We start from the raw sequence: 66,837 nt of genomic DNA, 5'->3' as shown, positions 1-66,837 counted from the left end.
TTTGTTGCATTAAGCAGACACATAGAGCTGGTAAAGGCTTCTCTTTCCTGCAGTTCTTCAGAATGAACTTAGGCTGTTACAGCACTTAAGTGGAACAGTTACTAGTTGTTGTTTTGCATGATGGAAACATATGTTTATCCTAAAATACATCTCTTAATGCCATATGCCACAAAGACAGCAAGAACATCAAGTTTAAGCAATGGACATGTGTTCAGTTATAAACATGGACATATTGACTATCTGTTTTGATGTACTCACAGCAAGATACAACTGATTTCAAACCATTATACTCAGTTTCTTACGCCTCTTCCAGAAAACCCTGTTGAAGGTCAGAAGATATAAAGCAGCATAAGCTTGTGAATGCCAGAACACTTAACAGACTGCAAGCTGGTTTTGCATGGAAAGATCAGCTTTGTGGTCTTAGGCAAACTGTATTCAGTACAAATATGATTTCTACTCTGTAATAAAGGAAAAGTATCTCTGGATAAAAAGCCATCTTTGCAAAAAAAAAAAAAATGTAAATCACAGCTTTTAACTGCCCTTATGCTCAATAAGTCTTTTTTATCTATCAGAGCTTTTCAATATTAAAAACAAGCTACTTACTAAGTTTTTTACTGAAGTATTCTTTACTGAGATTACTTAATCTATGCTGCAGATCCTGTTCCTGAGGATACTAGGCATGAAAAGCAAGGGCTAGTTTGCCCTGCATATAAATAGAGCATGAGTTAATTACTACCTACTCAATTTTAAGTGAGTATGTAAGTAATTAAAGCATTATGCTGCAGTTGAAACTCGTGGGCAGAATCCCACATCCCCAAATACACTTTGAGTTTATTCTTACAGGACTACCAAAGGTGTCTTTTATAACCATTGTCACATCTTGTTTTTTTTTAAAGTGTCATTAAATGCCTAATATATATGTGAAATATTTTTTTAGCTCCTTGTTGTTGTGGGAATAGGGGAATCTGGAGAATTATCCCTGTGTTTTATTGGGTTTTCCCCCTTTCCTCATTTCCTGGTAACCTTGCTTGCAGAGATGTTTTTGTACAATGCATAATGCTATAGGGATTAAGGAATCAGTCCCCTAAGCACAGTAAGAAAAGAAACACTATTATCAGACTCCCAGAAAGAATATATGAATATTAGTATCTTAAATTATCCTGTAATCCCACTAAGGAAAGGCCCTAATTCCCAGAGAGGGTAGATTTCACTAGGAGTAAGTTATTGTAATTTGGTTTTCATTTCAGTTTTGACCTTTACCTATGCAAAACATAGAAGAAAACATTTCTGTAGTTAACCCTTCCTAATCTGTTGCAGGTATAGAGATGGAAAGCACAATAACTGGTTTCTTAAAAGGATTGCTTTAGTATTTAGCTAATGCAGTCTGATCTTTCACCAGTCAACCCAAGTTTTGCCAGAGATTTCAAGGATCAGAGCTCTGGGTCCCAAATATTCAAAGCTTATGGGGTAAGAGAAATTTAATCTGTTATCTTAATTATTTCAGAGGCTATCTTACACTGATCTGATCAAATACATTATGACTCACATATCAAAAACATATGGAGCAAATAATGAAATTGTACCTCCTACTAATTTTTTTTTTGGTAAATATTATTGAAGTTGACCTAAAAATCCATTTTTCTTCAAAGTTTCCAAAACCCTATACTTACAGGAAAAATGCAACTAATGTTCAAACTGCATTTATTAGATAATTTTCTGATATACCAAGACAGTTTCAAAGAAGTAAAATATAATTCTTAATTAGGGTCCCTGTAATTTTACATTCTATTCCCATGTTGTCCATAATGTTTTCAAATATCACCAAACATTTTTCCCTCTGTTCTCACCCTTTTTATTTTTTCTGTATAATTTTTCTACACACTGAACTGTCACTACCATCTCCTTTATGAGTCCTGGTTCTAAAATGACACGAGAGATCAATTTCTTTTGCCTGTGTCCACTGTACTTTTTAGCTTTTCATCTTGTCTCCTTACACAGAAGTAAACTGTACATTGATGTTAACTCCCCTCATTACTTGAGTGGCATGACACTTGTAATCTGCAGTGCCAGGAGACTGCATCTCCTGAGCATGGAGAACTCCCTGCCCCTCAGGGGAATTGTGCCAACTGCTTCTTCTACTCCTACCTGCCAATTTAGGAAGGGCACTGAGTTTAAAAACTCTGTGGAATTAAGATCTTTGTATAAACAAGCTTGGTGCACCTGCAGATACCTTCAACTAAAGATGCAGAATCAAATCAATAGAATATTATATCAAGAATATAAAAGTAATACATTGCACACATAGCTAAAAATTAGAATAGCTTATTAAAACTAAATTCAAATGCAAGAGAACTTTTAGCTGTTGAGATTTTATTGTTGATTTATTCCTTAGTGATTACGTAGGTTTTTCATCAATAGTGTATTTAATTTTCATCTTAGTTCTCAATAGTAACAGGCAAAATGTCATTTCCATCCCAGGACTTTCAAAGGCATGAAAAGATGGTAAGGAAAAGAAAAATCTCACCTTATTCCTAATCTGCTACAAGGGCAGTTCCTGCAGGAGAGGGTAATCTTATTCTCAGATGACATATGCCTCCATTTCTTGTTTAGGATTCGACAATTTTGAAGCCACTGGGTGATCTGTAGCTTTCATCTTATCCATAGGAAGACTAAACTACCAGAGTAATTTCCATCAGATCAGAAAATAATTTGTCATATTATGTGGAGATCCAGTTGTAATTACTGGAGTGCTAGAAGGAGAACATGGGTCTAGGGAAAGGGGTGGAATTGCCTGCTTTAGTAATATGCAGAATCACAGAATGAGTCAAGTTGGACCACAGTGGTCATCTGGTCTAACCTCCCTGCTGAAGCAAGGGCAATCCCAGAGCACATTGCTCAGGATTATATCCAGGAGGTTCTTGAGCATCTCCAGTGAGGGAGACCCCACAACCTCCCTGGGCAGCCTGTTCCAATGCAGTCACTTGCACAGTAAAGAAATTCTTCCTCATATTCAGGTGAAACTTTCTGTGCATCAATTTCTGCCCATTGTCTCTTGTCCTATTGTTTGGCACCATGTGCTGTAATTACCAATTTGTAGTAATTATCAAGCCATGTTTTTAGGCAGCAGGAGTCCTCTAACTCTTTTAAATGCTGTAAAAATAAAAACTTATAATGACAAAAGCTGTAAAAATTAAATGAGGACAGTGTAGGACCTATACTCAACTAAGTAGATGAATGCATTTAAAAGTGTAATGTTACATAATTATTAAAAGAAGAAGCATCTTGGGTGACCTCTACAGATCTTTGATAAATCACCATAGTTCCCTTGGGCTGAGGAGCAATTCCTCCAGCTGTGCACATCAGACTGCACACTGCCCTTACTGGACCATGCACACTGCTTACAGAGCTTGAAGAATTTAATTTCCAGGCCTCTACACCAAGATGACACTGGTCCAGCCCGTTGGTTTATTTAATGTCCCTCGGGAAAGACAAGACTTCATATGGGATACAATTACCATGAACCAGATTACATGATACAATTACCATGGACCATGATATAAAAACAGAATGGGTGAGCAGTTGACTATTTCAGATGAGTATTTTCAGATGTTCTCAAGTCATAGCTGTTTTTTATAAGTCAAATATCTATGACAACTGTGAAAGCAGCTTAAATGTTAAATATTGATATATCATTTTCATGTTTCATTTGTAGCAAACAACAAATGCTTCTGCCTCAAATGGAGTGTCACTTCTGAAAAACATTATATGTCAGCTTAGTATGGTAATGCAGGAAGCTTTTCCCTGTATAGAAAGAGAAAATAAATCCTTTTTGCCAAATGCATTCAAATTCTAGATATTTTTCAAGCTTGGTGATAGCAACCAAAATTGACAACTTTTTAATCTGCATAACAGACATCCAGTTGTTTTGCTAGACAGAGTAAGAAGAATTCATCACAACATAAGATATAATTATGTATTATTTATAGTTTGGTGTAGTGGTGATTTGGTAGATAAGTTTTTTATTAGCATAAATAGGATACCATTTTTTTCATTATAAGAAAAGCCTTAGCTATGAATTCTCACCTGAAAAGGGAGTTTTCAACATAAATTAACATTAATGGAATTAACAATATTTGGTTTTTTAACTTCAAAGTAACTTCTGGTTGAGGAAAGAAACTAACTACAAATAAATATGGCATTGCATTAATCCAAGCATGTATTCACTGTGGTAGATAGGGACAGGCGAATGGAAGATTTCGGGATGTGACGGAAAGCAAGACCCTTACCCCTCATCCTGTAATATGTGATCCATTACCCCCAAGACACGTAACCCCACCTAACCCAGTAGTTTTCCACTCCTTACTAATCCCAGAGACCCTACCTTCTCCCTTTGACATAGCAAAGCCCCCCTTGACTATTTAACCTCACGAGATAAGGTAATAAATGCCATTTGACCATCCACCACGTTGGTGTCTGTGTATGTCTGTGGCCCGAGTGGCCTGGGCGAGGCTGGGCTGCCGTGCTGTCCCTTGAAACCAGCTTGCCTTGCCTTCTCATCTGAGGGCAACTATTCACAAAAAAACTAATTCCACAAAACTATCCTGAAAACTAGCAACTTTAGCACTGAACTATAAATTTTAATTTATCTAGAAGCTCTCATGTGGTTACTTTAACTGATCTAAAAGACAGTACATATTTCAGTGGAAATTTTAATTTAATTTTCCAATTCTACCCTCAATATGTGGGACAACAAAACATTAGATGACTCACATCTTGAAAACTGACTATGAAAGTTCAAAAGGATAAAATTACTCAATTTGTCAAACAACAATCATGATCTTGCAATTTTGATCTCCTCTCACTTAGCATGAGAAGAAAATCCTGTATTCTGTAAACATAAAACAGTAACATGGTAATGACAGAGACAGATTTTTTTTTTGTTAGTTTTTTTTTAATCTCAGTGACCTTTCTCCATAGAAGAGAAATTGCACAACCTAATTTCAGACTCAGCATATGCAAAGCATTATTTCACACACATAACACTTGTTAAAACTCAATAAAAACTCCCTCTTCTTTTCTCTGTGCTGCCTTAGTGATTATACTTCAAGCTTCACAGGTGACTAATAATAAACACAGAGTCTAGTTTGTCCTCTTTCCTAGCTCATCCAAACATTGAGCCACACCTGCAGTTCACAGCATTGGTTATCTTACCATAAAATTACCATCTAATAAGCTATTTTTAAAATATTTAAAAAGTTGGATTTAAAAAGAAATCCAACTCCAGCCCAGCTCATTATTTGTCAAAAGCCTTCAAAAGTTGAACTTTTTCTATGGGGAAAACTCCCTAAAGTCTTTTTTTCTTAAAGCTTTAGTCTGTCTTTGAAAACAAGCATCATAGTTTAATTTCCAAATCCACTCAATCTTTAATGAGTTCCTTCTATTTTTCTCTTCTGCTCTTTTTGTCTTACTCAGGGGTTGAAATTAAGCTTATACCACAGCTTCCACCCTTAGTTTTTAGGTAGGAATAGTGCTATTTCTCCTTGTACTTTTGTTACTCCCTTAAATTACATTGCAATATTTGAGACCTGACAAAATTAAACTAGGAAAACAAAACATGAACTGAGAAATTAACTTTCCTACCCCACTACATTCCTTGTCCACTTCACATAAACCAACAGGTTTAGGCAAGTTTTGGAAGCACCCTTTCAATGGGAAAAGTAAAAAGAAGAAAGTAAAAAACCAGTCACTGCTGTAATTTAGACCTGTGAAATAAAATAGACAGTAATAAAACACAGACAGATGTAACTGATTTTCCAAACTTCTGATCATTAATTGAGAAATGCCTTTCAGATACCATGTTCAACACCTGTTGAGTGTAATGGCACAGAAAGTCCTGATGGTGAATCCTTCTTTCTTCAAATTCAAAACCAAAAGGGAATTTCGTATCTTGTGGAAGGGAGTTCTGATCATTCCAGATGCACACACTATTTCATATTGGAGACCATCAGAGACTTCTTCAGCAGCTTATACAGACTCAAATGATGCAAACCCTAATGCAGCATGACTCTACTCATTGTTTACAGTTAATAAAGAATCTGAAGTTCTTATGACTAAATCAGCAGTTCAACTTAAAATATGAACCTCAAATATAGGGCTACCTTTCTAAGCAAAAGAAGTACCACAGGACACTTGAAGTTTTCAAAATATCCCCAGCAGGATATCCTTGAAGTATCCTTGAAAGTATCCTCTTCAAGTCTGTTCAGGAATACCATGCCTTTTTAGTACTTGGTGCTGAGAACTGTGGATGGTTGTATTCAGAGCAGCACAAAGATATCTTAGCATTTCAAATCTGTGAAACTCTTTAGAACTATGAAAAAACCCACCACCTTTTATTTTATACATGCAGCTTCACAACCTACTACCCAAATACTAATTACATTAGCATTTTTATCACCCTATAGTATAGCCATGAAAATTATGATTCTGCATATGAACACTTCCTCTAAGATGCCATAAATCAACAGAAACACAGGTTTAAAAATTTTCAACTTTGAAATTTATTTAGAACTCAGGGGTTAAGCGTGGTAAGTTTCCAATTGTCTGATAATAGCATACCCATTTAACTACCATGGAAATTGCACTAATTCCCCCTGCCCCCCTCCCCCTTAGAAATCTGGTTCATTTTAACAGCCGGTGGTTTTGCAAATAGTGCATTCTAGGACACTACTGCAATTCCTGAGTGTTCAAAGCTACTGTATAATACATTATGCTGAAAGAAAACCAACAAACTCATTATTCACAGCTAAACCAGCTTACTGCTAAAGTACAGAATCTTAAAATGCAAATGTATTTTAACTAAATTAAGGAAATTGTTCTAGAATGCTTAGAAAGGGGAAGAGAAAAATGAAAAAACCCACTGTTTTAAAAAATGACATTTTTGCCTTAGTTTAAATTTAAAACTAAATAATTTTTAGCCTCAAGTCATTAGCTTCAAGGCTATTAAAAATGGCCAGTGAACTTAAGACTCACTCAGACTGATATGTAGTTGTGACTAAAATATCCATGTTGGTATTCCTTGACCTTTTAGGGTATTCCTAGCGGCTCTAACAAAAGCAGCATAACAGGGTATCTCTGGTTTATCATTCTAGTGCTCTTGTAAATGAGTTACTAACAGCACTGACCAGAGTGCTTACACATGGAATTTCAGACAATCACCCTACAATGCACTTCAGCTTTACCGTGCAAAGCCAATCTAGTCACAAACATCCCCACATTAAACACATTAAATTGTGCCAAAGTATGTGACATGAACAAATGTCAGCTAATCTACCAACACACTGACAAAGTCAGCATTGTTTAAACCCAGAATCAAATTTAATTTGTCACAACTGACCTCCTCCATAAGCAGACTGCAGAGTCTATCTAAGTTACTAATTTTCATCCAGGAAAATCTCTTCCAAGTTGTATTTATGTTGACAAACAGGTTTAGAGGAGAGTTTCAGCCTCTAAATTAGCTGTGAGTTAAAACATCAAGAAAGAGGTTGATGGGATTTTTCCATGATAGACCACAATCACTTCTTGATCAAAACAAAGCTGAAGCAGTGGCAGCTGATGGAAATGCTAATTACATTGTTCTTGCATCATTTCTCATGATGCATTAGTTTTATTCTCATTTACAGATGATTTTAGCAGAAGGGTTCTTCAGGCTGCAGCTGAACAAAAAGCAACTTCTTAAGTTGTTTTCTTTACGGAAACTTGTTTTGAACAAAGAACTGATACTACAGGCAACTGCCAGCAGGATCTACCAAGAGATAACATGTTCTACTCCAGTATTATATCAGTGGCTTGCCAATCCTTTTCCCCTAAAACATTTGTAAAAACACTGGAAATACCTATGAAATTTATAAAACAGCTCCTAAAACATCTGCTTAATGTCCTTTCCTTCAAATATAAAAGACCTCCATGTTTCAGGGTCTTTTGCTATGGGTACAAGGGAGAGTTTAAGGAAGAGGTAAAAGGTAGGACAACTTCTATCTTTTCAGTTGCTATGTTACAAAATTTAAATGACAATTACTCTAGAGATTAAATACAGACTTTACATAAACAATCAGAACAACAGAAATAAACCATAACTGAAGCCATATAAAATTCTTATCAGGTCAAGTGACAGCATATTAAGAAAAACCATATATGTTATATAGAATATACACAGATTTTAGCAGTTATTTTGCCCCTTAAAAGTCACTGCCAGTAGGATCACTGTCTTACTGTACAGACAAGTGACTGGAATATTTGAAATTATTAATGGGGTAAAACCAGGTTATAGAAGCAAAATGTTATCAAGTACACCTTTGCATATTTCTAAACTATGACTTAAATTAAAAGCCTTAAGCATTCTCCTACATACTCAACTTTTAACCTAAATGGAATATCACTGACAGTACACAAAGAGGGCACTTCTAATCTAATTAGTGTAACTATGCTACAGGACAGCTATCTTACAAAGGAGATTAAGTTCAGATGTTTAGAAACTTTAAAAATAAAGAGAAAGCTAGAAATGCTTAACAGCTACTCAAATGTAACTATAATTATCTTTTAGAGAGCATTAGACTAAACTCCAGTATTTGCTACAGCCATTGTATTAAAAGAAGGTTCTACCACACCTAAAGGATAAGGCATAGCCATCTACTAATTGGCATATTTGTTTATTTGTCTCAGTTTGTGAAAATGTCCTTATTCGTGTAAGCAGCAAAACAAACTCCAACTGAATGATTGCTATATGCAAAAGAATTGAAGGCAATTGCCTCTGCAGTGAACTTTACAGTTCTCAACAGCACACACGCAACATGCTATCTGAAAAAAGTTACTAACTGAACTACATGTATTAAATACTGAAAAAAGTTTTACATTTTTTATTATAATTTATTTTATTTAACAATCTAAGAAGTTTGCAGCCATCAGAAGTTCCAGTGCAATTTCAGGTGCAATTGGGAATTCAGGAATCTCCGTAGAGCTGTTAGTATAGCGGACCTTGTAGGTGAAATACATGCATACTTTGGATAGGACGTGGGATGGGATCTCTCTAAAATTGACCTCATTTGTTTCATTTTCTGCAAACTGACCTGTAGAAAGAAAAAAACAACACCCAACCAGAAGTCAAAATCTCAATTCAACTGCAAAATGAAACAACTTACCATATTAATACAATGCATTCCAGGGTATTAGATTCTCTGATGTAAAGCAGGATGTGCCACATTCAGAGCCCTCAAGAATATTAAGACACCCAGCATTATGAAATGTTTATTTAGGCTGCAGCCTATCTACATTATTCTGAACAAGTACACCAGAAATTTAGGTTTACTCCAATACAGCTGATAGGTACTTAGCTGTGTGCTAAGCTCTAAGAGGCATCAATCCAAATGTATAGCTCTTTTATTCTAGGAAAAAAAGGTTTCTAGATGTTGCACACATTTATGTGTATATCAGTAGTCCCTTCTATGACCCAGTAGCTTTGAATTCCTAATTTTCAGGTAGATTTGACAAGAGAGTTGAAACATCAAAGACACATTAACTTGATAAGCTGTGGAAACAGCCAGCAGGGACAGGGAAATTCTAATTGTACTGGAGGGAAGTTTACATGCAGTATAAGTTTATCCTTATTAGATATGGAAAGAATGTATTCAGAATTCAAATCCCAAAACACAAGCACATTTGAAATTTGCTTTCTATAGTGCCTAAAAACATGAAACCTGGATACGATCCTATGGTTAATACCACAGGATTTCTATTATTTTTGTCTCTCTTCCCCTCACATCTTTGGACTTTCAACTCATTAAACTGAAAGACAATAAAAAAAATACTAACATTAACTCCATGTTTATGGGAGACTAGCAATGTTTAGTTCCCACTATTTCTGTGGGCAAATCCTTCTAGCTACAAAGCAGAGCTATTTACTAACATCTACATGGATTTGTGTAGAAATATCTGCATGCACTGAAGCCAATCTGGCTTGAATTTTAGTACAGGAACAGTTGGAAGCAAAAGAAGAAATGTTAGCACATTGGCCAAGCTACAGCACTGAAAAAAAGACTTATACATCAGTGAAATTATGACCTACTGAACTAGACAGCAACAGTACTTTTCTCCTTGTGACACAATTATCTTGTTAGTACTTATACAAAATATTCTGGACTGCTGAGTCCTATAGAGTCAATTTCTAGCCCTCTAAGCTACTTTGCCTTTTATTCCTTCACACTGAATGAATTCAGAACCAGTCTTGTAAGTATTCTTCCTCTTAGATGTCTGGGAGACTGACATTGACACAAAACATTTACTATATATTTTCAAATGCAACCATTAAAATGACACTGAGAATTTTAATTGCTCAGTTTGCCCAAGTATTACTAAGTAATAAAAAAACATATTAAACCAATAGATCTCTCCAGTGTCACCAGAATCTGAAAGAGAACATAAAGACCGTATTCAGCTCCAAGCTCCATGTAGCCTGCTGCCCAGCCACTGAAGTGACCAAAGGTAAATGCAAACTATGAGAGTATAGAAGAGAGAAAGCACTTGTGTTAACTTCTCCCCGTTATCTTCCTCACTCTTTTGGTCTTCAAAAATTAGTTCAGATACTTCTTAAACCAGATATAGTCTCACACATTCAGTAACACGTGAGGTCCTTCCCTCTTGTAAGTTTACCTACCCTCACCTCAAGCCAACTTGCATCATTAAGCTCAGGAACTCCTTGCCATAGGATGCTGTCAACATGTGGCCTTAACCCCATATGAGCAAAGCTGCTTGCTCATTTGACCCTGCTATGGGTGGACAAGGGAAGAGGAATAGAACAGTAAAAGCAAGAAAACTTGTAGGCTGAGAGAAGAGAAAGGAAACAAAACAAGTGATGCAATGGTAATCACCACCTCCCAAGGGAAGACTGATGACCAGCCAGTTCTCAAGCAGAAGATGGCTTGCTTCCCTTTCTTATACCTCTCCTTTTTTCACTTTGGAGTATGACATATGGAATGTAATATCTCCTTTGGTAGCTCAGATCATGTGTCTGGTTGTGTTCCCTCCCAGCCTCTTGCATACCCTCCTGTCTGCTTATTGAGTGGGGAAAGACTGAGACAGAGAGGAGGCCTGAACAGCGTACATCTTTCCGTAACAGCTAAAACAGGTGTGTTATTGGCTCTGTTTTAGTCACAAATAGAAAGCACAGAACCATGTGACCTGCTATTAAGAAAATTAACTCCATATGGAATACCTGAAGTTCTGCCATGGATGTGGCAATAAAGAACTACCAGCTCTCACTAGTTTTGAACTTGGAAGCTCCATGTGTCATATAATACCCTCAAGCTCTCACACCATGGGAAACCAGTAGAAATGTAAGACAGAGTAAGATCCCTAACTACTCAAAAGGCAGAGTCTAATTTTTAGTCTGGTACCACAACACCCAAACAGAAATGGACTGTTCTGCTGGAAACAGGAACTAGGCAGGATATCGAAAAGTTATCATTTTTTCAAATTTTCACTTACTGCATGATAAAAATTCAAACTGTCCAAAAGAGTGAAAACAAAGAAGGTAAAGGTACTAAGTCTTCTATACCTACCTGGTCCACTCAACATAGCTTTTATTGTTCCTGATGTTAATGCATGCTCTCTTTTTACAATGAACTCATGGCCATCAGAGGATATTAACTTCACGTACATAGCATCCGGGCCCTCACACCCACCGTATGTTTTCTCTTCTCCATCTGTAATGGAAAAAAAGACAAGAGTTTCAGAACACAATATACTGATTCACATTACTAAAAATGCAAGTTGCAGTTTTTTCTATGACTACATTCAGACTGAAGAGCCCAGTACAACCAGAAATGAGAAAGAAGCATTTTGCATATTTGAAGATGATTTTTCTGAAGTAACCAGCAATATGTTTTAAAGTAATTTTGCAAAACTTGAAATTTTTTTATTAACATCCCTCCATCATCTAATTATGACATGATTTTTAAAATCTACATAGGAACGAAATTTTCCTTTAGACACTCTCAAGTCAATTTAACATGCTACTGCCTCCTTCCATTAAATCTACAGTCATGCTTATCATACTAATACTTGCTAAAAATTAACTAAACACATATACTGAAAAATACAGACAGCAAGGAAAAAATACCTTCTGAAGCACTGTTAAGAACAAAAGCAGTCAATATTGCTGCACTGAAGAAATGACATGAAGTAAGACTCATACTCCAACTGCCCAACCAGACCCAGAACCACACAGCATCAGTGCATACCTGTGTTGGGGCCTTTGGGAGAAAGCATGGAAAGTGCCAAAGCACTAAACCCAGGGAGATTTGAAAATTCTGCCCACAGCAGTTTGACTGTGCTTTTTTGTTTCCCTTCTCCCTTCTGTTTTGCTGAACACCTGCTCTCTACTTTGTTTCTTCTGAAGGCTTTATCCCCCTTCCCTTTTTGTGTCTTCTTTTATTGTATCCTGACAGTGCTACTTTACAAAGTTGAATTACTGTTGCTTGTATAACAACATTCCCCCAGCCAAGCTGCTTTGTGAACTTGAAGTTAAAATTGTATTATGTAGCTATTACCAATTTTAATAAAGTTCTACCACTGCCAAACATGCTATAATACAGTCAGAGAAAGTACAGACAAAACCAGAATCCATCCAATCCTGTTTCATTAACCAGTCATTTGTTGAGGCAGAAACAGTTTCAGAAATGTATTCATATCACATACAATGTAATTTATCAGAAATCAGTCTGTATTATGATCTCTGAACCAGAATTCAACAGGCTGACTTTAGTTAACAAACAAACAAAGAATTAATTTAAAAATATACAGTGAAATTTTCTTGGCCACTTGGCCAAAAGTTTAGTGCTATAAGAGCCTAGAGGCATTCCCATTTTAGCATGTACATTTTCAGGACTATACATGTTAAGCAAGTGAATTTTTTTCAGAGAATAGATAAACTCTGACCAAGTCTTCCAATAAATGAACAGTCACTTGAGAAAATTCTCCTACAAAATATCTATAGGAACTTTGAGGCTACAAGAAGTGATAAGATCAACATTTAAAGCCTTAGAATCCTCCACCTCTGTTGATGTGAGAGAAAATGCTTCAAATAATAGAAAAACAAGAAATACTCTAAGATTGTGAACTTACCCATTCTCTTCTTATAAAAAAATTTGTTTATTTTCAACTGCAGATTTTGCAATAGGAGCGTCTGAAAAAACAAAAGTAGCAATATTTTCAGTCAGCAGCACAATTTTTAAATTGTCCTTTACGTATTAGTCTTTATGTTACAATAAACACTCTTCCAAAAAGAATATGATGACAGACAGCATGCAGTGCTTATGACAGGATGTTTTGAAAACAGTAAACCTATGAAGTTCATCCATGGGAAATGCAAACCCTTGACCTTTGCACCTCCAGTACTATGTGGAATCTGACCTGCTGGAAACAGCTTTGCACAAACAGACCTGAGGGTGCTGGTGGACAAGTTGAACACGAGCCAGCAGCATGTCCTTGCAGCAAAGATGGCCAACTGCACCCTGCACTTTATTTAAGAGCATTGCCAGAAGGTTGAGGCAGGTGATCCTGCCCCTCCACTGGGCACTGCTTAGACACATCTGGAGTGCTGAGTTCAGTATGACAGACTGAAGTGAGTCCTGCAGAGGGTCACAAAGATGACCAAGGGATTGAAGCACTTGTTATACAAGGACAGGCTGAGAGAACTGGGGATGTTTAGGCAGAGAAGGCTCAGGGATCAGTCTAATCAGTATGTGCTAAACACCTGGACTTCAACCTGTCCTTCACAAAAGATTGACAGTTCCCAATATCACCACAAATATCACTGAAATAATCAAGTTCAGACATGTAATAGAGGTATTGTCAACCAGGAGCTTTCATAGCTGGTATACTGATATACAGCTTGCTGCATGTATTTTTCTCTATGGAAAGGAAATTTAAGATTTAGAGAAATGCAAGTACTTATTTGCAAAACAAATCTGGTACGTTCAGATACAACTTTTATTTCTTTACCCCAAGCTGCATCTCTTCTGTCTAAAAGAAAACTTGGGAAGAGAGATTCTACCCACCCACCTGATGTCCTAATTCCTTTCATATCAACAGCCACTCTGCAAACATTAACCCAGTACAAATCTATGATACTGCTGTGTGTCCACAGATTCAGGAAAATAGCACAAATGATTCTAGATGGTCCCCCAGCTACCCTCAGGGTTAAGGGCAGTAAAGAGATCAGAACAGAGACCACACCCTACATTTGCTTCCTCTTATGTTTCTGGCAAATGTTTATCAAAAAATATAAACAAGCTGAGGAAGCTGCACAATTTGGAAGGAGTACTACAGACACCTCTTTGCTATTGTTGATCACTTCACTTCTGCCCAGCACTTTGATGCTGGTTTATTCCATCTGTCTTTTTTCACAGCTACATATATGAAGCAGGGTAAATGTCTCCTCAGGCTTTCATAAGAAGGCACTTTGTTATTTATGTTCACCTCATAAAACTACACACACATAACCAATAGTTTTTAGTTGTCTGCAAAGAAATGAGCAAAAGTAATTCTCCACTTACATTGCTGCTTCCTTTGAAAGTTATCCTGTCTTTATAGAGCTATCTCTAAAAAATATTTTCTTTTCCATATAAGGAATATTTAACGTGTACTCTTGCAGGTGAAAAGCTCCTGAATATATGGCACACTTAAGAATGTTCTTTGAGAGTTAATTTCTGTATGCTATAATAGAGATTCCTTAACATGGTGTGCTATGGAATGCCTTCATCACTTTCCATAATTCTAGGAACTTATCTAAGGAAATTGTGCTGGGACAGTTAGGGCCCAAAACTGATAGGATCTTTCACCCTACTTCAACAGTTTTTGCAAATGCAAATCAGTCATCTTATTGGAGAGTGTCTGTTGCTCAGGAATTGAAAAAATACCTCACATTACTACTTCTACTTTGCAAAAGATGATCACTTGTACTAATTCTTTTTCTAGCCACAAACCATTTGCAACATTCTAAAAGAGTAGTGAAACCACCTATGATTTATAAGTAATAATACTTGGGAAAAAAAACAAAAAAAGAAAACCAACACAGAAGTGATACTACTCTTTGAAAGTGGTGAAGATAAAATAAGCCTTGGTTTACAATACAAATAATGCCTGGGTTTACAATGCAAATAATATAATACAATACTAAACACAGGAATAAAGGCTAGTTACTGGGAATGCAGATATATTAGCACCTTGCAAGGCAAAAGCATAACTTGAGGAAGCTAATACATTGAAAGATCAAAAATGAAGAACTGAAAAAGTCTACACAAAAAAATTAGATGCCACAAAAATACACAAACACCATTTTAATAAATCAAATGTGCTATCATATGATTAGAGAGGGAAAAAATACAGTAATTAACAAAGAAGAAAAAAATTATCAGGTTCAGTGAATTTAATTGTTCTAAACAGTGAAGCAGGATAAAAATGCAGTAAGCCTTTGTAGTTTTAGGGCATGCTGAACTAATCTAGTTTTTAAAAAAATTAATGAGTCATTGTCCTTGGGAAAAAGGAAACTCAAGATGCATTCTGGGCTTCATATATAATCTGGGGTTAAATAAATATGATGAGGGGTAATCTTAAAATGAGAAAGAACCTTTCTACAAGACTACAAGAATACAGTATGGTGTTGCAAACATAGAAAAGAACTACTAGTTCTTAAAAAAAAAAAAAAAAGTAGATTTTTTTTTTAAACAATGCTGCCAGAAAAGAATAGGCAGATTTGGATGAGACATAAATGGAAAGCATTGCAACAAAAGTAGGACAAAAATGGAACACAGACAAGTGACCAGTCCTGAAAATCAGCGTACTAAAAGCCACATGAAATTCAGTCATAGGAAATCAAAACTCCTGCATGAAGGGACCAATACAGTCTTCTTTCATGTAGTCAGGGTATGTTATTTGGGACTACAGTCTTTCTGCCATCAACTATAAACTGATGCAGCTCTGTGGGAGCAAAAGAAAAAAAAAATGGGTGAGGGACAAAGAGGCAAATGCACATTGAGGATTCCTTTTCAATAAAGATAGGGAATATGAGCAATGTTGCGCATGAGCAACAGCTTGTCTGGAATACCACACATAATTCTGAATTCCTTTTTTCAAAAAATAGAAGCTTGAATTACAAGAACTACAGAGGGAACCTACTGATATGACTAAAAAGTCTGTTTATAAAGGAAAAATTTTAGCAAAACTGGGATGAAGAAAAATATAAACATTCATCAAAAGGAAAACATTGGTGGGCAAACTATGCCAGCATAATATCTCAGTTTAAGTTCAACTAATGAAAATAGGCAAAACAAAAACAAGAACAACAACAACAAAAAAAATACTTAAATTTATAGTGCTATTCCAGAATCCAAGTTTGGTTCTGGATATGGCAAACTCCAAACTTTTGATTGCCAAAAGTAAAAGATGGCAGGAAAGCCAACCTGCTTCTAAGAAAAAGACATAGTATCTTCCAATATTTGATGCATTTGGCATGTTAGCAAGGGACACACTGAGTTCCACTCAGTTTCCATTCTGATGCAATGATGTGTCGTTATAAAAATAAAATCATGAATACTGTTAGGAGTATAGATTAATTCCTGACAAAACAACCAACAGTAGAGAGCCCAGAAAAATCAGAGAGCCAATGCAACAAATGAGGAGAAAAGAAAAACAAGAAACTCAGGAACTCTGAAAAACCTATAAAAAACCAGTAATGGTTCCTCTTCTGGATCAAGAAGTGCTCAATCTGTAATGACATTGTATGAAGATCAGAACACTTTCAAAGGCAGAAAAAAGTGCACACAGAAAATAAATCAGAAGAATATAGAAATACCTCTCACAAATTCTTACTTGTGCATACAGGGAGTACAAAAGGAACATGGAGGAAAATTTTCTCTACCTTTTTTTTATTTGACAATGGCATGGCCTTAAGTTTTAAATAACAGGTCAAGGAGAATCAAGCAACCTTGCATGTTATCTTCCAAGAAATTATTTTCTCTCAGTATATTTCCAGTGTACTGTTTATTACAAAACATAACACTATATTTTCCTTCTGTATAATGAAAGCAGCATAAACAACAAGACTATAGGAATAAAGAGACAGATTTCTGAATGTGCCTGGTTAACTACCTATATTTTAATTACTTTTCCACATTTTATAGTTGCCCTATTTGACTTCACCAAGACTACACCAACGCAGCAGTCAGGATAAGGACAACACAAGCTTTGTTAACGTGTACTTTTTATATATTTTTGACTTGACTATTTCAGGCTCCTGCAAAGAACCACTAATGTATGTTGAAGTACATTCACAATTCCATTTGCCCTTCAAGAAGCTTATGTGGCATTACCACAAGGTAGCTCAGCTCCTTGACTTAAATCTCAAAAAAGCACATAAATTAGGTATTACTGTTCTTCTGCTTTGCCTCCTTAAAAAAAAAAAAAAAAGCAAAAACCTGCATTTATTAAGAGAAAATTTACATAAAAGGGATATGCCACTTTTTAATCAGAAGGAGAGTACAATACAACTAAACCAAATGTATTTGGCACAGAAACTTTCCAACCACTCTAAAAAGGACTTCCTGCTGCAGAAAACATAGAATTGTCACTAGATATTAGAGAGCTGAAAATTGACACAAGCTGCCAGAATGTTTACACCTACAAGGTAAAATACTGAGAAATATCACAAACCTCTAAACCATGGCAGTTAAGCCACACAAGACAAGAGTTCTCATTTCCCTACTTCAACATCTTCTTACACCTCTAAGAAGAAAACCTCATTGCTCTGTTCTCATTTGCACAAGAACACTGAATCTATGCAAACATTTCAAGCATTCAGATTCTTTGATCCCACAGGAAAATCCTTTAAAAAGGCAGCTTCTGGTTTAAGGAAATTAAAATGGCTTCCAAATCATTAGCTGCACGACATACACACAATTTTTGTACACTTCAGCTGCTGATATTTGCATTCTACACTATCCATTTCTGGAAAGCATGGCAAACTGGCCTTCCCCAATTCCAATGTTTTTTTAAAAGCCAAAACTGACAATTTTTTGTGTTATTTAGATATCAGTAAGAGTTTATCAATTACCAAAGGCTTCTGTGTGTTACAACTGCAGCCTCCTACTGTTCAATCCTAAATACTACCCTATCCTGTATAATAACTTGTTTAAAAACATTGCTCTTCAGTTTAGCATTCACTGCTCAGCACACGTCAAAAAATAATTAAGGTAATAATCATCAAGGGATTGAAGCATATTTAGAAAAAACATGAGGAGAAACTGGTACAGCATGATTTCCAAATCAGCTGATTCACTACTCCAATATTCTCAGGCTCTAAAATTCAAATTTCCTGGGACACACAGGAATGTGACAGGAAGGCATACCGTATGTGAATGCTAGTTGAGATAAACAGGAGATGGGGTAGGATAGCATGCACAGAGTACCAAAGATCTTAGTTAAGATTTCTTTTCCTGTCTAATAAACCTTCCCTTTTCAGTAATTCCCCAAAAAGCTTCAAGCAAAAAAACCTCAAAAACATGGGCAGGGGAGTGTCACTGCTTTCTTCCAAAGCGTACTTCCAAGCATTACTGTACAGCTCTTGCCAATGGGGGAAAAGAAGCAAAATTTTACAGGGCATGGATTTCTGCCCTCGTTATAGGCATGCACCAAAAACTGCTGTTATGCAAACTATCCCACAATAAAGCTAACTAAATCCTGAGCCTTTCTAGGTGCGAAAAGAGTTGTCAAAATACATCAAAGTTCCTTAAAATAATCTGACCAACCCCATACTTACATAACTTGAGGATTTCTTGTAACATGCACGAGAATTGTAAAAACACAGTAAAACACCTGAAGCTGAGTATCCTTGAGTGCAATACTCATTTGTCTCTCTACAACAATATTAAAACAATTAACAATACTAAAATTACATTAAGACAATGTAAAACCATCTAAATCTGTTCATCACCCACTCTGGTACAGAAAAAAAAAAGGTCTCAAATGGCTTTTCTCTGACACAAGGAAAAAAAAAATGCTGTAGTGCTAAAAGTTTCTACAAAATATCTCAAAGCTCCCAGTGAAAACGTTAGCAAGAATTTTAATGACGTAAACATTTTACTGATATAACTTAAGCTCATTAAAAGGCTGATCTCAAGGCCAAGGTGTGTGCCACCTGTGCAAAGATGTGGCCAATGTACAGATAAAAACTAATAAACATTAAGTATCTCTTCAGTTAATTGAACATGATCTCTCCCTCAACAGTTATTTTGATCCTTATTATAGTAAAAGGAGAAAATTGGGAGCATGTAGGGGAGTACTCAGAAATAAGCGCACGAGGTGGTTCTTACCCTAAAGATTTCTCATGTGCCTGTTTATCTATGTTTTTCTGGTTTGCTTCCAAAAATCATCAAAACAAGTAAACAAATGGCCTGTGACTATCTAGGTCGTCTCAGAACGCAAAGCTTAACTTGGAACCCACAGTACCAACCATATCTAGAAATATTTAATAAAAGTTAACTGGTGGAAGACCAAATTGGCTGTCAAAGAAAACTGCCAGCAGCACTATCACCTTTTCACACACAAATGTGAAGCCCTCATAATTTACCAATGCTCAGGTTACCTTGTATTAAAGCAGAACCTCCCTCTGAGAAACACACTGCACTCAAAAGTTCATTTCTTTACCGACAAGTAGGGGTATCACCCTTTTCTTTGCTTACATTCGCCGACCATTACAGCCAAATCACTTAAACTAGCACTTTTCACCTTGGCAAAACAAGCCCTGGGGGCGCGTCCTGAATTCTTTCGGCCTGAACTTTTCCCCTCTCTCTACGGCCCGGCGTAGGAAAAGGGCGCCCGTCACTTTCGGCAGGAGTTTGGGAGCGATGCTCAAACCCAGCACTGCTCCCAGAGCCCCTTTTCCGGCGGCGCCGGCATTCCAGAGAGAGCGCTCTGGAGGAGGAACGCGCCTTTCGCCACCGCCTCGGTGGGAGAACCCCGGCCCGGCACCGCGTCCTGCGCACCCCGACGGGCCCCGGCGCCGCTCCGGCCCCTCCACCCGGCCCCGTTCTGCCCCCCCCACGCCGGGCGCGGGGCGAGGCCCGCTGCCCTCCGCGGGGCCGCCCGCCGGGCTACCCGCTCCCCGCCCGCCGGGGCGCCCCGCCCGCGGGGTGTCCCTGGCGGCCCCGGCGGGGTGCCGCTCCGCCGCCGCCCCTCACCCGCGGGCGCCGTCCCTCGCCCCGCTCGCAGGGCCGCGCTGTCGGCCCAGCTGCCTCCGAGCGCTTCCGCCCGGGTCACGGGCCGCTTCCTGCCCCCCGCGCCCCGCCCGCGCGGCGCCCGTGCTCCCGGCATGCCGCGCGCGCGGAGCGGGGCATGCTGGGGCGCGTAGTTCATGGGGGAATCTGCAGGCCCGCCATGTCAGGGGTCGGGGTGTCGGCCGCCAGCAGCTGAATACGACCGAGCGAGCGTTCGGCTGGCCAGGACGGCAGTGACATCTGGGCTTGTGTGCAGAGTAGTGGGGCCAGCAGGACGGCAGTGACATCTGGGCTTGTGTGCAGAATAGTATGGCCAGCAGGAAGGCAGTGACATTTTGGCTTATATGCAGAGTAGTGTGGCCAGCAGGAACAGGGCAGTGATGTGCTCAGCGCTGGTGACGCCGTACCTCGAGTCCTGTGCTCCGTTCTGGGCCGCTTGCTTAATCACGACATCGAGGGGTTGGAGGCTGTCCAGAGGAGAGTAATGAAGCTGGGTAAAGGTTCTGGCTCATGAGTTTTATGAGGGGCACCTGAGGGAGCTGGGTAATTTAGCCTGGAGGAGAGAAGGCTCAGTGAAAACCTGATGGCTCTCTACAACTATCTGAAAAGAGATTCATAGGTGGGGTCAGCCTCTTCTCCCAGGCAGAGACGACACGAAGTAATGGCCTCAAATTATGCCAGGGAAGGTTCAGGTTGTGCACCAGGAGGCATTTCTTCACAGAAGGAATGTTAGACATTGGAATTGACTGCCTAGGGAGGTGGCGGAGTCACCATCTCTCGGGGGTGTTTAAGGCATGATTTGATGTGGCAATTTATACCACGGTGGAGGTGTTGGCCACAGGCTGGACACGATGCCCTCAGAGGCGTTTCCCAGCCTCACTGATCGCGGCGTTCCGCGGCGAGCGGGCGCTGCTGCGGGGGCAACGCGGAGCCGGCCGGAGCCTTCCTGCGGGCGGACCCAGGCGCGGCGCGGCCCCGCCCGCCGTGTCCCGCCCGCCGTGCCTCGCCGTGCCTCGCCGTGCCCCGGCGCGGCCCCGCCCGCCGTGCTCCGCCGTGCCTCGCCGTGCCCCGGCGCGGCCCCGCCATGCTGCCGCTGCTGCTGCTGCGGGCCGGCCCCGCCGCCCCCGCATGGCTGCGGGGCGCCGCGCAGCTCGCCTGCCGCCGCCGGGCCGCTGTGGCCGCTGCCAGGCACCAACAGGTTCGGTGTGGGGGCTGTGGGACCGTTCGGGAACTGTGGGAGCGGGGCGAGCTTTCCCACCCCCCGGGGAAAGGGCGGCGGCCCTGCGGTTGGGGTTTTGCCCTTCGGGGGTTTGGAGGAGGAAAGCGAGGTGCTCCTCGGGGCGTGCCTCCTCTGGTACGCTCAGGCGAGACCCCAGCTGGAGTGCTTTGTCCAGCCCTGGGAGCCCATCGACCTGCTGGAGCCAGTCCAGAGGAGCCACCAAAATGACTGGAGGCATGTAGCACCTATCCTACGGTGAAAGATTGGGGGAATTGAGTTTGTTCAGCCTGGAGAAGAGGGCTTTGGGATGACCTAATTGTGACTTTCAGTGCCTGAAGGGAGCCTACAAGAAAGTTGTATTGGGAAAAGGGTCTTTCTACAACGGCATGAAGTGCCAGGACAATGGGGAATGGATTAATCTAAAGGAAGTTACTTAGCTAATCTGAGATACTAGGAAAAAAATTCTTTTCCATGAGGGTGGTGAGGCATTGCAAGGTGCTTGAGGCTGGCCTGGATGGAGCTTGAAGCAAACTGGTATAGTAGAAGGTGTCCCTACCCACAACAGTGCTGTTTAACTGGATGATCTTAAAGGCCCAGTTCAGCCTAGGCCACTCTATTATTTTATGATCAGACAGAGATGTGGTGAGGACAGATGCCATAAATGTCTCCCTGCAAACCTGTATGTAAATTGATTGCTGCCTCAATTATCAGTAATGGAGTTACAAATATTTCATGCTAATTTTGGATATTTACATGGTAAGTTATTAAAACAGGCAGCATATTAGTTGGAGTTTTTGGCATGCTTTGGAGTGTAACCTAACTTTAATCCTTAGTTTGAAATGCTGAGGGTGGGTTCAGGGCAAGGAGAATCTTTGAGTGTATACTTGTACATATATGTGTGTATATGCATGTATAGGTAGATATAAGATGTAATACTGATGTTCCTTATGCCTGTACTGGTTTCATCTTTCAGGTTGCATCTTTTCAAAGAGTGGCTGTTCGCAGCCTCAGCACATCCTCCCCTCATGATCACCCAGAACATGGAAGATTAGTTTATAAAGGAAATTTGGCAAAGACAGTTTTGGGTATGTGACTCGAAGTGGTTTATATTGCCTTTCTTTTTTGTTGTATTTTTAACAGTATTTAGTAACTTTAAAATGAAACATTAAAAGTGAGTGTTCTCCTTTCCAAGTTTGCCAAAATCTGGACCGTATGTACAAAACAGTGGTAGTGGTGGTGCTTGGTTTCTGTTTCTCTGCTTGGGTGTGCAGGGAGCTCTGTTCATCTCTGTAACCCCTCAGCCTTCTTTGGCTTCTCTTGAGGCCCTTGGGGTGGCTTATGCAACCCAGTAAGCAGCAAAGCTGACCTGTAACTGCTGTTTACATTCTGTGTGCTTGGAAACACATTTCAGTGTTTCTGAAATGCTTCCCAGGCAGGCAGGTGTTATGGTGAAGTGCTCCATCTCTAATGAGACTTAGCAAATGTTTTTTTGACCAGTGAATGTTACAAAGACCTAGTGAAAGGCAAAGCCATTGGATGTTTTCTGATACATATCTTTGAAATGTGTCCTAACATACTTATTTGTCGCAGCATCTTGGGCTCCTGGATTTATGGTCATTTAAGGACTGTGGGTGGTCCACAGCACTGGCTACTGCCTTTCAAGCCACATGCAAAATGGCTGGGGTGTACTTGTTAATATTTAGTAACCCAGGGTTTATGCATGGTAGCCAAGCTGGCTTCTTTGTAATACACACTGAATGTCAACATTAGTTGTTGATGAAGAGAGAAATTCCCTGTCTGCAATATCTGAAGTGAGCACCTTTACATGTGTCCATGAATGGAGTCAAGGCTCATTAGAAATCAGTTTATTCTGCCTGTTAAGGCAGAAAAAAACTTCATTTGTGCATAACAGCTAATAGCTGACTGCATCACAGAAATAGAGCCAGCTTTGACAAACCCAGCATGAAGGTACAAACAAATCAGAACAGCTGCAGTGAGACAGATTGAGCTTTCAATGGTTTCTCCATGAGCTTAAAAAATAGGGAAAGGGATTTTCAGTAACTTCATCAGTTCAAGTAATGGTATTGTTATGTGTTAGAAAAATACAGGTAATTGTAGAGAAAATGTTGCTCATTAGTGTTAATCTTTATTTTCTTTGATTCCTTTTATGTAGGTGTGAAGTTTTTCTCTTACTCCACCAGCATATTCAACCTATTCATGATGCCCTACATCATGCTCAAAAGTGGTATTGGAGTGGAAAGTTTGCTTGTCCAAGCTGCCTTTTATGGGTTGATCGGGATTTTTACATTTGTAACTCCGGTTACGTTGCATCTCCTTACAAAAGGTTACGTGATCCGGCTCTATTATAAAGAGGAAGTGGACACCTATACAGCCATTACCTACAATGCCATCTTGGCAGAAAAAGCAACTGTTTTCCATCAGAAAGATGTAAAGATTCCAGACATCACCAAAATGTTTACAACATTTTATGCTAAAACAAAATCAATGCTTGTTAATCCTATGCTTTTCCCAAATCCTCAGGATTATAACCATCTCATGGGCTATGACAAATCCTCATTTTTTAAATTTGAGGATTTAGAGGGGGTAAAGGAAGCTGATGAAAGGAAATAATTTGAAGATAATGTCAGTATCGTCGTCCATAATGCAGTACTATGTAAAAGAATGTAAAAATCTATTACACTTAAGTATCAGGTAGCTGGAGTTTTCCATATGCATTTCGGAATGTGTAAAGAGACAATGTTACAATGTGAGGGTTTCTTTAATGACATAAAATAGAGTAAAAAAAGGAGCTGCTTAGCCCTGTCTTTTGCTTGTTTATTCTTGGTTTGATTGTTGTTGTTAGCTCTCCAGAGAACTGTAAAATGCATGAGCTGCATGGCAGTCTCACCACTTCTGTGTCAAAGACACTCATTATCTATTGAGTATGTAGTTAAGATTTTAAGCCTTAAATATTAATCGTACTTAATCTAAAAATACCAGGCTTTTTGTTGCTGCTGGTGATGGTATAAAGGGAGTGGTCATGGCTTTCCCTTCCCTTTGTGACACCATCGGTAGCCAGGAGGAGTCTCTGGAAAGCAGACAGGTATTCTTGTGAATTCCTGCTACAACTCCCTCCCAGAGGAGAGAAGAACATGGGGAGGATGGCTGTGTATCTATAGAGCAGTAAGTTCTAGCTACTCAAAGGTACTCTCAGGTAAACTAAAGTCCCACTCCAAGCAACCCTGTCCTCAAAGGTGAGGAGCAAGAAGCTTCCCTTCTTGGGCATCGTGACATAAGATTTGCTCTGTGAGCATCCCACTGACAAGAGATGCTGTATTTGAATTGACAAAATTCTAGCAGCTAGTGGTTAAAATGCATTCTGTCAGCATTTATGTAAGGTGAGGAAGCATTTCTTCTAAAGAACACACCTCTTGATTTTCAGCACTGTGAAAAAAGCCACCTTTTCACTCAATTAAAAAGGGGATCCAGTCTTTTTGTGGTACTAGACTGGTTCTTCTCCCTTGAGTATGTAGAGGTTGGATTTAAATTTTTTAGCTCAAAGCGCGTAAACTGACAGATACTTGTTTTCAAAGAATGAAGGACTGAAATATTTTGAGACATAAAAATTACTGAATTGAAAAAAACCCCAAAATTAAAATTAATCCTTTTGTGTTAGCAGTGCCCTTTGTAATAAGAAAATCTGATGCTTGCTACTAATCATCCTGATCCTGCAAATAAAAAATTACAGCTAACTTTCAAGATGTTTTCTAAGTTGTAGCTGAAAAACTATTTAAAAGTTTAAATATCTTCCAATACGATTATTTCAATTTCCTTTTTTAGGATGACACCATGCATGATATTAAACCAGGGTTTTGAATGTTGCTTTTCTGACTGCCCTCAATGTATTTGCTTAGTAGTTAAAATACAAATTGTCCCATCCGAATTTTTGAGGCAGTTTTTTGTGTTGGCACAACTATAATTTTAAAAGGGTTATAAAGTTTCTTTAAGCCAGTATCATATCATGGGTAGCAATAATATATAAATAAAGTTTTAATAAAATGATATTGAACATGTGAGGTTCAAATTATATTGAACAAGCAATTCTGATCACCTGGTTGTACTACTTGTCCTCATTAAAATGATGTTTTACACATAGTTAAAAGAAATCTTTCCATGTCTGATGCATTCATTCACTCCTTTTGGTTCTTGCATTGAAAGATGAACTTGACTTGACCTTCCAATGACAAATATGGGGAGAACAGAAAATAGAGTTTGCTGGGGAAAGGTAAAGGCCCCAAAATTATATTTATGTTCTCCATAGGCAATATCAAGATCCTCATCTTCTGGCTGCAAAAAGTTCTCATGTCTAAATTTAAGATTTGGCCAATTCAGAATTAAGCAGCAAGAGTAAGATATCTCCATGCCAGTGGTTAAATTTCTGTCTATGGAAGATAAATATTCTGCTAGTGCTCTGATAGTGAAAAGTAAGTGAAGCCAGTAGGTGGCTGTGTGACACACAGATGATTAAAAATAATATTAAAGAACCCAGAATTCTACCAGAAAATAGGTGATGATTCTGGCTGGGGTGTAGTCTCAGAAAAAATACTTCCAATGTGCAACTTGAAAATAATAGGATAGTACTTTTATATTAGAAAAAAGAAGACCAGACTTATTGAAGATACTCAATATTCTACTTGCTTTTGCTTTGTTTGCTGCTACACTTAGATTGTGTACTTGGAATTGTAGGACCATTTAGGTTGGAAAGGACCTCGAAGATCATTAACTCCAGCCATTAACTCAGCACTTCCAAGTGACCACTAAACCATGTCCTTAAGTACCACATTTATATATCTGTTTAGATACCTTCTGGCGTGGTGACTCAGCCATTTCCCCAGGGAGCCGTGCCAATGCTTGACAGCCCTTTCAGTGAAGAAATATTTCCTAATATCCAGGCTAAACATCCCCTGCTGCAACTTGAGGCTGTTTCCTCTTGTCCTGTTGCTTGCTACTTGGGTGGAGAGACAGATCCCACCTTGCTATAACCCGCTTTCAGGTTGTAGAGATTGGTAAGATCACTCCTGAGCCTCCTTTTCTCCAGTCTGAGCAACCCCAGTTCCCCCAGTGTGGTATTCGCATACCCTCTGAACAGAGAGAGACTTCGTCTTCTCAGGATTTCTCCTGAGAGAAGCAAAGAAAAGAGAATCAAAACAATTCTTATCTCATTCGCTGCTCCTGTGCTTGTGCTGGTGTGGAATGTGGCGTGGAGATTGTTTACCCAAGGTGACTGACTGGGTCCTGGTGATGGTGTTTTGGACTGATTGACCAATTAGGTCACAGCTGTGTTGGGACTCTCGGGAGAGAGTTACGGGATTTCTTGTTAGTGATCGTTATTATTAGTGTTATATTAGTGTAATATAGTTATAGTATAATAGATTAATAAAGTAATTAATTAGCCTTCTGAAATCATTTGAGTCCTGTACATCATTCTTCCTGTGTCAGGATCCCAGCACCGATACCCCCAGCTGTTTGTTCCTCATAAGACTTATGCTCCAGACCCTTTACCAGTTTCACTGCCTTCTCTGGACACACTCAACACCTCAATGTCCTTTGTGTAGTGAGAGACCCAAAAATGAACAGAGAATTTGGGTATACTTCCACATATGTGACTGGTTTCAATCCCTGGAATTTTTGAGAGCAGTTATTCACATTAGAATCAGAATAAAATAAGGGAATTGTAATAAAAAAAAGACTTCAGGATGTGTTTCTTCTTTGCTCTGAGTTCTGAGCAGTCTGTCTTTATTAAGATATTTTTTAGTGCGTTGTGTGCATTTCCAGGTGGGAAAGCTCTGAAATCCTTGGTGTCTTTCTACGGTAGAAAATGTGCGTATCAGAACAGGCCCTCTTGCTACTAACAAATCCTGCAAGAGAATCAACTGTGGTGTGAGTGTTTCAGTAAACAAATTACTACCAGGTAATTGCCAAAGTCTGTTAGCTCCATGTCTGTTTAACAACCTTATTAATTATGTGAATTACTATTTTTTTCTAGTGTATTTTTCTTAAGTTTCATACACTTGGTGAAAAACCAGTATTAAGTGCAGAAGTATTACTGCCTGCTAACATTTTCATCCCTGGAAGTTGGTGATATTTATTTGGGTGTAGGTAACTTGTATATGATATGGAAGAAACTATGTGATCTAGAGAATGTCCTTGTACATGTGGAGGTTCTGAAGGAAATACTGATGTAGGAGGCCAGTTTTCTGAAATAAGTGATTTAGAAAACTGTTTAATTGAAAGGTAATGCCTACAGTGAAGGCTGACAGCTCCAGCAGCCTTTTCAGGACCAACCAATCACTTGTCCATAGCATCGGGACACATCTTATCCTGGTCCCAGTTTCACTCAAACTGGTATGAAGAGCAGGAATGTATCAATGTGTATCACTAACAGTGTGGCCAGCAGGACCAGGGCAGTGATTGCCCCCACTTCACTCGGCACTGGTGAGGCCACCTCATGTACTGTGTTCAGTTTTGGGCCCCTTAATTCAGGGAGGGTGTTGAGGTGCTGGAGTGTGTCCACAGGAGAGCAATGAAGATGGTGAAGGCTCTAGAAGGTAAGTCCTGACAGGAGCAGCTGAAGGAGCTGGGATTGTTTAGGCTGGAGAAAAGGAGGCTTGAGAGGAGGCTGTAGGCAGATGGAGGATTGCTGATCTCCCAGGCAACCAGCAACAGGATGAGAAGAAATGTCCTCAAGCTATGCCAGGGGAGGTTCAGGTTGGACATCAGGTGGAATTTCTTCATAGAAGGGGTGATTAGAAATTGGAACAGGCTGCCCAGGGAAGTGGTGGAGTCACTGTCCCCGGCGGTGTTTAAGGAAAGGCTGGATATGGCACTCAATGCCCTGGTCTAGTTGCCACTGTGGTGTTTGGTCATAGGTTGGACTCGGTGATTTCAGAGGTCTTTTCCAACCTAGTTAATTCTGTTATTCTGTATGAAATTACTGAAGTTTCCTTCCTAGACACATTCTTTCTATGCCCTTCCAGCCTTAAAAGCTTCCACAAAAGGTCATGGATGACTGGCTTTTTTCTTTTTTCTTTTCCCTTTGAAGAACAGTTAGGATATATGCAAATTTTTCTTTTCAGTCTTTGACTATGTGTTATTTTCTTGCTAGTGACCCTCTCCGTTTCTCAAGTTTTTGGCTTTGTCCACATTATTTTTCATTAGTCCCTATCTGTTCTTAATTATAAAGTACAAAGCTCCTTGTCATACTTTAAAGTTATTTTTTAAATTAAAGTATCTCATAACCCTCATCCTTTTCTTGCAAATGTAAAATTTTTTATGAGAAAATGATCCCTTTTTGATACTTCAAAGAGAAATCTTTAAAGCTCTGAGGTACTTCACACTCTTAACCACACTCTGTAGAATTAAAAGGTAACTAATTTGAATGGAGCAAAGACATCACATTGGCAAAGATTAAGAAAATCTATAAATTTTTGCATGAAACCATGAGGGCTTAATTTAGGTGATGGAAAATTCATGGAAGTTTCTTTGTGCTGTAAAAATTAAGAGCAGACATGTGAATTACTACAACTGCTCAGTATAACTTAATAGGGTGGAAACTTGGTAAACTGCTGTAAGTTGGTTGCTCTGGAGTTCTGTGGCCATACCACAAATTTCTTCATCCCTCATACCATGGATTTCTTCATTCCCCCATGTACAGCATAGCCTGCTTCAGCCTGCATGAGAAACGGGACAAGTGTGCTTAGCTGTGAGTTGGATCCACTATAATAAGATTATCTCAGAGCTACACAGACCTCAGCAAGCAGCTATTTTAAGCAGGGAATAGCAGAGAACAAGAGCAAACAGCTGCAAAACATGTCCAGCTGTCTCCCTTTCTAGAATTCGGGATGGAAAGTGTTGCTGTGGTGTGCATACTGTGAGCCTCAGGTAGGACACCTCCCTTTCTTGTCCCTTCATCCTCTACTTTCTTTTCTTTTCAGCAATTTTAATAGTCTAATGAATACTTCAGAGTACAACTGTAAGATTTAGTCCTAAACTTGGCTTGCAGAGAATAAACCAAGGCTACTGGCAAGAGGCAGGGAGTAATTTCCAACATAATAGTTTGCACAGGAAAACCATACCACCTGGTATGTGTTTGCTACAATTTAATAGTCTCCAGTGGTTTAATGTGATATATTCAAATCAAACCACTAAGGCAAAGTTCATACAGCATTTAACAAAACGTATTCAGTGTAATGCACAGCACTTTTTCTATATTTCAAAAACTCTTTGGTTTCTTACTCAAATGCTACCAATGCACCACTGGATATGTGCCAGTGCCCTGCTCTTTGTTTTGACTCCCATGGTACCCTCGAGCAGTTCATCAGTTGCCTGCAGAGGAAATGAATCCTCTACCTCTTTATTGTATCCTTGGACATGACTTTCACTATAAACAGTGTCAAAAATAGAGTGAGGCAATTTGAGAGGAGTCTACAGTTTTCTATTCTCCATGCTGATAGTTGAGTGTATTTTTATTTTTTGAATGCAGTCTTATGCCTTATATACAGCCCCTTTATGTTATAGTGCCTACAGTATCAACCCTAAACCCAGAATCAGGAGGAATAAATGTCTGCTTCCAGTTGCAAAATTATCTACTTCAAAAATTCACAAATTGTCCTGCAAAGAAAATTATTATTGCCTCTTTCTCTATTTAACAAATGTGGTTAATGTCTTAAAAGAGTTTTCCATTAAAGTGAAATTTTGTTACATGCCAAAAGCTAGAATATAATTGTTAATTCTGTGTGACTAACACTTTGAAATGGAATACCTTCCCCTGTTATTCTGTTATTTATGTTTCTGTGATGAGATATGATGATCATGCATATTATAAATCTTTCCTGAGGAAGATTTTAATGACTTATAAGTGCTTATCTGGTCAGCGTACTCATCTGCAGCCAACAATCCAAATACAAAGTGATTATTTTGAAAGGAAATCAAAAGTAAGTTAAGCCCTTTTTGGATGCATTGAAAAAAAAGATAAAAATATCATGAATTATTTTAAGGATGTTAACTACAAATCAGTGAGGAAACTTGCAATAAGCTTCTATTATCAGCATCTCGATGCAACGAAATTAAAAGTCATAGGTATGAAGTTCTAAATTCCTTAGACTTGAATTTATGTACTGTTAATTGTATATGAGAGCTGGTTCCTACTGAATTTACTTGCAAAGGATTTTGAAATAAATGAAGTATTTCACTGACAAAACCTCAGTGAAGTAACCTTATTGTGTAGCTCTTTCTGCTTCTCCTTGCTTTTTGCCTTCCTTCTGGATTGGAATATATAAGAAAAAGAATATACTAAAGAAAAAGATTTTGTAAAAGTAAAGTGTGTATGACTTTGTAGTCTTCTGCAGTGATCCGCATACTGACTTGAAAGGAGCAGAACAGACTCTTCACACCACTAGTGCACTAGTTTGGGACTTCAGTGATCGTCACAAGACGTCACTTTTATGAATAGCATCGATGTTGGCATGGAACACCACAAGCATCTAAAACAGAGTTTGCTGGAAGTATTTAAAAATAATTTAGATTATTTAGATTTAATGACAGTTTGACCAAACACAGTGGTCAAGGTTGTGGGCTTTATAAATATGGCCATAAAGGATATTTTAGCTGTGATACCAATAGTGCTTATTGTTCCTGTTTTCCCACTTAGTCATCCAGATCCTTTTAAATTGAGCTTTCTTACACTGACTTTTTAAAGCATTGGAATAGCCTTGACTTGTGCAATAAAAGTGCAATAAGGAAGGAGCAGGAGGTTTCTGCATGTGTCTGTCTATCCAAGCCACCAGGGGGGACTCATTCCTCATCTATAACTTCTGCAGCAAGTATCTGGAAAAAAACACCCATTCTTGAACCAGGTCTAGAAAGTCAATTCAGCAGAGAGTTTCTCTTCTTTCATATTAAGAGAGCTTTATGTAAAATCTTTTCAAACTTCAGTGCTCTTTCCACTCTGCCCATGAGTGCATCAGCCACCCAACACATTGGTCAGCAAGGCCAGACCAAGTCTGGCCACAGAGGCACCCACGTTCAGCTGGGAAATCTTGTACATCAGTGGGGTACAGTCAGTGCCACCCCCTGCCCGCTTCAGACTGACCTTGGACTTGTGCTAAACCTGTTGGACTTATAGAAGACTCAGCAGAGAGCCTGGCTTGGCTTCTCACAGATTATCCTCCTTCACACCACTGGGCATGGCTTTGTGGTGGAAAGGAATATTTTTTTGGCTGTATGTGCAAAAGGCAGCTCTTCTTTTGTAGCTGCTTCATTGTCCCTTTGTGATTGTCTTACTGCTCCATTTCTTTTTTCCAACTATTACAGCCCTCCTGATTTATTTCGATTTCACTGCATGTCTTACTATTTTTAAGCAATATTTGTCCATCTTGAACCAGATCTGTGTTATTGCTATGATCACAAAGAGCTTATATGTTTTACAGCATTCTGTTAAACAACAGCAAACATCTGAGTGTGGTGTATGTACTCTGGGGATCTGTCAGGAATGTAATATCATTTTGAATTCCCACTTAAAAGCCAAATACTGAAAATTTCTTAACATTTTGATCTCTACCAGGCCAGTGGGACTCTTCTTGTGGTCTATAGAAGGATTTGGAAATACTTGAGCTAATAGCTTCAGTATTTCCAAATCAATAGCTTTAATAGCTGCATTAATTTTTCAAATTTTTATTTTATTTTGTGAATTATTACATGCTCATTAAATGGTGCTTTCAGGCACCTTTAATTCAATTTTCACCTTCCTTAATTAATCTAGGAACAATCCCTATCTCTGAGCACACTCAGTCATGGTTTTCATGTGCATCATTATTCCTAAATTTCTTTTGTGTTACATGTTCAGACTTCTGAAAAACAATTTCTTAATATTTTGCTACTTTACCTTTATAATATGTAAATTATTACCCTGGCATGCACATAATTTGTGAGAATAAAAACTTTTAGGTGTTGTGATGGGGAATGGAAAGAGTCAGAACAACTGATTGTAATATTTATTGGAATTTTTATTGAGTTTCCTGCTTAGCATGAATCAAACTCAAATACCTCTCTATTTTATGTATTGCTTCTTTTTCTTAAAAAATAAATAGTTTCTAATCTAAGAGAAGTCAGCAGACATATACACAAACCAAGAAGGTAACTTGTGAGAACATTATTTGCTTAATTTCTGTAAGTCATTCTTCCATTGAATTCAGTAAACTTCCATATTTCATTATACTGAGAAAAAATATTTAGTTCTGTTTCCCGTCAGGTAGAGGGGGTTCTGCTCTCTTGAATGAGCTATTAGGCTTAATTTGATCTGTTCCTGTAGTTGGGATTAGCTGAGACTAGCTGCTTACTACTGCTGATGAGTCAACTAAACTTGCTCATTATGTACTTCTGGTAGTCATAATGTCGTTTCACTTCCCCATTTCACACAGTTTTCTCTTTAATTTTTTCACTCTGGGTTTGAACTGCATTGTCTGGGGAAAATGTAACAGCAAAATCAGGAATTCTTTTTCTTAACAAAATTTAGTGTAATGATAACTGACAGTGCTGCAGCAGGATTAACAAAAATTGCAGAAAATTTGATAAATAACAGAACTTTCCCCGAAGACATGTGACTGACGATGACTGTGCTGAATTTTCTTCCTCTTTCTCCCAAATGAAGTTTTATACCATCGAATACTGAGCAAAAAAAGTAAAACTATGTTTGGACTCATTTTGTTCATTTTATTCACCCCCGGAGTCAGTGAATTAATTTGTACATCATCTGATCTTGAAATGTCATATACTTTTTGTGGTAAGTAAAAAAATAGATAATCCTTTTGTTAAATTTGCGGGATAATTACTGTAGTCTGAGGGATTGTAAATTTTCTTTCAAATTTGTTTCCTTGAAGAATACAGAAAAATAAAGAATAAGTATATTTCTGTTATTAATCACCCTGCTAAAGAATTTTACTTCATAGGCATAAATCTTACCACAATGCTGGTTTCAGCAGCTAGGAGAGAGAGAATTTTATTCTCACATGATGTTTTTGTTCAGGAAATATTAGAAAATAATGGATTTAAATTTGTTTCATAAGAACTCTGTTGTATGAATTGTAACTATGGAGTTAACCAGTATGTTACAATTGAAAGCTTGAAGTATGTGGGAGAAAAAGAGAGAATGTCATATTCTGTCAGGCTGTGGTACCAATCAGGTTCTGAGACAGCATGGTGTATTCCTTCTTGCCCTGTCTGTGTCATGGGCTGATATTTTTTGTATTTTAAAAATACAAGGTGGGTCAGTCACAGAGTAAATCTACTCAAAGGTTCATTTACATTACTTGGAAAATATGCTAGTGCATTAAAAATATTTTTTAGCTCTTGTCAGCATGATTAGCATAAGTAGGGATATTTTCAGTAGAAGACCATGCTGGTTTAGTGCTAAAAAAGAGTTTGTATATCTTCAAAAGAGAAATAAAGGCACTTTTGTTTCTGTTTTTGTGTGCAAATTATCATCAGCCAAAAATTGACTTCTCTTTACTTAAAGAAATATGATAAAGGTTTTGCTGTCTGAATATAAAAATAATTAATAATATAATTAAAAAACATATTTAATAATTACCACATATATTGAATAGTTTTATAGCATGTAACTTAAATACATTTTAAAATATGTATATGGTTTTTGTGTGTATAACTGTATATTGGTATTATTTTATGGAGAAGCCTATTCAAACTATCAATGTGAAATGTTTTTTTTCTGTAGATTCTATGGCTCAGGCTTTCATGTTTAATCTGACACCTTGCAGCGTGACCAACGAACATGTCTGGAAGGCTGCTCTTACCTGGATTCCAAGTGAGTCTCTCTTAACTAGACAATTATATTCTGGAAATGCTGAAAATGAAATACAACTGAAAAACTGACACTTCATCTTAAATGCCAAGTGATTTAGGAAATTGGTTTCTGGGGTTAAAAATGGAGTGGCTAAACTATAGTCATGGGCAGAAATGATGATTTGAGAAAATGTGTTTGAGTTTTACTTGGACGCAGACTGTCACTATACATTCAAATCTGTGACAGTTTAGGTGTATGAGCATTTTGGTCTTCTGGCCTGGAGAAGATCCGAATCTTTTAAAGGAGAGAGAGTATTATAAGGCCGTTGAACTATGGCAGGACTTCTGCAGAGAATATGTATGTTCCAGAAGCTGGAAATGGTACTGGATTTTGTGTGCAAACCTAACTGTGATCTTTAAACCTAGCTTTAAGCCAGCAAGCTCAGCTCATGAAATGTTTAGGATCTGGCTGTATCATAAATTTCCCTTTCTGCACTAGGTTTGCTTCCCTAGAAAGATATCTTTGTGATGCATTCATGATAGTTTGTTTGCAACACCTGCTTAAAACTAAGGTCTTCATTTGAGTGTGTGTTTAGATTAGCTGTGGAGGTGAATGAACTCTGGTTTTTTTACTGAAGAAATTAAAACTAACTTTGAAATTTTTCTCTCAAATATTTTTGAAGACTAATTTTTTGTTGTTGTTAAAAACAACAATATCTTTTTTCTTTTTCTCTGGAAGTTGCAGTTTTCAAAATATATGCCTTTTTAGTTTTGGGGTAGTCTTACAAATACACAAGTATTTGTATTTTGCCAAGTATTTTGGCAAAATCTAGGTTTTTTCTAAACAGCATGTCTCCATATATGCTTTTCTCCCCCACCAGTTACCATTTTCTTGCTTGCAATTTTTGAATTAGGAAGTGACATCCACTTTTTGAAGATTGTCTTCAATGTCTGGTACGATGGTGCCAAAGCGCTCTTCTGGAAAGAACTCCTCTGCAGCGGAGCTGACGATGAATACTCAGTGTGTGGAACACTGAAAGGAGGTTGGTGTGAAAATACATGGTGCAATCAACCCATGCAAACAGGTTTTTATCTCTACAATCTACACCTTGCTTGGCAGACCTCAGAGCAGGCAATTCTCCCATTGCAGAATGCCATTGAAGTAAAAAATATCCAAATTCTTTATTTTAACATCCTTGTACTGCGGTTTCCATCTCCATAAATGAGGACTAAAGGCCTGTAAGGAGGTCAAAATACAGTCTGTTTTCCATTCTTTAAAAATCAGTATCAGCTCTCTTCAGTTACCATTCAAGTGAACTACTATTACAAGTTAAATTACTGGAGTTATCACAGTAGGATTTGTCTGGAGGAGATGTTGCAGGAGCACTGTGGTTAATGTCTATTTTCTAATGTGGTTTCAATAAAAAGTCAGAGCTCTGAGAGAAGAACCAGACGGGGGCTTTATCAGTGAAAGAGTAAATGACATTGGCAACTGCTGCTGAGAGATATGCCATATTGCTTTGAAGTGATTTAGGCAGTCTGATTAATGGCTTTATGGTTAAGTAACTCTTTGTATTATAATTATCTCTGTTTTTCAGAAACACTTGCATCAGCATTTGACATTAAAGGCTCAAGAATAGCATTTCCAAAGGTACTTTTCAATGTTTTGTGTAATAGTAAAATCACATACTTACAGGTATATTTTTTCTGAAGAGAGATGTTCACCAAAACTGTAGAAAACAGAAGAGGAAATGTCAGAAAACTTTCATATAATAGAAGTGATGACACTAAAATGGTAGCATCTCTGAAATGCTAAGATGTTCTAAGGTTATTATTCCTCTATCATTCCTCCTTTATTTTATGAAGGAAAAGACCAAAGTAATCAGTTAACATCACCTTAATTATTCCATTTTGTTTAGTAAATTATTCTCTTTCTTTTTACCTGTTTGAGTAAATCCATTCATATTCCTTCTGCCCTTTTCATTCTTTATTTTACATTTTTTTCACATGCTGCTCTCTTACTCCCTGAAACCATTTCAAAGGTTTGAAGAGAGATAACAATATCCAAAAAGTAAAAGTAGTGCTCTACTGTTAAAACAGGGGCAGCACCAGTCCTCAGGTTAAGCCATTCTGTCTAACAACTGCCTCATCAGTTGTCTGAGCTTTTCCAAGACCCTTATCAACCCTATTAATCCCTAAAAAAAGCACTAAGGAGCTTCTACTGGTCCAAAATCTCCACCATCCCCCTTAGCTCATGGACTTCCAACAGTCCAACACCTCTTGTAGCCCCAGAGCTAGTAATGGACAGGAACATCCTCTGCCATGAGCTGTCCTCATATCGATGAAGAGCTCATGGTAGACTTGACATTTCCTGATAGGACTCTGCTAGACCAGGAAATGTCATTCCTCAGTAGTCCAGCCATGAGAAGAAAGCTGAATACAGTTTTATTTGAATGCACTCATATACCTGACTATACCCAAGAAAGCAGTTTTGATGGGAATCTATTTTTTTCAGTTCTAACATACATCACCAGAACCATTCCAAGAGACACTTAGACAAGAGCAGGCAGTATTGTGGACTAATTGTATTTTTTTTTTTCTTGTGTGTTTTAGGGCAATTATAGTATTGTTGTGCAAGGATTCTCTGATGATTCTGAGAATAATATGGTCATATGCTTGAATTTCACCATGATAGTAAAACAAGATCTTTTCTGAGTGCAACAAACTTCTCAAATAATTCCAGAACATGGAGATCACTTCTGTAAGCAACTAGAATCCAAGCTCTGAAATAATATGCAGTCTGAATTTCCTGAAGCAGAATATATCATGTGCTATCTGGGAAGCTTTATAGTCTTACTCATTTGTAGCACAGCCATAATCAGTTGCTCGGCCAACGTGCACCAAATCTCTGGGAATCAGCTATCCTGGTTAAGCCACAGAACTACCCTGACTTGATGTCAGTCTGGACTTGCATTTTAGTGCTGTGCCTTGAGTTACAAAAAAGTTGATCCTTCAGGCTGACATAAAGTAATCAAGAATTTTGAAGTGCAAGAATCAGAAGTTCATCAGTATTCAATTTAAAATAACACAGCAATTGAATTTGGGAATCCTGCTGTGAGGTGGTAAGGGTGTTTTTTGGGTTTGTTTGGGTTATTTTCTTTTCTTGTAACAATAAAACTTGTACAATCAATCAGTTTAAGAGATGGTTTTTATTCTCCTGTTATTTGCTAATGTTTCTTCAGATGTTTCATATTGTTCTGCTCTGTTTACACCAAACTGAAACAGAGGAGTAATTTGTTATGTGGTAGTAGCTGATGTGGATGAAATCCAAAGTGGAACACGTTCCCAGTTACACTAATACAGTACAGCTGAATTTAGCCAGCCAGAGCTGCAACTATAATCCCTTAGAATGTTTTTAGCTCTTGCTCAGAGTCCGAGGAGCAGAGGTTACACAAGCTGTGTCCTTCAGAAGCAGGAGGTTGGTGTCACACAACAGGTTGATCAATTCCTCAGTTATTCCTCAAAGGCATTTCTAAAGTTTTCCTGTAGCTTTTGCCCCTTGGGCAGACAATACTGAGTACCCATCTGCCCCCTCTGTTGCTCCTCTGCACCCAAGATCTTCAGTCAGACTTTGGTGGGGTATGAGATTTAGTCCTTAGGAAAAGTGCTGTCCTGTTTTCATCCTCAGCCCCCAGACAGCAGTGCTGGTGAATTTAGTGAGTTCAGAGACTTTTCCCCATCTAACAGGATGCTATTGAAGCTGCACTTTGTGTTGGCTACTGGTTCATGCTGTCTAGCAGATTGCTTCCAAATGCCTGAAAAAAATTAAAAGCCAGAACAAACCAACCTCTTTTAGACTGCCAAATACCAAGCATGCAAATTAGAAGTGAAGCTTTTAATCTCACTTTACACATAAAGATGTTTTTCAAACTTGCTATCAGAAAAGTCAAGGAAAAACCCCACATCCAAGTTTGTAGATACCCCATTTTAAACGTGGGTTTAATCATAAGTAGTTTGGCTAAATAAAGCAAAATGATTAAGAGTAAATAAAAACATACGTAGAACTGCATAGAATGCATAGACTGGAGATAAGAAGCCAGAATTACTTACAAGTGATGGTGGCAAAGCATCTGTGCTTTCCCTCATTCCATAGACCATTCCAAGTAGTCCAAGAAGGAGTATCACAGCATGTTCTGCTTATGTCTGAGCTGATTTACTACAGCTGTGATCTATTTATTCATAACCTGAAATACCAGTCAAGAAGCAGCCTGGGAGTATGACAAGCAATACCTACCTTTCTTCTTCTGTTTTGCTTATTTCAAATAGTGTTTGTTTCAAATTATTGACCTAAGGAACAGTCTTACCTTATGATGTCCCTGTGCATACATTTCACAGCATCCAGCAACCACAAGTCTCAAAATCATCTGCAGTGACTAGGTGTCCTGAGGTTTTTTTGGCCTGAATTATTTGGGGTGTTAGAATAAATATTTTGTTTATTAAGCAGCAAGCAACACAAGTAGGAGAGATTAACCCTCCTGGAGATCAAAGACATTCATGTGCTCTATTTTATATAAGCATGTTTTAATGCTTTATGGATGTTACAGAAAATTTGCAGTACATATAAAGGTATAAATAGAATAGAGACATTTACAGATAAATATATGCACTCAGTATCTTGCCTTGCAGACTTTTGTAACGTGGATCTTCAGCTGAAGGGTTATAATTGTACATGCCAGCAGATAGGACAGCAAGGCAGAGCCACACTTTATAAAGAAAATACTTTTCAGGGGCCTCAAGCTTTCTCCTTCTATGACTGCAAATTTCCACTTATCCCAGTGCTGGTGACTGCCACACTACATTCTCCTCAGACAAGAGGATATAGATTTTGTAGTGTTAGATCATGCAAGCAGCTTACCCTGAAATTGCTGTGATACTGTAGGGTGAAGGGCTGAGCTGAAGGCAGAGCTTTGCTCTTCATGTCTGGTTCCTGGGACAGAGTTCTTAAAAGGTTTTCCTTCCTTCCTTCTGTTGCTGTCCAGAGCTGACAACAGTTATCACTTATTTCATTTCCAAACTTTCCTGAGCCCATATTCAGGGCTCAACAGCAAAGAGAAGTTTCCTTAGGATGAAGTGAGCTACTTGGGCTCCATGAAGACTAATCTGAATGTTTCCCTTTTCTTCACTTTTATTGGTCCAGTAAACTTCGATCCATTTTTTGTTTCTTCATGTTCTGCCTCTGTCTACAGAGTGTGAATACTGTGAAATAAAACACCAACTAAGAATTTCTTTCTTAAAATATTCTGTGAGAGCTACATGCTCTGAGATCCTCTATTTTGCCAGGAGTTCCTGTGAAACGTGCAAAGCCTCCTCACGTGCAAACAAAAGTAAATCAAGGAAGGTTTTGTGTTTGGCATATTTATGTGAAATTAGTATCTAAAGCCTTCACAAATACCTCTTTTTCTATCCCTCATTTCTGTTGTTTTAAAGAGGCTGTCAGGATTTTCTGCAGATGGGAAAAGAGCTTTTCTTCACCCCCTCACCCTCTGTTGCCAAATATGTAATTATGAGAAGAAGCAGTTCCTGTACATTGTGGTTTCCAATAAGACTGCACACTTTGAGCTGTGCTGTTACAGTTTTATTTGATAAAAGCTATAAAGTATTCAAAATTTCAAGTGATCAAAGGCTTGCTGACCACAATAACAAGTACCTCTGCTGCCTGAAATTGTAACATCATTTGAGATAGATGCACAAAAATAATTCCATGTAATTCGGGTGTTACAACAGCATCTCTTGTGTCCAGGGAAGCAATTCTCTTGGTCACCGCTTAACTTGGATGACACAGAGCACAGACACTCAGATGGAACAAATCAAAAGAGAAGCAAAGCAGCATTAATCCCTTCTGCACAACATTTTTTCTTGGTGGAAAGTGCTAGCAATTGCCTTGGAAGGGTCTGTGTAGCACATCATGCTGAATGACTCCAGCTCCTTCATTCTGCCTGTGAGTCCCTGCCAGCACGACTGAGTTCAGGGACAGCAGATGGGGTAGTGACATTTCTAATGGGAAGAGATAGGAAGGAGGGAGGGAAGGGAGGGGGTTCCTGCCTGCAGAGCTTAGGGGAAAGAGGACAGGAGAAAGGAAATTTGGAAAGTCTTCTTGCTGTCAATAGAAATTGCTGGACTTTGGAAATCTTGGATAATAGGCACTGTGCACACATACTTGTCTTGTGGATCCCAGGCACCCTTGTAGATCCCTTGGCTGCAGTGGATGGATATGTCCTTTTCTTCAAGATACATTTTACTACTGACAAAAAGACAAATATATGTATATAAAATACATGTATTTAATATATATGCATACATATATATATATATATATATATCTATATATATATATTAGGCCAGGCATAACAGCTTTCCAAAGTTTTCCTTGAGCCTTAGCTTAAATGAATGTCTTAGCTATGAGTATTGTGTTTTTAAATTCAAAGTTTTTGCTAAAATAATTTCTTTCTGACATAAAGCAAAACTTTTAATAGTGAACCTGGTTGTTTGCTCACAGGAAGGAACAGTCACTCATTTTAAGTACTAAGATTTCCATCTGCCCATTTCCCCATGCTGCACAAAACCTTTGAGAACTATAGAGTAGATAGCATTTTTTTTTCTTAATTTGTAACTTCTGCCAACTGCATACATTCAATGAATGTTTTGTGAGAAGTTTGGCATCTCTACTGAAGTACCTCCATACTGATTATGAGGTTGGTTTCATTCTTAAATATGTTCTCTTCAGTCACATTCCATTTAGACTTTTCACTGTGTTACCCACAATTTTTATATTTTTAGTATACCAGTGCAGTTTAAAAATTTCAGTAATATAAATAAAAAAAGCCAAAACCAGAAAACCAAAAGAAATGTCATACAATAAACAGAAAACAAAATAATGGCTTTAGTCTTGTGAAAGCAACAAAGTTGAAATAGCACTCCTTCACTTACAAGATGCCTAAAGGAGGAAATAATAAAAAATACTGTGCATATGAAAGTGAACCATTGTTCACTACGACTGTGAATTAATTTGATCCTGTTTTAGAATTACATTGCTTCATTTCACATCTGAATATCAGCTGAACAGACTGGTAGCTATCTTTTCTAATCATATATCACACTGAAGTGGCGTGCTCCATGTCAGAGGATATTGCATGTAGTGGAATTTTCCACTATCTTTAAAGCATTAAAGATACTTTCATGACACAGATGTAAAGTAGACAGAACAATGAACATCATTAATGAATGTTTCACAGATGACTGTCAGAAAACAGACTGTCAGCAGGAGTATTTCTTTCTGATTCCCCAAGCTACATTCCAGTGATTCTGACTGCTAATTGTACAGTTTCTCTAACCTGTGAAAGTTTTTGTGATTTTAATATTCAAATTACGGAGGAAAGAGGATCCTAAAAAAAAACAACTAATGTAATATGTTATCTACAACAATATAAAATATTAAACCAAAGAAACAGTATTGTCAGATGAGTAGTAGGGGAGAAAAGTGGTTGTGGGAAATAGATAATTTTGATTACTCCACAATGTTGTATTTTTGCAGAATGTTTATTTTGAACAAATGACTTTAAAAAGAGGAGGTTTCAATTCCTTAAATCTGTGACACTTCAGCAAATAAGAAATATTTTTCTGCTTTTGATTTTTGACAAATAGGTATTATTCAAGCAAAGATCATTGTGCCACAAAATCACTGTGGTTTGCTGATAAGCCAGGACTTGAGCTGTGATGGTTGTACTCATGTTACTATCTACTTGACACCCTGAGTTGTCCTTTTGGGTACAGGAGCACAGCCCACTTCTAAATGACTTTATATGCCTTTTTCTGGAACTGATCAGCAAAGGGCAACATTACAATTTTACAATTTTGCAAAGAGTACAACAGGAAGCAAATAGTCAGGGGGAGTGGATCAAACCATTTATTTTAACTGTGTAAATTATAATTTTCTTTCTGTTCTTCTGGTTTTATAAAAAGTAAATGCTCCAGAAAATAGAACAGCTAGACAGACTGATGTGGCTCTTCTGTATGCACCTTTAGGAGTACATGGATAGAGTAACCAAAATTTAGAATAAAATAAAATAGTTCAGTCGAAAAGGCTCACTGATCACCTATCTGACCACTTAAGTGTGGATCAAAAGCTAAAGCATATTTTAATGGCATTCTGGACCTGATGTGCCAACTTCTAATAAATTCTGCTTGAGGTGTTGAGTGTCTCCAAATCTCCCTGAAGCCGTGAGTTGAACATATTCAGCAATATATAATTTTATATATCCCAACCTTAGCACAGTCACAATGCAAACTATTTTATTTAAGTGTTGATGTGATAAATAAGGAAGTGGTATTTCCTTCCAGATTGGTATTAGTTCTACAGTGATAAATACTGAAGTGGTATTTCCTTCCAGATTGGTATTGGTTCTACAGCAAATATTTTCTACAAAAGTTACTCTGTTTAAGTTGCCAAGCCAGGATGTTTGTGAGCAGAATGGGGAGCAACACAGAAGGAATTGTCTTCTTCTGGCCTTGCTGGAGGGACAGCAGAGTCCACAGTCACTGTCACTGCTGTGATGGGAGGGAATCACGGCTGCTTGCTCTTTTACTGTGGTTTCTTTGACAGGTACCATCAATCGCTGTGGTAGTCCACTTCTTCACCCAAAAATCACAATGTTCTGGGAGGAAATACAGACTAAAATGATAAATGTAATTTCAGTTTTGGAAACACAGAAGTAAATAAGAAAAGAGTATATGTGGTAAAAGTTACTTAAAATATACATTCAAATGCAAAGTGTTTGAAATACTGATCCACAAACACCACAATATCCATAAGTCAAGCATTATTAGGTCTATTTGAAGAAGGTGACTTTTTTCAAACATTCTGTCAATACAAGGATGACTAAGACACCATAATTCTGTGACAAGTGCTAAAATTCTCCATGAGCTCGAGGTATTCAGCAATTACAATTATAACAATCTGGTTTTTTAGCACTTGGATTGCAGTGGTGCCTCCTGTGAGTAGCTTGTAATCAGGACTGTTGCTTCCCTGCTGCATACTATATAAATATTTATGAAATTAGTAAAATAATATTTTAAGAGTTCTTTGAAATGTGAATCATAGCCAGATCCAGAGCACCTACTAAGCATCTAACACCAAGGGAGTGACCTGGAATCCCTTAATTCTGCAATAAGGATTGTTTGACCTCTCCAAAGAGCAACCCACAAATCCTACACAATTGGGGGCTGGTTCTGTGCCATGCAAGACAACTTTCTGCAGAGCATGGCAGACTGAAATAATTCTTATTTTCCAGTGCAATTTCCACTGTAATTTATATTTTAAGGAATTAAATGCCTGAAAAGCACATAGCATGACACAGCAGAGCATATGTCATAACCTAAGGATTTTGCTGGACTACTAAGGTGGAAACAGAGCCAGATTCCTAACTCTGATGAATCTTGACTGTATGCTTTGTTTGGATGTTTAATTTGATGTCATGTGTGCTTGCCATAAAATTCAGCTTTTTTTTTTTTTTTTTTTTTTTTTTTTTTTGCAATAATCTAGTTTGTTTCCAAGGGATATCACAATGATCACAGTTCTGGGAAATATAAGATGGTAGGCAAATGAAACTATCTCATTTTCCACCACAATAAGGAATGTGGCTGTGTTATCAAAAAGCTCCTAACACAAGAAGTACATTCATGCAATCTTTAGACCAAATCTAGTTTTTAGTTATATTCTCCATTTTTAGGTTCTATCTGAAGGCCAAGAAACTAAGAAAAAAGCAATATATTTTGAGGTACATTTCCCTAGTGTGCACTGTAGTCAGATGGAAATCTTTCTGCCTGGTGTCCCTTGCTGGGCCTGGATGATTTTCCTTGATGCACATAAAAGCAAATTGCACAATGTCACCTGCATGCTTTATATTAGTTTTGCTTTATTCATTTCTTTGGAAGGAAAAAAAAAAAAAAAAAAAAAAGGTAATTTTTGACTTTAAACAGGTAAGATAAATACCATGTTCAGGAAAGAAATGGAATACACTCTGTTTAGGATTTAAATTCTTAATAACACTTCCAAAGTTGCATCAAGCCCAGAATAAAAGGAGGAGGTTGGCTGAAGTTAGCACCTCTCTTTTAAAATCAACAGCTGTTCTCAGAATTGCAGTGCTGGAGAGTTTATCCTTGCTGACTACTGACAGGCTATTTTCTTGCTGAATAAAAAATGAGCAATCAAACATGAAAGGAATCCCTGTGCATAGAATCAAATTCTACACATTCTTAAGCATGGCACAAACTTGCTTAAGTCAATGAAGACATTTTTGGGAGGATTTTTGCAGCTTGGCCCTGATAAGGTGAGTGCCTACACATAATGTGTCCTTGTCACCATGGTCCCGAATGACTCAAACGACTTCTTATGTGGCAGAAAGCTTTTCACCTGTAGACTGTCAGTTTGAATCTGTCAAACAACCAAAAGTTCCTGCTGCAAGAAATTTTATGCAAAAACTCCAAGCAATGCTAGAAGAATATTAAGGCTGCATATATAGTTGTATACACATTTCAGGCAGGGCTGTCATTCATTTTTAACATTCCCCTTTCGGCTACAGCAAGATGATTCCATATTTAATAACTCAATCACATAACACCCTTCAAGCAGTGTGGTAGAGGCATTTTCCCCAAATCTGCAGAAATCTTTGTTTTGATGAACAGAAATCTTTATTCAGCTTTTGAGCACCCTGTTTTTCCCAGTCTAAGTGAAGGAACACAAAAATAAGCACATATTTGAATGACACTGTACATCACAGTCACTGTCATGATCAAAGTTTAGTTGTATTGAAAATGTCTTTCCTGAAAATCAATTGAATTAAAACACCAAAGCAGAAAGGAGAAATACTTGTTTTAAATACGTGAAAATGGGTCCCTTATATAATTAGAAATATTAGTGATTGCAAGTTGTAGGTTAAATAGCTTTTGCCTCCTGGGGTGTTTGCTTTCATCAAATGAAATGCAAGAGATCTAAATGCTCGTTTAGCCTTTCCACAGGAAAATCTGACTCTGCTCAGCTGAATAAGAATCTCTCCAAAAGACAAGTTATGTTACCTTGATTTCTTGAAGAAACTACGCTTTTGAAGGTCTTCTGTTTCCTGCAGATCTCTTCACATATTAGCAAACTTCCCCACCTCCCCTTACTATAACACCTGCTGCACAAAAATGTCCCACGAAACAGAGGGCTTGTGGCTAGGCAAGTGACTCAGGATCATCCCTCCCGTGTATAGGTTCAGTTTTGAAGATGGTTTTGTTGAAGCATTGATCACTGGCTTAATCAGAACCTTTCTACACTCCCTATGAAAATAAAATTTGGCTAAATGAAGATGGTATCTCCTGTGGTGGTCATTTGTGTTGCTGCTGTTGCAGCCAGCATAGTTTTTCTCTGTATGGTTGTATAGGGAATCTTCTGCAATGCCCTGGGTATTCTTTGAGGAACATATTTGTTGAGAGTCCTGAAAAATCCTGCAAAGCTAGGAATCGACAGAGCTGGAAAGTCTTTGTAGTATTGTAATTTGTTTGGGCTAATGATCCCAATCAGCACTATCAGGTCAAGGCTTTTGGGAGCTGTTGGGCTGGAGGCAAACTCAAATTTAGTCATACAGTACTGAAATTAAGAGAACTATTTTCTGCTTTAAATGAGGTGTTAATTATCTTAGTAATTGAAAGCAGACTAATTAACTCGGAGAATGATTGACATCACTCGAGTAGAGTTGTAAGAAATGCTGAGCCACTGAGGAAGCACATAGCAAGAGTGCAGTCAAGTATCCCTGGTCCACTGAGGTGTCCTTGGCTTGTATGGCAATTTTATGACTGCTCGGGCACCCAGGAAGAGGACTGGGCTGCAGTGGCGTGTCCTGGCCCCAGGCCAGGGACCTGTGCTGGTGTCCCCCGGCACACCTGGGCTGCTCCTGCAGCCACCAGCTCTGGCCTGGGCTCCACCTCCCCCTTCTCCCCATGTCCCTGTGTGCACTGAGGGAGAAAGAAGAGGAACTAGGAGGCACCTGGATCCAGCAAGCACCTCTGTAACTCAGCATCAGCCTGAGAGGAAGGCTGGGAAATATTATTAACCAGAGAAGTGAACAGCTTCCGTTGCCTTGGAGCTATTGTTTTTCTCTCTGGCAGGACTGCTTTGAATATTAAAGAAACTAATGGGGATCCAAATTAAAAACTGTGATTAATGTTGTGAACCAGCCTAGTGTGCTTGCTCTGTGAGAAAGCAAGGGATAAGAAAAAACAATCCAAAGCCTGTCTTGCCAAAGTGAACAAGTCCATTAAGTTGTACGGTGGCTGCCGCAACAAAGATATTTTATAGTGCAAAGTAACTCCTATGTTGGCATTTGGCAGAAAGCTACTATTCTGGTGAAAACAAAAAACATGTATTTTGAACATTTTCTTTAATTTTTTTTTAATTGTGTTGTGTTTTTTTTTCCTGGTAGTGTTGTTGAAGTCCAGAATACTACTGTGACTATATCCTGTAATGATATGTTCATGAATATTATTTTTAGTTGCAGCTTGGCCATTCTTTTTTACAGGCATGGTATTAATTCAAAAACATTTCTTCTTGCTTCTGTTGTTATCTTCAGTTACCACCCCCATATCAGCCCCATGCTCTTCTGCATTCTTTCAGTTTTCTTTCCAATACAATTTCTAGCTATTGTATATAGATATATTTTTAAAATTTATTTGACTACTAAACTAAATTTATTCTTCAAGCAGCTTTTCTATAAGATACATATGGCCACAAAATTATAGTATAGTAATTTTTTTAATCAGCAGATGCTAAAAATGTTTATTCATAATGAAATACAGAAACAATTATAATAGCTGATTGAAGAAATAATGTGTGTATGAGTATATCCATCTGTATATAAAAGCTTTAGCAGCAGACACAGCAAAGGGTCTGGAGCTTCTTATAGCACTGGTTGATGCAGTCCAAAATCTTAGCCTGATGCAGGTGTTCCCTTCACTGTCCCCATATGGGTCAAGCCTGCAAATACTGTTACAGCATGAGTATGTTGAGTTTATTGGGGTGGAAGCCATTTCTGTGCTAAAGACTCTCCTTAGGTCTTTCCATGTCCTTTCTGTGCAGACACAGATCTCATCCATAAAGATAAATGGTCGTCTGAATATTTTCTGAACATATTAAAAAGCAGACAACAAATCCTCCCACAAATTACAAAAAATAACACACAAACCAAATGACCAACAAAACTCTATGACCTGTCGAAAATATATGCCAGTGGTTTCTTCTTGCAAGCTCTACCTTGTGTTAAGAGGTGTTAAGCAGCCACAGCTTAGAGAATTAGAACATTCAGAGTGCTGAAAAATCCAGTGATAATATGAGACGGTTCATTTAAACCTACATGCTAGATGTCCTCAGTATTGGCTCCTTTTTCTGGTTTTATCAGTCTTGGCCTGTTCAAAATCGAAGAAAGAAAACTTTTCTGTAGTATTTTACAATTACTGGATAAATTGCACATGGTGAAAATTGATGCAAATACATTAATTTTGTTCAGAGCCAGAGTCTTTACAATGGTTATGGTGAGACCATGTGACACAATACAGTTTGGACAGGTTTTTATATGTACTGAGAATTTAATCTAAACTTATGTTTCTGCAGAAATTATTCCAACATCAGTTCCATGGCATTAAGACTTTTTATTTCCTAGCTTTGAAAAGTGACACTCACCTGCTTGCTAATAGGCTAAGTAATTGCTAATGAGCAGATATGAGACCTCAAGGAAATTCCTATTACAGCTGTAGAATGTCTGTTATGCTCCATGCAATCAGAAGGAACCATTCCCATATTTTCACTGAAATTCCGAGAATAGCTAGACTTTCATTCAAAGAATCTGAATGAAGAAGATCCATAAAACTCAAACATCAGATTTCAAAAGGTGATGACTTTCTGCTGCTACTGTCAGTCCTGGCTGTGAGCAATCCTTCAGATTTGCAGATAAAGGCACCCTGCACTGCTGTTGGAACAGGGCTACCACGTGTGAGCCTGCCTTAGGAGGTGGCAGGAGAGCAGAGGCGTGATGCCCTTGCTGGAGCTGAAGTGTCCATTAATGCAGAATTATGCTGCTGATTCTTCAATCATGTTGTCCTGAAAGGGGTTTCAGTGGAAATCTGGCTACATTGTAGAGAGATGCCGAGCCTGGAGATGCCAATTTCATTGCCCAGGTGGCTGAACTGGGGAGATGCCAATCTCAAGGGCTGTTGGCAGACCAGAAAGCTGGGAGAGCATCCTGGACCAGGCACAGAAACTGAATTCTGCCCCTGAATAATTAGATAAAAGGATGTGTGGTTGAGTCTCCTCATAACAGCAGACTCTGAGGTAACCAAACAGGACTGGCTGTTTATTTAAATGTAGAGACTTCAGTAGCTTATAGTCCTCCCAGAATTCTGTATGTGTGTCTTCTCCAAAGGAAACCCTGAACAGCTTTCTTTTAACTGAGTTTTTACCTCTCCACGGGTCAGTGTTAATACTGAATGCAATATTTAGTCTAACTTATGTACCAAGAAATAAAGAATTCTATGTTTGCGGGTTGTATGTGTCTTCAAATTTGCAGACTGCTCAGCAAATAGAAAATTCATAGAAAATACACAGCAATGTAAAGCTGCTTTTACACTGTGTTCAAAATATAAAGTACAGTGGTCTTAGTGACAAAAATGTAAGTATTTAAGGATGGAGGTGTTGATGCCAGCAAAATAAAGAGTTGGTTTATTAGATTTTATTAGATTTACCAGGTTAGCACTTCATTTATGTAATATTGTCCTATCTATTTAATAGCAGGCAGTGATGACATTCCTGATTTTATATCTTACTGAAATGTTTTGCCTTTTTCTGGCCACTCCATGAAATATGAATTTAAGTCTAGCCTGAAAAATGAAGTTCTGCACAATAATAGTCTGTCTTCACTTATGGATAAAAAACATTTGTTTAGGTTTATACACAGATGAGAGAAGATTTTTCACTTTAGTTGGGCATTTGATGACTAAAGAAAGTTTAAGGAAAAAGGAGAAAGTAGTGAAATTTACAGCCTGAAGGTGAACTCAAATCCAAATTTCCCTGCCCAGACATTGCCTGCTAGAATAGTTTTCAGCTTGCTCAAGAGACACCAAACTACCTCCTCTGCAGGAAATATAATTGGTATTCTAAGGACTTTGTTTGTCATGGAGTAGTACAGAGAGTGGTCACTAGTAGAATTTGTAATAGAATAAGGGACTGTATTGTCCATATTCTAGCAGATCTTAGGGAAGGAAATGTTCTTTGGGCTACTCAGAAAGTATACCCTGTCAAACCCATGGCAAATTCCCTGTGATTGGGGTTGAAAAAGCGCACAATTTGGGTAATGCATATCCTACACACACCACATCCAGGGTTGGTTTAATCCTGTATCAGATTTAAATTAATTCCTATGCAGCTATATGTGTTGACCCTGGCTGGACACCAGGTGCCCACCAAAGGCACTCTATCACTACCTCCCTGAGCTAGAGAAAATATAATGGAAAGCTCATGGGCTGAGAAAAGGACAGGAAGAGATCATGCAGCAATTACAACCATGGGAGAAACAGACAACTTGGGCTAAATTAATTTAATTTATTGGAAATCAAATTGGATTTGGTTGATGAGAAGTAAAAAATTAAGCTTAAAGCATCTCATGTCATTAAGGACCCATAGACAGCTAAACAGAGACCATAATGCAAACTTCCCACCAGTGCTGATGTCAGACTGGCCTACAACATGGAGCCCATTGGTCCCTCAGAGCCAGCATAGGACACAGTGTGCTCCCAAACTGATGAGCTGAAAACTTTAATCACCAAATATGAAATGGCTATTATTTATCCAAAACAGGTGACCACTGCTATCAAACATAATACTGGCTGCATTGTCAGCATTGCATCAGAAATAGAACAAACTTCTGAATATCATTGGTATGGTGCTTTTATGAGATATGCACCATCTGCAAATGGCATATTGCATCTTATATTACATCCTATGATTGTTGTACTATTGTGCTGTATTTTATTAGTTTTGCTAGTAATATATTTTCATATCTATGTTTATCACATATCTCCCTGTGTTGGAAATATGAATCACCATTTGTTACATGATTTGGGCTCGAGTACCCAAATCTTCACCTGAGAAAGACAAGAGGACTAACAGTTCCACCCCTCACCTGGCTCTGGTTTTTCACAGAGTTTGGTCTGTGGCAAAGGACAAGGGTGATTGTCCATTCAACTCTGGTTTTGGCCCAACATACAGATGATGCCACACCCCAGCAGTGGCTGTGCTGCCACAACCACTGAGGCACAGAGAGAGCAACATGTAAATTAGAGAGTTTGTGAGCTGGAGAATTTGTGAATTAATAAAGCAATGAATTAGATAATTCATGTTTTCTAAATAAAAAGCACTGAGCTCCATTTATTTAATTTTTAAATTGGATGAGGTCTTCATATAAAGTTTAATTTGTTGAGTATGTCATCATGTAAGGTGAGATATCCAAACAGTATATGACCTTTTGGTGTGTGGTAAAAGTAAAAAACTGAAAAAGGAAAACTGTCTTTTTCTTTCCTTCAACTTTTGAGTCTCTCTTTTGATTACTAAGGATTATTCAGTTTAGATGTGAAATCAATACAGCATAAGTGACCTGTAAATCGCTATAAACAATTATAGTAAAATATTTATTTTTAAAGGAAGGCAGCTCTGTCCTGGCCTTTGAGGATAAGAAAAATCTTTGCCAAGGCACCTAAGTCAGGTAAGAGTTAAAGTTTCTCCCTTTTCTTTGTCTGTCACTATTTCTGTAGGTGTTAGGAGATCTGCTTTGAGACATGTCTTCATCCAGAAAGGCTGAGGTGAAGTAAGGTTGTTTGCATTTGTGCTTTGTGAGGGTTTACTTTTTAAACAAATTATTCAAGTTCAGATGTTTAAACATTTGCTCTTTTTCTTGTTTCAGCTTATGAAAATTATTTCTATCCATAAAAGAGATCTTAGTGTTTTCTGAGGACTTGTGCTGCTGTAAGATTTGTCAGTCTGTCCTTTGCTTCCCTACTGTTGTCCTTATCTAGGGAATTTTCTTCTGCAAAGGAGACTACAAAGCTTACAGCATGCCATGCATATCTTACATGCTGTCCCGGGAGTCAGCTGCAGAGTCACCATTTCTATCTGTTGTCCAGTCAATGAAAATAGATTCTCAGTCCGACGATTACGAATCACAACGTGAGTCCTGGCTGCCTTGCCTGACTTTGCTTGTTTTATATGAGCAAAAGGGAAGATGGAAGGGGCTGGGTTTTCAAAGGAAAAGGCTACACCACTAGCTAGTTACTGAGCCAGTTCGCCAATTCTAAAGCCACTTGGCACATTTCAAAGGAAAGCCTCCTTTCCTTTCCTAAAAATAAGCTCTACAATTATTGGGTGTTCGATAAGAAAGCAGACTGTGTGAAGGTGTTCTGGAGAAGCTGCTTCCCAGCAATCTTACAGCTGGTGTTTGCTCGTTAGTAGGAGTCAGTGGCGAGCAGCGCTGCAGTCCCTTGAGCAGTCAGCACCTCTGATTGCTGGGGATTGCTCAGAGGAGTGTCAAATGCTTCCCTTCACCTGATGTGGCTGAGAAAAACAGCAATTACCCAAACATTGCATCTTGCTGTGGCAGCCTCCTGCCTTCTGTGTGTGAGGCCAAGTGCCACTCCTGGAGAAGAGGAGCGGTTCACTTCAGTGCACTGTGTACGTCAGAGTGCTGTGTCCAGCTCTGAGCCCTCAGTTTGGGAAGGACATCGAGACACTCGAGCGTGTCCAGAGGAGGCAACAAGGCTGGTGAGGGGCTTGGAACACAAACCCTGTGAGGAACCACTGAGGGAGCTGGGGGTGTTTAACCTGGAGAAAAGGAGACTCAGGGGTGACCTTATCACTCTCTACATCTGAAAGGTGGCTGTAGTCAGGTGGGGGATGTTCTCTTTCTCCAGGCAGCAACTGACGGAACTGGAGGACACAGCCTTAAGCTGCACCAAGGGAAATATAGGTTGGATATTAGGAAGAAGTTTTTTACAGAAAGAGTGATGAAGTTCTGGAATGGCATTCCCAGGGAGGTGGTGGAGTTACCATCCCTGGATGTGTTTAAAAAAAGATTGGATGTGGCACTCAGTGCCATGGTTTAGTAAAGATGTTAGGGCTGGGTTGGACTTGATGATCTTGAAGGTCTCTTCCAACCTTGTCATTCTATGAATTCTGTGAATTCATTGTGTCTGGACTTGCTCCATCTCCAGTGTGCCTGGGTTTGTGTGACAACTGCGCCAGCAATTGGTTTAAGTGTGGTGAGGGGGAAATCAGGGAGCCTAAATTGCAAAAGGGATTTGTAGCCCTGTTACACAAGACTGCAGTTTAATTCAAAGGCATGTTGAGCCCACACCTCTTTTGTGTCTGACCCCTTTATCTCACTCTTAATAACATCACTATTGAGGGGAAGTGATTGTGGAACTCACCTGCATTTCCTTGTATGTTTTATTGCCTGTTCCTTTAGAAATTCGGTAATAATTTGGCAGAGAGCCTGGTAGCAAAACCAGGCCAATAAACTGAGAGTTGTCCATTACATTTGGTTTGCTTGCACATGAGTAAACAGCACAAAAAAGAAGCAGCCATACATAGTCCAGTGAAAAAACGGCAATTTTAAGAGCAAACAAGTAGATAGAGAAGTAAAAGCAATTCTGCAGAGAGGTGGCAGAGGAATATTCTTGCTGTGTGGAGGTCTTCAAGGTCTGTCTGTTTGAGGCCTGACAGCCTTGCAGAAGTTGAGGCACATCTCTTTTGTTGACTCTGCCACAGGGGAGTCATGTCTGACACAGCAAGCTGCTGGGCTCAGAAATCCTGGAGGAATTCTCAGGGACACTTGTCAGGTTTCATTAGTCAAAGTCCTTGCTATAGTATGGCATGAATCCACCATGCAGGTCCATGGGAAGGAGCTAATGAAGGTTTTAAAGTTTCAATTAGCAGCCTGACAAAGGAAAAGTGATATGTGGAACAGTTCTCAGCTGCTTGCAAAGAAGAAATAGGAAGTACTCCTTGTGGCCTCAACAAGGAATAATAAAAAGCGTGGGGGAGATCTGTTCTGACATCTGGTTTGTGTTGCTGCAAGTCATCCCTGAACAGCCTTCCCTGTGGGCTGGGGTGATCTGAGGCTGTTCAGCACTATGGCTGTGGTTTGTCACAGGTTTAAGTGACAATACTTTTGGGTTTTGAGTTTTGTCCTGCTAGTATCACAAATAGTTTGCATAATAATCATCAGTGAGGAGGTGGGAAGGACAAAAGTGCAATTCATTATCCTCAGGAGAAAGAGTATAATTTTGAGGCATTCCCAGGGCTCAGGAGGAGCAGATTTCCTTTGGTGTGTCCAGAGCTCTTGTAAGAGTAACTACACCTGGGCTGTTTTACACACAGAAATCCTGGACAAGTCACTGAGTATCACTTCCCATTTCACATCTGTAAAACCCCAGACATGTCTGACTGTGAGCAGCCCTGAGGCAGCAAGTCCTCTTCATCCCACAGGTGATGGACTTGCTGTGCATGGGGTGTTTCTGGGGGTGGCACACCCTGGGCAGAAGCTGACTTCAGGACACACAGGCTGATGTGATGGTCTTAGTAAGGAGAGAAAGCATTTGGGTCTGAACTTTAGTATCTTCTCCACAAAGCACTCACTGAGGCAAATTTGCTGATCAAAGTCTGCTCAGCAGCCCACAAACACAAATTAAATGTATCTTAACTGAGAATACAGGCTTGATTTTTCAGCAAGTAACTGAGGAGAACATTTAATGGACATTAGAATTCTTCTAATTCTGAATGAATGATTCTCACACATTGAGATTTGCTGTGAATTTAGCTGCTTCTTCAGCTCATGAGTTTCTTACAAGTAGCAGGCAGCTTTCTCTACATTATTTGTTTTTCAATTTTAATCAAGTAGGGCCTTAACTTAGGAGTAAACTAGGAGCATGACAAAGAATTTCTGTGGCAGAATATGACTCTGCATTAATTTATATGTTGTCTTCTTTCCCCAAGAGATGGAATTCTAGATAGTCTGAGAGAAGCGTTGACTACTGAGTATATGATTTCAAGTAGTCCATGTGTGCTGTGTTCTGGTACATGGTGTAGCTGACAGATGCTCTGAACTCTGGTAGCCAGAGAGACACTCAGATCTTCACTCCTGGTTTTGTGCCTTCTCAAGAGGCAGGGAGCATGTTAGGGCAAGATGGCAGATGGTGAAATTTATGATGGTTCAGGAAATGTTAAATATGCTTTTTTTAGGCTAAGGACATCTTGCCAATTGATTATTCTTGAGTAAAATTCTAATATGAGGTGTTAACTGGCCACAGTTTCTGTCAAGTCCATAGATATTTAGCTGTGAAGCATTTCACAATGCTGTGGTCTGACAAATTACATTTCTTCTGTGCTAGGATGCTGCTGATACCTTTTGAGAATTTTATCTCTCTACTTTGTGGAAAAAAATAAAAAACTTAGGTTGCTAAGGAGCACAAGTTTCATTGATTCTCTAAAAACATTAAGGGGAGGCATATGTCACAGGCTCAGGCAGACTTCACCGATTATCATGCCATACAAGATATTTCTCTGGAGCTTTAATATTCTTCAATGCCAAAACACCTAAAGCACTTTGAAAGGTTTATTTCTTCTAACTAGCTTGGGTATGTAGGGTTTTTTTTGTTTGTTTGTGTTTTTTTTTCCCCACATATAGTAAAATTTGAATGGTGCTGCAGGTATATGACATGGGCTATGCCTGGGGCTAGAAAAAATTCAAAAGTATTGATGCAGAACTGTGCAGAGCTGTTATGTACAAAGGGTATCTGCTTGTGGACTTTAGCAGGGCAGATAGTATTTGCTTTGCTATTGATTTTCCTTCCTGGCCTTGAGGGTCCCCAGAGAAAGTGGAAAGGGTTGGTGTTTCTCAATCCTCTTAATACAGACATACTCAAAATGATTTGTCTAAAATTTCCATGCCACTGCAGAGAAGTGACCCCAAAGTACCTCACTTGCACCCTCAACATATTCTGCCTAGGAAAGAAGAGAGAAAGACATCACTGGTGACAGTGAATACAGTTTCAAGTCCTGCCTTGGTGCCCTGGGGTCAGATATGGGATACATGCTCTGCCTGTGATAAGACAGCATCTAGTAGAAAGCTGAGATAGTTTTTTTTCTTCAGTCTTTCCAGGTAGGAATGTGGGCTTGGATCTTGCACTGGATCCCTTCTTCTCCATCCAGGCAGCTCCACAGCGGTATTTGTCACGCCTCAGGGTAACAGAGCGACTTGTTTATCTGCTGCAATGAACACTGCTGAGTCTTCAGAGGAGTGGAATTACATTCTGGATGGTGACTTGGGCTGCAGCCATGTTACTAAACATTGGCTAAAATTTCCCCTGGTTGTTGCCCTCACTTTATCCCACGTCAGTGGGAGCAATGTTAGGGGCAGTAACACAGAAAAATCTGCAGAAAATGTTGGCATTTTATCCACTCTGTCATCTTGCTGTCTTCAGCTGGATGACATTGTGCTGCAAATATTGTAAATATTAGTTTATGCTTGTGTTGCTCTCCCTGTTGCTTCTTCTGGCAAAGCTTTGTTTAATTTTTTTTTTTTTTTTGTAGGGGTGGGTAAGACAACAAACCCTTCTGCTCCCATTCAGGAGCAGACAACTCCATTTATTCAAAATTTAACTATAAAGAGACCAAACACAGTATCAGGGTTCCTTAGGATTTTCCATACTCAGTTTTGAGAGCCAGTGAGGAAGATTGTCATGTTCCTGGTTTCACAGAAGCTGCAGCTTTTGCTGGCACAGCTCTGAGCAGGGTAGCTCAGCCTGGGTGCACATGGGGTGAGGAACAGCTGCAGAGACAGAGAGGGGCTGCCAACCTGTGGACAAGGATGTGGTGGATTTTAATTCTTGTGTACATAACGCCCACTTGAAATCTTTTGTTTAGCCAGTTTTAGGAACAGGGAGCTAGGTGCATGGTCTGTAAGTGTATAACAACCTGTTACTGCCCTTACAGACCATGCACCCAGCCACTCTGTGGAGCTGTGCCACTCCCATGGTCTTCAGGAGGTTACAGTCTGATCTCCTGCCATTCATGACCTGTGTTATCAAGGGAATTGCTTGGACAGAAGAAAAGAGTCTAATTAGGAGAATAGAATTCCTTTAGGACAAAAATGGCAATATATTTTTCCTTCTCAACACTCCAAAAGAGAGGATATAAATTAAATATTTAATATGAAATAAGAGATTTAATTTAGATAAACAAAAGCAAGTGCATTCCTGTTGGTACATTGAAGTCAGTTCCTTTCCTAGAATCTGCAAACCCACACTTCTCTAACACACATGCACAAAATCCACCCCCTTGCTTTCAGCGAGTCCTCACAAGACCTGTGAGTTGCAAGAATGACTCCTGGAAGTGGTAAAGCTGGGTGAGGACAGCTCCTTTCAGTCACTAGCCTACTGTATAACAACTGCTCTGGGCTCTAACTAAACTTTGTCCATTGCACTGTGGCCTTGGATTTTTAAAACAGGTGCTAAAAAAAAGGCCCCAGGGTAGCATATGGAACATGATCCCATATGCCATCCATTCCCTTGGAAATGGTAAGAGGGACTCAGGGGGAGCTGAAGCATAAAAAGAGCTTCTTTGCAATGGTCACAGTTAACGAGTCTGTACAATAAAAGGAGGGTGAAAAGAAATAAGGAGGTATACAAGGCTGATACTGATGGAAACCCTATTACTTAGGCAATGTTATTCAAGAACAATTTATCTGTGAGAAAATATGACATTTGTAATGTAGCCAAGTCCTTTGCAAGCTGTAAAGGCAGCTGCACAGTCATGCCTGAGGCATTGAGTATGCCATCTGAGCAAGATACAAGGAAATCTCTTTAAATAAAAAGGGGAAAAAAAAAACCCAAGCAGTTCATTAATATTAGGCACTCTGTGTCCTGCCAGAATGTTTTCTTTTATATCAAGGGTCTGATTCTTCAGAAGTACATTTTTGTCATCTTTTGGATTACTGACCGATTCAGTGGAGAGAATGTGTAAGGAAGCCAAAATCATATTCACTCATGAAGAATCTTTGAAATAGAGCTTTCTGGATTGTCCTATATTTGAAAGACTCTTTCATGGGTACATGGTGTGTGTGATTCAGCCACAAGCAGAATGAGGTTCCTCTTGTGAAACTGCAGATATATGCAATATCTTCATCTGAGCTATCTCTCAGCCCACCCTACAATAATCAATGGAGAGGAACAAACAACTACATGAGTCTGCTACTTCTAAAGTGTTTTGGATATCCATGTAATCAAAGGTGATTTGTGCCTGAGGAGTGCCATCTTCTTTCTCTTGTCAGTAGAGATGCCTTTAGATACCTACTGTAAAGTTAGGGGAAATGAATCCCAGCATGAAAGTATGCATCATTTTAAAAAGGTTAGCTCAGGTTGTCTGGATGACCACAAGGCATCCAAATCCTGCCTTCTCACCTTTTCTTTTTACATTCTCTGTGACTGATACTCAGTTTTCTACTCAAATTCCTCCTTTCCCCCAAAGCACCATCATCTTTCTTCAAATTTTTGTCTCATTCTATCTGCAGGTGAAGACAGCAGAATACCCCTTGAGTAGTACCCAGCAGTACAGCAGCCTCCTAAACTGCGTGTGTCCAACAAACCACAAGGTGAGTTCTGTAGTAGATCCCAGCATACCAGGTGTTGATAAACAGCATGACAGAGCAGCTGGTTGGGATTTTTGGATTAATGTTTGTTATTAGAAAATGACAGTTCACAGAAGTAAAAAGGACTGGCCGGAGCATAGTGGTTCCAAATTTTCCAAGTAGAGCTTTTTGGTTTGTGATACTGAGAGATAGAGTGAGCTTGGTCAGCTACCATGAGTAACCCTGGTTCATGTCCTGAGAGATGTCTAGTTAGATCTGGAGGCTGAATTTAGCTCTCCCATGCAAGAAGAATCTACTCGATTGAGAGTAGAAAAGGGAAACATCTTATATAAAACTTTGGGAGGTGTCAGAATAATTTTTATCTGAAATGAGTACAACTGTTCCCTGTAAAAATATGTATGAGAAAACTGTTCCTGTCCAAGAGACCTCAGGAGAGGCCTCCTGAGGCCTCCTGAGGTTTTTTAGGAGACTAACAAATTTAAATGCACTTTATGCTTGTTAATGCAAGAGAGATAAGTAGTAGGGATTTAACTTTGACTTATATAAACCAATTGCTTTTAAAAAATCCAGATAGTTAATAAAAATTATTGTAGGGTCCAGATAGTTCAGTTATAAGTGAAACACAGTTTCTGCTTTGACTTTTTTGCTGCAAAAGACCCATGTTGCTCCATTATTTCTCAGAAAGTTTTACTGAATGCAAGAGAAATGACCCTGGAAAAGTAAAGGAGACACTCTGAAATTATTTCAAAGCTTTTTTGTTTTCCAAGGTGGAAATGTGTTCTGCATCTAACACACAGAGCACTTTGCAGTGAGTTCCTGCCTAGCTGGAGATGCACACAAATGCTTTCTGTTGCTAGAGACGACAGGGACAACAGTTTGTTATTAATGGAATGGTTTGGGTTGGAAGAGATCTTCAAGATAATCTGGTTCCTACACCCCTGCCATTGGCAGGGACACTACACTAGACCAGTTTGCTCAGAGTTCCACCCAGCCTGGCCCTGAATGCTTCCAGGTATGGCGATTTCACAACTTCTCTGGACAGCAAGTTTCACTGCCTCACCACCTCATAGGAAAGACTTTCTTCCTAATTAAAACCTACACTTTTTTATTTTGGATCCATTCCCCCTTCTCCTGTCACTACACGCCCTTGTCCATAGCCCCTCGCTGACTTTCTTGTAGGCCCCCATTGGGCACTGTAAGGCTTTTGTAAGATTTCCCTGGAGTCTTTTCCAGGCTGAACAACCTTAAGTTTCCCAGTCTGTCCTCACAGAAGAAGTGCCTCAGTCCTCTGATCATTTTCATGGCCTCCTCTGGACTTCCTCCAGCAGGCCCACATCCTTTTCACATTGAGGACCCCAGAGCTGGAGGCAGCATTCCAGGTGAGATCTCATGAGGGCAGACTAGAAAGGCAGAAAAACCTCTCTTGACCTGCTGGCCACTCTGCTTTTGGTTGGATTTCTGGGCTGCCAGCACAGATTGTTGGGTCATGCTGAGCTTCTCATCAACCAACACTCCCAAATTCTTCTTCTTAGGCTGCTTTCAATCCGTTCTCTACCCAGCTTTTACTTTTGCTTGGGATCCTCCCTGCCCATGTTCAGGACCTTGCACTTAAGCATTGTCTTGCCCCAAGTAATCCAGGTGATGTGAATTGTCTTTGGAATAAATGAGGTGGAACACTATAACAGTGCCAGATTTAAAGTTGTTTGGGACTTTTTAAATAAACATACTAGTGACCTTAATTTGACTGGTAGGTAGCCAATAGCCACTTCAGTTAGCATTCAGTGCTATAATTAGCTATAAAGAGTTTTGACAAGATCAATAATTCACCCATTGATCTTTTGCATTCATTATTTTGCATCTAAAGGGTGCCTAAGCATTAATCAGAAAATAATTTACTGACATGGTGTCTTGTGAAATCACTGTCTGCCTCCTAAAAGGCAAGGGAAGGAAATGCCACACAGATTTCAGGTGAGTTACTGGTGACCCCTTGTCTGGGGCTGGCAGGACCCAGGGGCAGGGGAGTACCTGCTACCCCTGCCACCACTGATTTCAGCCAGTGCCATGATCTCTTTAGGCACCTGCTGATCTGTGTAAATCTCAGGGCTGGCCCACACAGTGCTCTGCTTTAAGGCTTTTGGCAAGATCACACATTTTCTGAGAGCTTTGTTTGTGGGACAGTATGGGAAAGCTGGGGGTGCAGGGTAACAGTGTCTGCCGCCTCAAGTGCATAAATAGTCCAGATGAAGACAAAAGGCAGGTGGCAAATTAGGACATAAACTTTGGTCTATGAGACCAGCAGCCATAGGATACATCAGGATCCTTGTGTGTCCAAATGACACAGCTAATCATTGGGAATTTGCACCCTCCCCATCCTCACTCCTTGGCTAGCACCCACCCACAGTCTGCTACAGTTTTGCAAGGCATTCACACTGTTTGTCCTGGTCCTGTATCTCACAGAGTCAGTGCCATTGGGTATAAAAATGTCTCAATATGCAGACAAGAGAAGAGACACAGACAGAAAAGCAGCCATGGTTGCAGCAGAGACTGTGACCTCCTGCCACTGGCAATATGCAGGCTGATCCCAGCCTGGAGGCATCAGCTGACACTGGCAACCCCAAAGCCAGACTGTCTGAGGCCACCTACCCCAATTTAAATTTGATCTATCTTGTTACATTCTCAATTAAGGAAAGCAGCTTCCATGCTAGTACCTCTGTACCAGTTCACACTGTACAGTTATTTTCATCATCTAGGGAAAGTGGTTGTATTCTCTGCAGAAACCTTCAGCCACCAGGAAAGCATTTTTTTCCCCAGGCCCCCTCCCTTTCCAAGCTCAAATAAGTAGGAAGCTAGTTATTGAGGAAAAAAAAATAATATGAAGCTAGGAAATATGTTATGGGAAAGGACAAATAGCTGAATAGCAGCTAAATTCCAACTGTAGCATGTCTGTCGTTCTCCCAAAGATCTTTGGAAACATGCCTGCTTCATGCAAGCTGGATTTATATTTCAGGGAATGCATGTGCACTACTACTGTGTTATAAATAAACATCTGCTGTACCAGGTCCACTGGCTTAGTACATCCAACTTCGCTGAACTCTCCCACCTATGCTTTTTGCCTTGGGATGTGCACTGCCTGACCCAAGCAAAGAGACCATCCAGTCCCTCAGAGATAGCAGGATTAAGATCTTGGAATATTTTTGCTGTTTAAATAATGCTGTAATAATGTGTCAATTAAACCAGGAAGAGCTTTTTGTGGGTTTTAAGACTGACTTATATCACTCTGGGTTGAGGCAGTAATAAATTTGAAACAGGATTGCACACATGCAAGTTGTTGGCTTAAGTATCTCAGTTTCAGTAAAGCTGATGTGACTTCTGCATGTAGACATGGCCTACAGCTGAGGGAATGAGAGAGGGAAGGGATTGCAGAAACAAGAGTTGACAATGCTGTGTCATGGCTCCCCTCTCTTTCTCCTCCTCTTTCTAGTTTCACATTCCAGATTAACTGAGTAAACTTCTGATGTCTGGCATCCTGCACCTATGCCTAGCAAAGCTGCTCTGATTGTACTTCCCCAGGTTTTCGTAGGAGTCAAATGTCCATTCTGGGGTTGGTGGTGGAAATTTATTTTTAGGGTAGATCACAGCCAACCTTGGAAAAAGCCTCCTGTTTTTTTGTTTTGGTGGTTTTTTTTTTTTTTTTGTTTGTGGTGTTTTTTTTTTGGTTTTTTTTTTTTTTCTGTTGAGGATAAAGATGGTTTTATAACCGCAACAATTTTATTGCCATTTTTAAAATTGAAATTTAATTGAAGGTTAAAGGGAGTAGCACAACTAATCTTAATGGAGATTTGTTGTCATTTATAAAATTGTAATTATAATTTTTTTCTATTGTCTAATTTGGATTACCTTTTGTGCTACCTCAACTGAATACAGCTGTGATATTATGGTATACACATTGTATTTGAAAGTAGAACTATTCACTTAGGCAGGTGTTCTTGAACTGTCAGGAAAAAAAATGGTCAAACTACAGTATAAACTGGCTACCCTACAGTATGGAGCCTGGATTTGATAATCACAGGAGCTTGGATCAGAAACTTAATTCTTGAGCCGTATGAAGTGTGCTGCTCCGGATATCTTCACTCTGAAGTTTGGGGAGACATTGTGCTGAAACTTGGCTGAAGCTGAGGACAGATTCAGAGATAAATGTGCTCTGTTGCCATTTGTACACTCTGATTATATAGCATGGCAAAAAGAAGACTTGCATTAAATTTAAGCTACATATACTTTGATCTGACAGACTTACATTTTTTTCACTTCCTTGGCAACATTAGGCAGCAATTATTTCTGTAATTTTACAGTGATGGGGAAGTTCAGATTCGTTAATTTAAACTTCTTAAAACTATGAGACACTTAAATTTTGAATCTGAGTCATATGTTTTGGACCCATTTCTGCTCTGTGCAATTAATTCCATTATGAATTCCCAAGGAACACAATGCCAGCATAAGAGGTTCTTGTATTACTATTTCCACAATCTCAGTCACAAAGGTCATCAAGAGTAAACTGTTCTGAGTGCCTTTCCCTGGCAGTCATGTTTTTGTAATGTTACTTGTACAGACATTCTGAATCAGCTTCCCTGCAGCTGCAGGCACTTCCCGAGCAAAGAGTACAGGAGCTCTGACTATTTCCTTGTCTTTACATCTTCTATCTGTATTTAAAGGATATAACATGAGATATTTCACTGAAGCAAAATCTCTCATATAGTTCTTCTATCACACTTGAAGAAATAGTATGAGTGTTTTTTGAGGTTTATTGACCAGAATAATTCCCCCTTTTCCAAAACAATCTACCAGCTCTGCTCTTCCAAAGGAAAAGCAACAGAACTGTGTGTTAGCCTTCTCCTTTCCCTTTTGTCCTTTTAAGAGGAGAAATTCTGGATTATTGCACCTAAAATTCTGAGTCTTGAGCTATTCCAAGAAGTCATTCATTCAAAGGTCCAGAGATATTTAATCTTAATATAATCTTTAATGTTATGTTTTTGATAATTAATAAAATTACTTGCAATTTGATGACAATGTTCTCTTCAAAGGTGGTTTTGGGGATGTTAATTCTTAGAGAGGCAGAAGAGGCAAATCATTGAAGTAACTTGTCATTACACTGAATTTTGGAAAACAACGTGGCTTATTTCCTGGCTTTTGTTTTTATTGTGAAGCTACAGCACATTAAAAAAAAAAATATTGGGTGGTTAATAGCTTGTGCTACTCTCTGTGCATTAAGTCTTTCAGTTTTGAGAAGAAATAAAATCTATCTTTCTACAGACAAACGACCTTTCATAGTTTTTTTCTTTTATAATTGGCAGCTGTGTGTAGGGTGGAATAGGCATAAAAATTGAATTTTATGCAAAGACAGAAAGACATCCAAGCATTATAGATCTGTTAAATATCCAAGGGAAGTTACAATGTGCCAGTTTTTGAGGCAAAGTTTAGCTATTTAGTCTGTAAAGTCCTCAAGATAAGGGGTTTTCATGATTTTATTTCAATTTTTGTTTAAATAGTTTATTTCACATTGTTCCCTCAAAGTATTTCCAACACAAGAACTGCAACATAGGTTTGCTGCCTGACAACAGAACTGATTGAAATACAAATGGAGCTGTCACTGTTGAAGTTGAGTGAAACATAAAAAGGAAACAAGTGACATGAATGATGAAAACCAGCTTGGCTTTTAAAGCTGTTCCATTATTGTTAATGTGAGATGTTGTTATTGCAGGCAGATTACAACACCTTGTGCACTCCATCTTTACATATTTGTTTCTTATCTTTAAAAACATCGAGCCTGCATTTATGTAGCTCCCTGAGCACAAATGCTCTTAAACTTACTTTTGGTTTCTGCTGTTGGAAGTAGTGATGGTGACAATAGAAACATCTCCAAAGTTTTCCTTTATGATCCTTTATGAGGATATTGAGCTCTTCAGGCAGTGCTTGCAGCTTGATGTACTGTGGCAATCATCACACTTACATGAGCCACAAATTGATAAAGCTTGGCACTTTAACTTTGGGAATACTACACCAATCTAAATAACATAAGGTGAAGGACTACAGAAGGGATGTGAGGAATAGTTGTTATAGTCCTGGGAACAGTTGAGGAGCAAAGAAAAAGTCTGAGTAACTACAGAGCTGCTACTCTGACCTCAGTGTCCATGAGGACCCGTGTATACGATAGCAGATTCAGATTTTTAGGAATTATGATTAAAAGCTTTCACTTCTGAGCTATGAACTGGAGTACACATTACTAACAATGATGTGACATGGCTTAGCTTTTATGCAATGCCAGCATTATTCACCAATACAACTTTGATCTAAAAAAAAGGAATGCCATTTTTTTAGTTTGTTTTCAGTTAGCAACAAGGACATGACAGAGAAACACCTTTTGCTGAACCAACAAGCCTTGATGTGAGCTGGGGGAAGGAACTCAGAGACTTCAGCTTGGAGGAGTCTTGGAACTTCATTGCAGCAACAGCAGACTCAAGAAAAAGCTTTGGGAGGACCTGTACCTTGTTAGCCCTTCTGAAGGGTAGGGATAAAGGGCACAAGGAACTTCACTGAGCTCCCTGGGGCAGGGCAGGAAGAAAGAAGTGACTTGTCTATTCACAACATGCTTGAGATGGTAGTTGAAGCCATGAGGCAGGTTTGATAAATCTGTCCAGGCAGTTTTTCTACCAAGTCACTGGAAAACAGCTGAAGCCTTTACTCTTGGTAAAAGACCTCTTTGAAACAGGGCTGCAAAGGGGCTGCAGCCCCAGACCAGCAGAAACTCCACACTTTTTCTTTCATAAAACTCTCCTAGATTACTCTGGGTATGCTACTCTGATGTCAGCATATGTAAGGACTTAAAAGACATTTTGTAGGAGGTTTTTAAAGAAAAAGCAGAAAGCAAATTCTAAATGTTTGAAATTCAGTGTGAGAGGCATGGAAAAATGTAACCAGCTATTTACCTTTGATAACCTTGGCTAAATAGGGCACTACCTAACCCCTATTGCCTGCACTGACACCTTAGGTTCAGAACCACAGGAGAAGTTGTTTGAGCTGGGGAAAAGGGCTGAAGGACCAGGAAGACAGATGTGGATTGCATTGGAAGGGTCCTTGTCAGACTGGGAAGAGGTCATGATTGAACTCTGGTGCCAGTCCTTCTTTCGTATGTTCATTAATGACCTTGTCACAGAGAGGACTTGTTTGTTAATGGAATTTGCTGATGACATAGGCTTAGGACAGAGAGGATTCCTACAAGAAAATAAAGGGATGACTGTGATAAATAAATAATAGAAATAGGATTGGATTTAGCACTACGAAGTGCTAGCTCATATGCTTAGGGAAGAATAAAAGCACTTTCCACTTTCTTGCAATGTGACAGGAGTTCATCTATTGAAAATTACAGATAAAAAAAATAGTCAGAAGCATCTGTAGTAGTCATGGAGAAAAAAAGTCACTTAGGACACCAAAATACATAAAATATTTCACTTCCATCAGAGATTTACATAGGGATTAACTCCACAGGGGTACATTTCACTATATACACCCTTCTGCAAGGCACTGGTGGGACCTCTCCTGCAGATTCATTGTTGTAATGGTCACACATAATCAAGTATTATGAACTCACATTACAATACTTGCAGAAAACAGAATTACCATTTTATTAATGATGTTTTAGAACATATTAAAAAATATGTTACTTTACTCAGCAAAATGAATTGCTTTCTAGTAGTGTCTCAATAGTACAAAGGCCAGGGAGGAAAGGAAATACTTAAACTAAAGAACAGTGCTGTCATTATACTAAATGCATATGTAAAACAGGAAGAAGTTCCTAACAGAGAAATGAGGATTTAGATCCTCTAGTCAGAGCAGTAGGGCCCAAATTCCTGCCTCTTCCTCTCCAATGCCAGTGTTTGATAATGATGGACAAAGAGCTAGAATGTTTTAGAAGCTGTCTAAGATGCAAAGAATAAAGATTTTTAGTCATGAAATACCAAAAGTTATTTCGTTAAAGTTCTCTTGCAACAGCTGTCCTGACAGTCCACGACTGGTTTTGTCAGTGGAAACCACCCACATGGGAAGTCTTAGAGACGTCTAAGAAGGGTGCCCTTCCCAATGCTGCAATCTGCTGTATTTTCATGGTGAGAATGGGGACAGGAGTAATATTAATATGCCAATAACTTGATTGCAGCACTCATTTACATTCACAAATGATGTAAATGGACACATTTCCAGCTGATGAAGCTACACTCACTCAAACGAGCTGGTAACCCCTGTTAGCTGTTAGCAGTGTAATCCTCAGGATATGGAGCATCCTGGGTGTGATTCTGCCCAGTAAAGGGCCTTGCTGGAAACACACAGCCCATCATGCCCTGCAGGAGTTGCACCTCACTGGAAACTTAGGCATGAGCTATGAGCCACCTTCAAGCTTGTAACAGGACATAGTTTCTTAATCTAGCCAACTTGTCTCCTCTTCCCTAAGAAAAGAAGCAGAAAGGATCTCTTTGTCCAAGGCCTGACCCCTCTAGACATCCTGTCTTTCTTAAAATAACTCTTGTTGTACCCCAATTAAGGAAGTTTATCTTCTCCAGATCCTGTTACATGTGGTGCTGGTGTAACCCAATGCACAAAAATGTATTATCCTTTA

The 66,837-nt window shown here is 39.0% G+C and overlaps 3 protein-coding genes across 3 annotated transcripts; 2 read left to right on the top strand and 1 right to left on the bottom strand.

Annotated features, from left to right (window-relative positions):
* Nucleotides 1-6,533: 6,533 nt before the first annotated feature.
* Nucleotides 6,534-20,389, bottom strand: ELOC (elongin C). Its single transcript, XM_021530596.3, has 4 exons — nt 20,286-20,389; nt 13,174-13,234; nt 11,610-11,753; nt 6,534-9,122 (listed from the first exon to the last, which is right to left on the bottom strand). The coding sequence occupies exons 2-4, from the start codon at nt 13,175-13,177 to the stop codon at nt 8,932-8,934; spliced, it is 339 nt and encodes a 112-aa protein (XP_021386271.1). The 5' UTR covers nt 13,178-13,234; nt 20,286-20,389; the 3' UTR covers nt 6,534-8,931.
* A 1,001-nt stretch (nt 20,390-21,390) lies between these two features.
* Nucleotides 21,391-27,003, top strand: TMEM70 (transmembrane protein 70). Its single transcript, XM_021530595.2, has 3 exons — nt 21,391-21,519; nt 22,514-22,625; nt 23,714-27,003. The coding sequence occupies exons 1-3, from the start codon at nt 21,406-21,408 to the stop codon at nt 24,169-24,171; spliced, it is 684 nt and encodes a 227-aa protein (XP_021386270.1). The 5' UTR covers nt 21,391-21,405; the 3' UTR covers nt 24,172-27,003.
* A 6,263-nt stretch (nt 27,004-33,266) lies between these two features.
* Nucleotides 33,267-37,591, top strand: LY96 (lymphocyte antigen 96). Its single transcript, XM_021530610.3, has 5 exons — nt 33,267-33,379; nt 34,331-34,420; nt 35,313-35,441; nt 35,997-36,049; nt 37,012-37,591. The coding sequence occupies exons 1-5, from the start codon at nt 33,286-33,288 to the stop codon at nt 37,111-37,113; spliced, it is 468 nt and encodes a 155-aa protein (XP_021386285.1). The 5' UTR covers nt 33,267-33,285; the 3' UTR covers nt 37,114-37,591.
* Nucleotides 37,592-66,837: the final 29,246 nt, after the last annotated feature.

This window comes from Lonchura striata, chromosome 1 (genome assembly GCF_046129695.1).
Source record: "Lonchura striata isolate bLonStr1 chromosome 1, bLonStr1.mat, whole genome shotgun sequence".
Classification (NCBI taxonomy): Eukaryota; Metazoa; Chordata; class Aves; order Passeriformes; family Estrildidae; genus Lonchura; species Lonchura striata.
The sequence above is the reverse complement of the archived record's forward strand: the minus strand, read 5'-3'. Positions and strand labels throughout refer to the sequence as shown.

Bases quoted from the DNA above. Each gene is read 5' to 3' on its own strand.
- LY96 (XM_021530610.3), top strand. From the start codon at position 33,286: ATGTTTGGACTCATTTTGTTCATTTTATTCACCCCCGGAGTCAGTGAA. The intron at 34,421-35,312 runs GTGAGTCTCTCT...TTTTTGAATTAG, and splicing joins TGCTCTTACCTGGATTCCAA to GAAGTGACATCCACTTTTTG. The intron at 36,050-37,011 runs GTACTTTTCAAT...TGTGTGTTTTAG, and splicing joins CAAGAATAGCATTTCCAAAG to GGCAATTATAGTATTGTTGT.
- ELOC (XM_021530596.3), bottom strand. The intron at 9,123-11,609 runs GTAGGTATAGAA...TTCTTTCTACAG, and splicing joins AGCTATGTTGAGTGGACCAG to GTCAGTTTGCAGAAAATGAA.
- TMEM70 (XM_021530595.2), top strand. From the start codon at position 21,406: ATGCTGCCGCTGCTGCTGCTGCGGGCCGGCCCCGCCGCCCCCGCATGG. The intron at 21,520-22,513 runs GTTCGGTGTGGG...TTCATCTTTCAG, and splicing joins CCGCTGCCAGGCACCAACAG to GTTGCATCTTTTCAAAGAGT. The intron at 22,626-23,713 runs GTATGTGACTCG...CCTTTTATGTAG, and splicing joins TTTGGCAAAGACAGTTTTGG to GTGTGAAGTTTTTCTCTTAC.